Source organism: Loxodonta africana, chromosome 24 (genome assembly GCF_030014295.1).
Source record: "Loxodonta africana isolate mLoxAfr1 chromosome 24, mLoxAfr1.hap2, whole genome shotgun sequence".
NCBI lineage: Eukaryota > Metazoa > Chordata > Mammalia > Proboscidea > Elephantidae > Loxodonta > Loxodonta africana.
In genome coordinates, this window is record NC_087365.1 from 34,504,319 (window position 1) to 34,575,157 (window position 70,839).

Consider the following 70,839-nt stretch of genomic DNA (forward strand, 5'->3'; position numbering starts at 1 on the left):
ATACTGTGTGCCTTTAAAAAAATCACCTGGAACAGAAGCCATTCCTGCGGACCACCTTTCAGCCAAACCATAGACAGGCCCATAAAATAAACAGTAGGACCCGAGAGCAATGTGTTCCTTAGAACAATCAATTATACAAGATCAAAAGGGTAGAAAATCAGGACAAAAGGAAACAGGGAACCCAGCGCAGAAATGGGGAGAGTGCTGACACATTGTGGGGAATGAACCCAATGTCATGAACACTTTATATACAAATTATCAAATGGGAAACTAATTTGCTCTATAAACTTTCACCTACTGCACGACAAAAAAAAAAAAAAAAAAATTGTTTTTTAAATCACCTGTATGAGACCAAATAGTCAACAATTACTTTAAAACAAAGATGAGAATGTAAAGGGGCAGGGAAACTAAATTAATGGAAATGGAACAACCAGAATGGAAATAATGAGAATGTTCATGCTTTGTGAAGAATATAACCAATGTCATTGAACAACCTGTGCAGAAATTGTTGAATTGGAGCTTAAACTGCTATGCAAGACTTTGCTGAAAACACAATAAAATATTACTTAAAAGTAAGTAAATAAATCTACACAAGGCTCAGTTATATCTGAAGCAAATATGGCAAAAGTTAGGATTTCACAAAACCGTTGGTAATTATTCAGTTTTTTATTTTTTTATGCTTTTCTGAGTGCTTGAAATTAATAAGAAGAATACTTAAAAGCAAACAAACCAAAAAATTGGTCTTGATAATCCCACCCTTACCTTGCTTTAGGATAAAGGCCCAACTACTATAAGAAGCCAAGGTGGCACAATGGTTAAGCACTCAGCTGTTAACCGAAAGGTTGGCAGTTCAAACCTACCTAGAAGCTCTGTGGGAAAATGATCTGGAGATCTGCTCCCATAAAGATTACAGCTTAGAAAACTCTATGGGGTAGTTCTACTCTGTCACATGGGGTGACAATGAGTTGAAATCAACTCAAAGGCACCCAACAGCAGTGACTATAAGGGGCCCTGGTGGAATAACCACTCAGCTGCTAACCAAAAGGTTGGTGGTTTGAACCTACCCAGGAGCTTCACAGGAGAAAGACCTGACAATCTGTTCCCATAAAGATTACAGCCTAGAAAACCCTATGAGGTAGTTCTACTCCGTCACGTGGGGTCGTTATGAGTCAAAATCAACTCATCGGCTCATAACAACAATAACTATTACTATACACTATCACTTCTTCCTTTTAATTTTTATTTCGGAAAATTTTCAAACACAGATGAAAGTAGAAAGAATAATATTATGAACCAAAAGGTTAGCTCCACATTCAAACCACTTAAGCTAACTTAATAGAACTTAATATAATTATTTAGAAGTTATCTAGTCCAGCTATCTCTCAAGGTTGAGAAACTGGGGCCTGCCTACTGGTCTTTGTCTTGTCTACTCTCTTTTCTTAATCCACCAATAAGTCAAGCTCTGGGGGCAGAGAAGCTGTGGTAGATTTGCAAGAGGGCATTGGAAGGGTAAGGGCAAATGAGGCTCCTCCTTCAGAGAGAGTGAATGAGAGCATGGCCACACTTCTGGCCTTGGGCGGAGGCCTTCCCAAAACTGGAAAACTTGGACATCCCAGTGCTGACCCAAAACCCCAAATGTGCCACCTCCCCAGGCATGGTGATTGTCTAGCTTGTGGTAGCCTCCTGGGAGCAGGCCAAGGACATTGTATAGAATGCCAGGGAATTCCTGCTAGTGCACTTACCACCCACTCAAGAGCTGATGGCAGCCAAGAGGCAATGCCGCACCATTAAGGTGTTTGTCAAGAAGCTAAGCTGGGCATTGTGGGCAATTCTGAGGGCCTTTTTTTAGATTGGCTGTAAGTGAAGGAAAGAAAAAAGACACAGCATTTGGAGGCAAACCAGAGCTAGTGTGGAGGCTGAGCATGGCAGAAAGAACCTTCACTGGGAGGCAGGGACTCTACCTTCCATTTTCTGGCTCTTCTACAACTTGCTGTCTGATTTTGGATAAGTCATTTCTCCTGCCTGAGTTTTATTTTTCTCTTTTGTAAAACAAGTGTGTTAAATTAGATGATCTCTGAGTATTGTTGACCAGTGCATTTTCTAGATACCTGAATGGTTAATACCTTTAGTCTGAAATTTTTAAAAATTAGTCGTAACTCAGGTGGTCTCAGCAGCAAGGCTGGAGCCTCCGCTGTATGGGTAGAACAGAAAGCATTGTTTTGGTAGGACAGGGGCTGGAGGCAACTGGCACAGTGATAGGACTTATCCCCGAGGAGTCACCAAAGACACGATGATTTGGTCTGGCAGCAATGACCAAAGTTGGTCAGACTACTGCTGGGGAGTGTGGGAGCAGGAATACAGATAATAACATTGTGAACACACTTACTATGTGCCAGAATCTGCTAAATGCCTTACATGCCTGTATTAGTTTTCGATTGCTGCTGTAACAAATTACGACAGATTTAGTGGGTTAAACAACCCAGATGTATTATCTTCCAGTTCTGGAGGTCAGAACTCTAAAAATGGGTCTTATGTAGCTAAAATCAAAGAGTCAGCAGGACTGCATTTCTTCTGGAGGCTCTAGGGGAGACTCTGTTCCTTGCCTTTTCTAGCTTCTAGAGGCGATCTACACAGTTCTTAGTTTGTGGCCTCCTAGCAATAGCATCACTCTGACCATTGCTTCTGTTGTCACATCTTCTCTGCCTCTGGCCCGCCTGCCTACCTTTTATCAGGACCCTTGTGATTATATTGGCCCCACCTGGATAACCTAGGCTACTCCTCCCATCTCAAGATCCTTAATTTAATCACACTTGTAAAGTCTCTTTTGCCAGTAAAGTAACATATTCACAGGTTTCGGGGATTAGGATGTGGACATCTTTGAAGGGCCATTATTTTACCTACCACAGTGGAATTCCACCCTTATGTTACTGAAAGTGTTTCACTGAGTCTTCCTAACAACCCTCCTTTTTAAAAAAAAAAAAAGTTATTTATTGTGCTCTAGGAACCTCTGGTGGCATAGCGGCTAAGTGCTATGGCTGCTAACCAGAGGGTCGGCAGTTTGAATCCGCCAGATGCTCTTTGGAAACTCTATGTGGCAGTTCTACTCTGTCCTGTAGGGTCGCTATGAGTCGGAATCAACTCGACGGCAAGAGGTTAGAGGTATTGTGCTTTAAGTGAAAGCTTACAATTCAAGTCAGCTTCTCATACAAAAATTTTTATACACATTGTTATATGACCCTAGTTGCTCTCCCTATAATGTGACAGCACACTGCTCCTTTCCACCCTGGATTTCCCGTGTCCATTCAACCAGCTCCTGTCCCTGTCTACATTTTCATCTCGCCTCCAGAGAGGAGCTGCCTATTTAGTCTCCTTTATCTACTTGAACTAAGAAGCACACTCTTCACCAGTATCATTTTATGTCTTATAGTCCAGTCTAATCTTTGTCTGAAGAGTTGGCTTCGGGAATGGTTTTAGTTTTGTGCTAACAGAGAGTCCAGGGGCCATGTCTTCTGGGGTCCTTCCAACCTTTCAGACCATTAAGTCTGGTCTTTTTACTAGAATTTGAGTTCTCCACCCCACTTTTCTCCAGCCGTCAGGGGCTCTCTGTCATGTTCCCTGTCAGGGCAGTCATTGGTGGTAGCCAGGCACCGTCTAGTTCTCCTGGTCTCAGGCTGATGGAATCTCTGGTTTATGTAGCCCTTTTGTCTCTTGGGTTCATATTTTCTTTGTGTCTTTGGTGTTCTTCATTCTCCTTTGCTCCAGGTGGGTTGGGACCAATTGATGCATCTTAGATGGCCACTTGCTAGCTTTTAAGACCCCAGATGCCACTCACCAAAGTGAATCGCAGAACATTTTCTTAAAAAACTTTGTTATGCCATTTGACCTAGATGTCCCCTGAAGCCATGGTCCCCAGACCTCCACCCCTGCTACTCTGTCCCTCAAAGTGTTTGGTTGTATTCAGGAAACTTCTTAGCTTTTGAACAATCCTCCTTTTATCTTCCATTTAACAGAAGAGGAAAACAACGTTTAGAGAGATTAGGTCATTTGCCCAAGGGCGCACAGCTGGAGAGAACACTTAGGCAATATTTGGCATGGGGTAGCATGTTGGCCCCAAGTGGCCAGCCTTTTCAGATAGGACCCCATTCAGATCCCAGATCTATAGGGAATAGGATCTACATAACCCTATGGAGGAGGCTGTCTAGAATGGCAGTGAATCTGGGACCCTTAGAATCAGATTAGGGTCATATCAATCTCCACTTAAGACCTGAGTGCCAGATAAGGAAACTGAGGCAAAAGCCCAGTTGTAAGATAATATAACAGTGGATGGGGAAGACTAACTTTAGGCCACCCCTGATGCCAGTGCACAGCGACACAATAGAATCCCAGCGTTGGGGCTGAAACCACTGATGGACTGCTTGCTAAAGTCAGGATTGGGCAAGAAGATGGTTGTGAAGGATCCAGGGATGACAGCTGAGCTGAGGCACAGAGGGCAGGGGCTGCTATTGAGCCAATTTTAAAAGACAAGGCTTTTCTAAATGGGTAACATACTTGCTGCCTTTGTAAACAATAGACGATACTGAACATAACATATCCTTTCCATCATGCAAGTCATCACTCTGACTGGTCCTTCCTGTAGTGGCTCTCATACTTTAAAGGGCAGTGGAATCACCTTAGGTGCTCATTTTTTTAAATGCATATTCCCAGTTTCCAACCTCAGAGAATATGATTTGGTAGGTCTAGGTTCAGGTCTGGGAACATGCACTTTTAACAAGCTCCCCAGATGCTGCTGATGCTGCTAATCCATGAGCCACAAGGACTACACGCTGAGAAACGCAACCTTCAAGTTGGGAACTACAGAACAGTAATACTTCAGGACCCAGTGAGGTATCTAGGGTTATTTGTCTCCTATCAGGAGAATAGCAGCAATCATTATTGCTATCTTTTATTGACTGATTACTACCACACATTGTTATTTAATCTTCACAACCACTCCATGAAGCACATGTTAATTACATGATGCAAATGAAGAAAATCAGAATAGAAAGGTTGAATACTTTGCCTAAGATCATATAGCAAGTAAATGAAGGAGTCAGAATTCAAACCCAGCAGGTTGTCTCCACAGCATACACTTTTAACCATAACTCTAAACTTCCCCTCAAGCTGCTTCACTCCTCACCCCCTCACCACACCCCACACCAAGCTCACTCGCCTCCACCTGTAGACTGCAGCCTGCTCAGATGAGGAAACCAGTTCTCACCCAAGCCTCATCCTGGGAGGCTGTTGACTAAATACCTAGTGCTCAACATAAAACAAAGATTTTAAGGTTGAAAGGACCCTTAAAAAACCAATTGCTGTCGAGTGGATTCCAACTCATAGTGACCCTATAGGACAGAGTAGAACTGCCCTATAGGGTTTCCAAGAAGCGGCTGGTGGATTCGAACTGCCAACCCTTTAGTTAGCAGCCAGTCTCTTAATCACTGCACCACCAGGACCCTTAGAGGATATTTAGGGCAGCACTATACGGGAATCGGAAACCCTGGTGGTGTAGTGCTAAGTGCTACGGCTGCTAACCAAAGGGTCAGCAGTTTGAATCTGCCAGGCACTCCTTGGAAACTCTATGGGGCAGTTCTACTGTGTCCTATAGGGTCACTATGAGTCAGAATCGACTTGACGGCACTGGGTTTGGTTTGGTTTATATGCGAATCTCTTCATAACAGTTGTTCTCATCTGGGGGTGATTTTGCCCACTCCCAGGGAACATTTGGCTATGCCTGGAGACATTTTTGATTGTCATATCTGGGGGAGGGAGGTGCAGCAATTGGCATATAGTGGATAGAGACCTGGGTTGCTGCAAAATAACCTACAATGCACTGGACAACCCCACACTCAAAGAATTATTTGGCCCAAAATATCAACAGTGCCCCAGTTGAGAAACCTCATTTTACAGCAAATTCTAACCAATGATCATGTGCCCTCTCCCTGAATGCTTCAACTCATTTTTATTCAATAAATATGTAACAAGCATATCCTCTATGTCAGGCTCTGTGCTAGGTTTGGGGATGCAATAGTGTAGAAGACAGACTATGGTCCCTGCCTTCATGCATTTTATAGTCAAGAGGAGGAGACAGATAATTCAACATGTGATTATAATACAGAATTGTGTTAAGGAGGACAGGCTGTTGACAAAGAATGTAGGAGGAACTACAATGTGGATTTAGGGGACCAAGGAAAGCTTCACCAGAGAAAGGGAGATGGGAGAGTGATCTAGATAGAAGGAACAATATACGTAGGGCCTGTAGGAACTACAGTATACTTGAACACAGCCAAGGTGGGGAATGGCAAAAAAGGCTGCTGAGGTAGTCAGGCCAAATCATGAAGGCTCTTGGCTAAAGTGGTAGAAAGCCCTGGAATCCACCTCAGGATATTTGCATTTACTGTTCTATCTTCCTGAAACATTCTTCCTAGTATCCACATGGCCCACTCCCTCACCTCCTTTAGATCTCTTGCTCAAATGTCATCTCCTCAGAGACCTTCCCTTTTCACCTTAACAGCTGGCCCAAAATAACTTCCCCATCACTCTTTATCTCCTTATCCTGCTTTATTCTTCATAGCACTTATCACATGGTCCCTCCACTAGACTGTAATTATAAAGTAACTAGAATATTTTTGTTTGCTGTGATATCCCAGAGCTTAGCACACAGTGCCTGGTACATAGTAGGTCCTCAACAAATATTTGTTGAATGAATGAATGAAAAAAACAGATTTGATGTTGAGGAGGTAGAACCAATAGTTCTTTGGTAACATACTGAATGTGGACAGTGAAGATAAGAGGGGTGTTATGGGTCACATAAAAAAGGCTTCTCTTTTGGATAACTGGGTGAGTGATCGTGCCATACCCTAACGTAGGAATCACAGCAGAAAAGTATCAAGCTCGTTATGACCTTGAGATAAGACACTGGACTTTAGGACTGTGAGGTGCAGGAAGTCCTGGGACCCCAAAGGGCTGTCAGTCCAGTAGTCTGACACTATGGAATGCCTAGTTCATTTTAGATATATCTATGTTTGAATCCTGCCACTTATTAAAAAAAAAAAAAAAATTTTTTTTTTTTTTTAGCTTTGTGTAATACCCTCTTCTGACCTCAGTTTCCTCTTCTGCAAATTGGCGGTCATAATTCCTACCTCCTGGGGTTGTGACATTAGATGATGCATTCTAGGGTGCCTAGCACAATGCCAGGGATATAGTGGGCATTCTAATAATATGATCTATGACCATTGTTTTTATAATTAGAACATCTCTGACTGTTAGAACTTGTTTTTTATAATGAGTCAAGATATGGGTTCTGTAATTTCTCACATTGGTCTTACTTTAGCCCTCTGAGCCAGCCAGAATAAATCTCCTTCATCCGTAGCCACTTAGCTTTTTGAATATGGTCGTGTTCCACTGCAGTCCTCATTCTCTGGCGTAAACATCCCTCATGTCTCCTCACAAGACGTGGTTCTTGTTCCCTCCCTCTCCTGGCCTCTCTCCTTTAGTCATGCTCCAGTTTGTCACCATCCCACTACATGTATAACTTCTAGAACTGGACTTGAAACTCCCATGCATATTGAAGCCAATGCCTTATTCCTGTTATCCCATCATTGCCCTGGATTAAGACCTCAGCTGCCCAAACCCTTTGACCAGGGTTTTTCATTCTTTCCATGTTTCCAAACTTGACACCTTACTGTCTTGTTCTTCTTTGTAGACTTTACCTCTGGCCTTTCTGATAACACTTTCTGGTCTATTTCATTTCTGATTCTGAGCCTCCTTCTCCCCACTCCTTCTCCAGGCCTGTCCTGTCAGATTTGGGCTCACTCCCTGGTGTGATGCTCCCAGGTGCCCCCCACCTGCCCCACTCCCCCAGTGACCACACTGCTCTAACTGATCTGTCTTTCCTCTCCTCCCCCATGGCCATCTCTGTTTTCCAAGAGCACTCGTCAGCATCATAAGTGGATCTACTTCTTGACGCCTCCATTGCCACTTCTCACCACCGCCTCTGCTGTCTGCCGCTCTGTCCACATATTTTTCTTCTTGTTATTATTCTCTGCTCTCTCCTTTTCCTGCCACTACTCCTGAATGTCTCAGCTTTGGCTTCTGGGCAAACAAAATCCCGCCTTCTGGCCAGCAGACCAATCACAGTGTCCTGTCTATGATCCTTGCATCTGTGGTTCAGGCCAGCTATTTTGGTCCCTGCTTGCACTCTGAGAATTTTCTCACTTTTCTCTGGGTTTACACCTCTGTCAGCATTTAAAGGGTGACAGACATCTCAGAGTTGGCTAACTGAGCTGTAAAGGTTAGAACTTCTGACGTGGCTGGTGATTGATTAATGGATCCAGGTGTGAAAAGATGAAAGGTAGGCCATTTTGTTTAAAACTGAATGGATTTTTTCCTTTAGCGGATTTTACCTCTTTTCATACGGGACAATGGAGCAAGCCAGGAAGTCAAACCTCAATAGACTGAATTTCAGCCAACATTTTTTTCACCCTCTAAGAAATACCAGAAGCTGTGCCTGGTGCTTTCATGCATATTACTCCTTAAGCCTTCCCAAGAAGAAATTTCTTCCTTGGTACCCAGATATTGCCTCCTAGACCTACTATTCACTCATTCATTCATGAACACATGAATTCTGTGGTTATTTATTGTGCCAGACCCTGGGCTAAGTACTGTGGCAGATTTGAATAGAAATATGACACAGTCTCTGTTCCCCAGGGACTCAATCTTATTGGGAAAACAGACATATCAGCTAATGAGTATGATACACTCTGGTAGTTGCCGTTAGACTGATGTGTACAAAGTATTGTGGGAATGAGGAGGGGGTAGCCACTAACTCCCAGGGGGAGTTAAGGAAGGTTTCACAAATTTTTTTTTTTTCACAAAGGAGGGACATTTGAGTTAGGCCTTGAAGGATGAGTAGGAGTTTGCTCACCTGCATAAAGAGAATTGGCTTCCTGTCAGCAGGAATATCCTGGAAGTGTGAAAGGACAGACTATGTTTTGGCATTGGTGTGACTGGAGTAAAGATTTGCTCCAACCTCTGGAACTTAGCCCAAAGAAGCTAGAGGATTGCCCAGGTCACAGAGCAACTGAGTGGCAGAGGCAGTGTTAAGCAGCCAAAGCTGAGTTCATCAGGCCTCTGATCCACATTCACATCTCCTACCCATATATGAAATGCCAGGTCCAAACTCAATGCCCTGTTTCTGTGACCTAGATGCTAACTGACATTTGACAAGCCCTTCCCCTTCCTATTTCCCCTCTTGGGGGTCTGCCTTGGAGTTTTGAGGATTGTCCCTAGCGACAGAGAAGGCACTGATACTCTCCCCTCCCCCACCGTGTGTCCAGTCCATTCCAGTGTTTGATCCTGACCCAGACATTTGCCTAGCACCTGAGTCCTTAGAGCTTAACTTCTGCTGCTGCTGAGACAAGCCCTGTGACCTTCATAATGGATCCTGATCAGCTCTGAGATTCTCCTGCTGAGTATACCAGAAAAAGAGCTGGATAAACTAGGTTGCCAGCCCTTTACTGAGGAGGAGCTACTTTTAATCCCCCAAAGTCTTACAAGGCTGGAAGCGTTTATACCAAAGGTTCCCTGTTTTCTATCTCCTACCATAAGCAGTAATGAGGGAAGAAGGGGAGAGGATTCTTAAATTCCTTGCTAGTTTAGAGGTGGGTACTCAAAAAATACTCAGTGGGCTGATTGATTTGTCAATGGTATCCACCCAAAGATCTCCAGCTGTTCCCCAAATGCTGTAATTCATCTTAGTTGGATTTTTAGAGAACTAATAGAGCTCACTGACAGATAGGGAGGAACTAGATTTATTTTAGATTTGTACCACACCTCTTTTTGGAATGGTTTGTGGCAGATTACAGATTAAAACATAGTATTTTAAAGTAAGACTTCAAGGATGAAACATAAATTGGCAATCAGAATGATGAAAAAGTAACAGTTACCTCCAAACATCACCATGCTCAACACTTATGCTATAAATTTGGCTGAGAGATTCCTGGCAAAAAGACCAAAAGGGAAAACCACTAGGTTACCCAGTGTACATTTTCTGATACCAGAGAGCATATGGAATCTCCTATAGGGAAAACATTTCTCTTCAAGCTAAAGCCAAATCAAAAGTGATTGTGTTGGTCCTTGTCTGAGGGAATCGTAGTTCAGTTCAGTTGTAGGTGCTCACCATCCACTACGTACTAGACCCCACGCGATGCTCCCAGTCTTGTGTGAGAGATAGTCTTGTCCCTAAGTCATCCTAAAAGAAAGTAGACTTGACAGTAAACCATGGTACCATCTATAGGATCCACAAGGACTGCCCCTTGGTTCATGGGAGAATGTGGGAGGGTGGGGAGCCTTAAAGGATGACTAGATTTCAAAAGGCAGAATAGAAGCAAAAGACCAGGCTTTCCACCTTGATTTTACAAAAGATAACAGAAACACCATCCAAAGGGATAGCACAAACTTTTTGAGTGATTACTGTATGTGTCAGGCCCATTTAACAACAACCCTATGGAGAAGGAATTATTATTCCTGAATAAAACTGGAGCTGAATTTGCCCAAGGTCACACAGTAGTCATATGTCAGGATTCGATATCAGGACCATGTGTCTTTCTCATTATACCACCTCGTTTATTCAACCAGGCGGTTCTTTTTAAAAAAAAAAAAAAAATTCATTGTGTTTTTGGTGAAGGTTTACACAGCAGCTTAGGTTCCCATTCAACAATTTCTACACAAGTTGTTCAGCGACACTGGTTCCATTCTTCACAATGTGTGAAGATTCTTATTATTTCCATTTCAGTAGTTCCATTTCCATTAATCTAGTTTCCCTGCCCCCTTACCTTCTCGTCTTTGTTTTAATGGAATTGTTGAGCATTTGGTCTCATATAGGTGATTTTTTAAAGGAGCACAGTATTTGCAGGTGATATATATATATTTTTAACCAATTTAGCTACAAGGTGACCTCAGGGGTTAGTTTCAGTTCAAGATTTGAAGAGTATCTCAGGGCAGTAGTCTCAAGGAGTCCTCCAGTCTCAACCAGTCCAGTAGGTCTCAGCCAGACAGTTCTTAGTTGCAGTTTCCATAAAGCAAGAGAACATAAAGTGACATTCTGGGTGTGAGGAGCTGAAAGAATGTGGTCCATTGATGCTTTGATGGCATAACTTACCCCAGGAATAGAAGATGAATAGAAGGACATTGCTATCACTCACTCAATCATTTACATTTACTCTCTCATTCTCCACTTCCAGATATTTTACTTGAGCTTTTTGGCTGATCTTAGGCCACCGTCAAGTCACAAGTATTTTCTGTAGTTTGTTCATTTTGTACATCTCATTTCTCTCCACTCCCAACTCTTTTTATCACCTCCTCCTCCAATGTTCTAGCCATTTTGAAATAATGCTCAGAAAGTGCCGTGCCTGGTGTACCAGGCATACTGTATCCTTTAAGACTTGGCTCAAATCACATCTCGACCTGGAAGCCTTCCCTGAGTTCCCCCTTCTTTTTGGCCCTCCATGTGGATAAGATAGCCCTCTATTCCTTTCCCACAGAATCTTGTAAACACCTCCCTTTAGCACTATATTTTCATTGTGGATTTACTTATTGGTTTGTAAGTTCCTTATTCATCTTTGTGTCCCCAGAGCCTTGCGCGTTGCCTAGTATATAGTAAATGCTCAATAAATGTTTGTTTAAAGGACAACTACTGTATGTTGTGTACTGTTCTGGGTACTAGGGATCACTAAGACATGGATCCTTCCCTTGAGGAGCTGAGTCTGAAGGAGGAGGCCAATATGTAATGATTAGAGCCCAGTATTTTAAGATCTAAGGGGGCTTGGTGGCACAGTAGTTAAAGCACTTGGCTGTTAACCAAAAGGTCTGTGGTTCGAACCCACCAGCTGCTGCCTGGGAGAAAGATGTGGCAGTCTGCTTCCATAAAGATTTACAGCCTTGGAAGCCCTATGGGGCAGTTCTACTCTGTCCTATAGGGTCACTATGAGTTGGAATCGACTCGATGGCAGTGGGTGGTGGGTCATCATAAGATCTATAATAGGGGGTTTGGACAGCACAGAGGAAGGGGAAAATAACTTAGCCTGGAGAGTCCTTGAAGTCTTCCAGAGGTAGTAATTATGGGCTGAGCAGTGAACTATGAAATATTTTTCCCGAACTAAGAAGTACACCAGGCAGAAGGAAAATCATGTACAAGGACAGGAAAGAGAACCAATGGGGAACTGCAAGAAGTACTGATATTCTGTACCATAATTTGGAATGAAAGTCATGTTTTAGAAACCAAATGTGAGCGAGATAAGGTTGTCATGCTGTTGTGGAGTTTTTAAGACTTTATTATTCTGACAATATTGTTTTTAATCAGTCAGATTAATTTTATCACAAGGCAGTAAAGATGTTATAGTCACCTTTGGTGAAATAAATAGTAACTTACTTATAGTTTCTGGTCTGCCTCCTGTCAAAAATTGTTTGAGTTGATATAATAAAAGATACATCCACGATAAGACTATTAATTTAGAAATAGGAAATAAAAACTGTAGATGAGAGGGAATAATACAATTTCCCAAGGCTCTTTTTCCTTTATTAGCTCACTTGGTCTTTGGCTAGTCCTCTGGGGGTGGACAGCAGGGTTCTATGTAGCTTAGAGCTGGCATGTCAAAGTGCTCCTGTAAATGCTTTTGGGTTCAATACAAACATGAATGTTTCCCACATTTTCCATTGATGCCACAGATATTCGTGGTGCTCTGATTTTTCTCAGAGTTTCTTCTCAGCTTTTTGGTGGAAATAATCATCTTTATTTTGCTATTCTTCAGATTCTTTGCTTGTCTGAGCTTATTTGTCCAAGTTTCTTTAAGATTCTCTTGCCCATTTAAAGTTTTTCCCACATTTTAAAATAAGTCTATGCATAAAATTTGGAAAAATACAAAAGTACACACAGACAAAAAAAGTCTCCCAAGATACTATAACTAAAGGATATTCATGGTTAATTTTCTTTTTATTCTAAAAATTTTGACATCATTTCAGACTTTCAGAAAGTTTTCCAGAATAGAACAAAGAATTCCTGAATACCCTTTGCCAGCTTCCCCAACTGCCCAACTGTTAACATTTTACTATTTTGCTTTCTCTCTCAACCTCTCTCCCTCCCCCTTTTCCTCTCCCCCTCTATCTATCCATTTTTTTCCTGACCCCATTTAAGAATGAGTTGCAGACATCGTGTACCTTTATGTAACTGCAAATGCTTCAGTGTGTATTTCCTAAAATTAAGGACTTATCTTGCATCATCACACTATTAATTTTTTATGTATGTCCTTCTAGATTTTTTCTTTGCACACATTACTTATTTATATTTAAATTAAATAATACATTATTTTGTTTTTATGTATTCATATTTATTTATAGAAAGGAGCCCTGGTTGCACAGTGGTTAGGTGTTGGCTGCTAATTGAAAGGTCAGCAGTTCGAACCCACCACCTGCTCCATGGGAGAAAGATGAAGCAGTCTGCTTCCATAAAGATTATAGCCTTGGAAACCCTACGGGACAGTTCTACACTGTCCTATAAGGTCACTGTGAGTCAGAATTGACTCGCTGGCAACAGGTTTTGTTTTTGGTTTTATATTTATTTATAATGACTTGCTTTTTTTCTTACCAATAAAGAAAGTAGATAATGTCATGACTTTCCATCAGTCCCTGATCTTAGACACAGTGGGTTTCTAGGTGGCACAACATTTTCAACAGACCACTCTACTTCAGAAAATTAATTGTTCTTATGCTCTTCTTGCATGTCTGTCTATTCAGATGTCAGTAGAAACTGCCAAGTAAATGGGCAAGGAGGCAGGTAGGGAAAAGCCTTGAATGCAAATTTAATCTTTATTCGGTAGCCAGCAGAGACTCAGTGAAAGGTTTATAGCAAGGGAGTAAGCTGACAAGAGCTGTGATTTCTGGAGGTTCATTTGACAGTGTGTGCCGAATGAAGTGAAGAAATCAGAGCATGAGGCCATGAGTCACTTGGGTAAAATGGTCCCTAGTACCAAGGGCAAATCTCTGCCCAGGTAGAGCAGAGCTTTCTTCAGCATAATGCATCCTTTTCTCTCACATGTCTTTCAGAGCTGGTTAAAGTCATATGGCTATCTACTTCCCTATGATTCACGGGCATCTGCGTTGCACTCAGGCAAGGCCTTACAGTCAGCAGTCTCCACTATGCAGCAGTTTTACGGCATCCCAGTCACCGGTGTGTTGGATCAGACAACAATCGAGTAAGATTTGCGTAGGACATTGTCTTTTAATTTTCTGGAGTTACATTTGGATTCACATTTTTCATGGCCTTGTGTACACACCATGTTCAACCTACTCTCCTATTTTTACTCCTGCAGTGTTATCCTGGGAGGGAATACCCAAGGTACCTTTTTATGGGAGCTGGAGATATGTTGAGGCGGAAGTCCCAGCTCTGCCATAAACTTGCTGTGTGACCTTGGACAAACCTCTTAACCCTCTGGGTCTCCATTTCCTTATCGTTAAAATGAAGAATTGGACTATAGATGGCCTCTTAAGTTTCCTCTGGCTCTAACAACTTATGGTTCTATGGGTCACCATGTTGGAGTTCCCTGAGATGTACATGTCTCATCTGATACAAAGAACTCTTGAATGAGTTGGCAACTCTTGTTCCACTTTTTCCATTTATCAAACATTTACTGAGTGCCTGCGTGTACCAGGTACTGCGCTTGGTCCTATGATCCCTGCCCTCCAGAGGCTCATTGTTTAATGAACAAGTCATCTGGCTGCACAATCCTGGAACTTGAATGGAAATGCTGAGTTTCGAGGATATATTTGGGGGTTAATGACAAGGAAGTGAAACCACTAGAATGACTGAGATCACTCAGGAAGAGTGCTTGGGAAAGAACCCCATAAAGAAAGCTGAGAAGGAGCAGCCAGAGAGGTAGAAGAAGCCTGGGACTGATGTCATGGCAGTGAAGGGGAAATGGTCAACAGGGTGAGCTGATGCAGAGTGGCCAAGAAGGTCATAAAAGGTGTTTGCTGAGTTTAGTGATGAGGAGGTTGTTGTTAACCTCAGTGGAATGGTGGAGACAAAGTCAGACTGGGGTGGGAAGAAGGGGTGGTAAGAAGTAGAGATGGCAAGTGTCGAGAAATCTTTCAAGAAGCTTGACAGTGAAGGGAAGAAAAAAAAGATGATAGCTGGCGGGGGGGGATTTTTTCTTTAAAATGGGAGAATATTAAACATATTTAAATTTATTTATGAAATAGCCATTAAAAAAGAAAGAAAAAAAGAACAGCATGGAAAATAGCTGGAATGAGTTCCCTAAGGTGGTGATAATGGGGATGGGTAAGGATTCAGGGAATCTTATAGGTGGAGGAACAAGAAATGAGATTGTGGCATTCCATCTGATCGTGGATCAAGGAGCTATCTACCCCTTGGGTAAGTCACTCCTTGAGAAAGTCATCTCTCTGGGCCCTGATTTATCTGTATAAAGGAGTGGTGGGTTATAGCTCTTAAATTCTACGATTCCATTATTCTAAGCTCCTAGGATTTAAAAATTTGGTGAGTCAGGGGTTTCAGGATCTGAAAATTCTGTCCAAACATTTTAATTCCTAAGATTCCCTAATTTTGAGATTGCAAAGTTCTGAGATAATGTATCTGACTGATCGTATGATATGGGTACAGTGGATACCTCGGTCCTGTGGACTCACAAATGAGCTGGTTAAAGACAGCCCAGCCACTTTTCAAAGTGGACGTTATTTTGAGGGCTTTGTGTAGACTACAGGGCAGTGCATCCTGGGGCAGGGGCCCTGGTGTCTCTGCTGAGGCACCAGCTGGCCTTGGGTTTTACTCCATTCCAGAAAGCCCCAGGCCTGTTGGACAGGGTTCAGAAAGTGGCAGGTGGATGGTGACAGGAGGAGGGACAGGGAACAATCCGAGGGAAGAGGACGGCACTTCCCTCTTGCAGTTCTACCCCTACCTCTTCATAGGAAGGCGGGAGAGCAATATTCTGGAGGCATGGATAGGAAGAAGGTGCTCATACTTAATCCACAACCTGAGTGGGTGGTGTGTTTGGTGTGGAATTTAGAGACCTTAGTTTTGGCTCAAGCTCTATTTCTTCTTCTAGGGGCCCTTCCAGTCGTGGTGTAGCTGAGATGGCTCTTGGTTCTCTTCCCAGAGACTGTTAGTAAAAGGAAGCCGTAGTAGCAATTTAAAGTACTATTTTAAGTCTGTTTGACTCTAGTGATTCACTCATTCATTCTTGACTAGCCTTGTGCTAAGCAGTGAAAGAAAAAGCAAAGTGCAGCCTTTGTTTGTTACATTGCATGAACTAATAGTTCATTTATTCATTCAACTAAGTTCTAGTCCTGCCTTCCTATTTTCTGTATTTTGCAAGTTACTTGCTTCATCTGTATATCTTTTCTCTCTTCTGTAAAATGAGGATAATAATTTTGGTTACCTCACAAGGTTGTTTCCAGAATGAAAAATTTTTTAAAAGAGCAAACAATTTGAAAATTCTAAGTGTTCATATAAATGCATGGTGTTGTTCTTATTATGTCTTTAATATTGCTTACTGGATATAGGTTACTATATTAGTAATTAATTATTGATTACTAGTTATAGGACACCAGTCTGGGTAATGTGGAACATACTAAGACGAGTAAGAGCTGGTCAGTTCCCTCAAAGGGTTTTTGATATTGGTTAAAACTGTCTTTTCTCTATATTGCCAATGGCAAATGCTTTTAACAAAACTGCAAATGGGGTCAGATTGTTTTCCCTTCCAGCAATCCCAAAATATAGTCCCATGAGTTAGTCATTAAGCCATCACAGAGAAAATGCAGGGATGGCTTGGGCCCCAATCAGCCATGATTTTTCAAACCTATCCTGGCTCCTTTTTTTTTATCCCCCATCATGTCCCAGACCTATTGTTCCCTAATGTAACTTTACCTGACAACAAATAGTTATCAGGATTTACTTCACTGTAGGCACTGGACTGGCTTCTGGGGCATAAAGATGAATATGACATAGTCCCTGTCCTCAAAGAACTTACCATTTATTAGGGACAACAGACTAATAGATTTAAAATCACAATACAATGTAATAAGTGCCGTGGAGAATTACATTCCAAGTACTATAGTTGTTTACAGTATACCAATGGTACACTTCTTGAACACCTATAGTGAAAGAAAATTTGCTGTCTCCTAAGTGATCCCATTTTACTGTTGCATAGTTTTGATTCATTCATTCAACAAATAATTATTGAGCATCTTCTGTATCAGACACTGTGCTGGCACTGCGGATACAGCAAGGGTCATATCCTCATGGATCTTATGATCTAATAGAAAGGACAAAGACTGAGACTCTGACAGAGACTGGAGGAACCTCTGAGACTGTGGCCCTAAGACACCCTTCTGACCTGGAACTGAAGCCATTCCCGGAGACCACCTTTCAGCCAAACCATAGACAGGCCCACAAAGTACACAATAATACCCAGGAAGAATGTGCTCCTTAGAACAATTATACAAGATCAAAAGGGCAACATTTGCCCAAAAGCAAAGATGAGAAGGCAGAAAGGGGTAGAAAATCAGGACAAAAGGAAACAGGGAAGCTAGGGTGGAAACAAGGAGAGTGCTAACACATTGTGGGGAATATCGTGGAACACTTTATAGAACCTATCAAATGGGAAACGAATTTGCTCTGTAAACTTTCACTTAATGCACAAAAAAAAAGTTTTAAAAATAAGACAAGATGAAGAATAAACAAGGAGGGAAATATATAATTTCAGGTAGTGATAAATGCTATGAAGAAAAATAAGGGGAGTAAGAAGATCGTAGTAGGATGGGGCGGCTATTTTAGATAGAGTGGACAGGGAAGTCCTCTCTGAAGGGATGACATCTGAGCAGAGACTTTAAGGAAGTAAGGGAACACACCATGTGAAGAGGAAGAGGGTTGCAAGCAGTGGGCACAGCAAATTCAAAGCCCCTGAAGTGGGAGTAAATTTAGCATGTTCAGGGGACAGCGAGAAGGTCACTGCGGCTGGAGCACAGTATATGAAGAAAAGAAGGGTGAAGATGTTGTTAGATAGGTGGACAGGGGCTCGATGATGTGAGGCTTATGGTCTAGGGTAAGGAGTTTGGATTTTATTCTAGGTGTTTTGAGAAGCCACTGGAGGGTTTTACCAGGGAGTGATGTGACCTAATTATATTTACAGAACGTGTTCATATATATTCTCTCATTTGCAACTCACTATAACCTTAGAAGGTAAGCACGGCAAGAACTATAATTCCCATGTTGCAATGAGGAAACTGAGGTTAATGTTGGTTCAGTCACTTGCCAGGGGTCCCATGATTAGTGGTGGATCTGGAACTATTGAGCTGAGGCCTTCTGATTCCCAGTCTCTTATACAGCAATGTTTCTTCATATTTGGTTGTGAGTGAATGAATGAATGAGTCAATCAATCATGTTCCTCTCAGGGAGCCACCCAAGGTCTAGGGTGAGGATGCATGCTGCCATTCAGCCTGGGACTGGGGACTATGCAATGCCTTGCTATAATGGCCAGTGACACAATACAAATGTGTGTTTGTGTCTTCTCTCTGCCCAGGTGGATGAAGAAACCTCGATGTGGTGTCCCTGATCACCCCCACTTGAGCCGCAGGCGAAGAAACAAGCGCTACGCCCTGACTGGACAGAAGTGGAGGCAAAAGCACATCACCTACAGGTGCTTTGACTCGTCTCTTTCTCCCTGGCTTTGGCTCCACCCCTCACTCTCTTTTCCTGGCCTGTGTCTCAGAGGCTCACACTATAGGTAGGTCTAGGGATCAGGACCAGGTACTGACAGCCTGAGATTTTGTCCTCCTTGTGGCTTCCAGAGCATGCTGTGACTCCAACTCCAGTTTGGTCCCATGGGGGCTTATTAGCTGTGTTCTGTTTAGAGGCCTATCGTTTTTACTTACAGAAAGTGGGGTATGGATTGCTTAGTAACTTTCAGCTGAGATAAAGAACTGTGGTCATGCTCATCCTTTCCCTGTCACTGCTTGCCAAACCACACTTCATCTGGACTGGATCCCCTACTCCCCAGCTAAAATCAGCCTGATGGACTTCACCTGAGATTCTCAATGCAGTCTTGTTTCTCAAGGAGTATAGAGAACAGGAACTGGATCACAACAATGGCACTACCTGACTGACAGAGCAAGATCAGTCTCCAAGAAAGACCGGAGAACAAGAGCAGAGCCAATGAAGCCCGTCACAGCAGACTCAGACATCAGAATTTGGGGTGGGTTGGGGCAAGGGCCAGGAATAGGGCAGGCTCAGGTGGGCTATGGCTGGCAACTCTCAAGGCTCTGATTCCATCTCAGATGGAACCCTTGGGTTCAGAGGCAGGATCTAAGACTAGGGGGTCAAACCAGAATGAACCAGTTTGAAGCCCTGTCTAAGACAGAGATCTTGGAGTTTCTGCTGACAAGCTGCAGAAACCAGAACAGGGCTTTTGAAGAAATCTGACGAGAAGGAAACTTAAGAAGAAATCTGGGTAGGAAGCGGACTCTTAAGGTCTCCTGAAGAGGTAGAGTGAATCAAGAGAAAAAAGAACTGGTTTCTAACCCAACTCTGACTTGAACTTCTATCACCCAGTCTCCCTGGGCCTCAGTTTCCTTACCTATTGAACAGGTCATGAGGCAGAGCACCCAGCAGTAGTGGTGCTCCTTTGTGCAGAGCCATGAAATATGGATAGATAACCCCCCAAAAATCAAACCTGTTGCCATCGAGTTGATTCCGACTCAGAGAGAGCCTATAGGATAGAGTAGAACTGCCCCATAGAGCTTCCAAGGAGTGCCTGGTGGATTTGAACTGCCAGCCCTTTGGTGAGCAGCCGTAACACTTAACCACTACACCACCAGGGTTTCCAATGGATATATTGTAGCATTAAATAACTAAATCTATGACCAATTGAATCAGATACCACCCTATACCACCTCCTAGATTGTTGTTGTTAGGTGCCGTCAAGTCGGTTCCGACTCATAGCGACCCTGTGCACAACAGAACGAAACACCGCCCGGTCCTGAGCCATCCTCACAATCGTTGTTATGCTTGAGCTCATTGTTGCAGCCACTGTGTCAATGCACCTCGTTGAGGGTCTTCCTCTTTTCCGCTGACCCTGTACTCTGCCAAGCATGATGTCCTTCCCCAGGGACTGATCCCTCCTCCTGAGCAAATAATAACTTGTAGATTAAAAAAAAAAAAAAAAAAGGGCAATAATAGGTGCCAAAGAGACTTTTAAAGGGACTTTTCACTTAAGCTCTTCTTCCTGTTGGATATTTTTGTAACTTTTATAATGTATGTATTTTATATGTATTAGGGAAAAAAGTTAAAATTTAGAAAATGCTATCCACCAACTTACTTTTTTCTGTGAATGGAGTAGAACCTGTTATTCAACACAAACTTTGTCAGAGATCAAATATAAAACACTGATTAAAGCAAAGTTACTCTGTTGAGGCAGGGATCTACTCAGCCTCTTCTTCAACCCCTGGGGTACCTCAGCAGAATTCTAGACTTCAAAATTTGAAGATCACTGGGCCTTATGTTCTCTGATGTCCCTTTTAGCTCTACTAATCTATGATTCTCTGCTCCTCTCTAATGACCCTCCCTTCTCTCGCCAGCATTCACAACTACACCCCAAAAGTGGGTGAGCTGGACACACGGAAAGCTATTCGCCAGGCTTTTGATGTGTGGCAGAAGGTCACCCCGCTGACCTTTGAAGAGGTGCCGTACCATGAGATCAAAAGTGATCGGAAGGAGGCAGACATCATGATCTTTTTTGCTTCTGGTTTCCATGGCGACAGCTCCCCATTTGATGGGGAAGGGGGATTCCTGGCCCATGCCTACTTCCCTGGGCCAGGGATTGGAGGAGACACTCACTTTGACTCAGACGAGCCATGGACACTAGGAAATGCCAACCATGATGGTAAGGCCATGAGAGGACATGGGGTCGTCCTGGGTTGCTCTGAGAAAGCCCTTGGAGGATACCATAGATGAGGTTCCTGCTTCCCAGAGCTTCTGGTCCAAGGACTAAAACCTAAGGGTGGGAACTGTGATCATTAGTGATACTCAACACTGGGCCCACCAGGGCCAGAGCCACAGAGATGGGTTAGATCACTTAGTTGATGATCCAGTTAGCCTGAGTCAGGAGGGAGTGGCTAGGCCATGATTAAGAGGATAAATTAATGGATCGGAGGTTGGAGAAAAAGGTAAAAAGGCATTAAGCTTAGGGTCTGAAAGTGGTAGGCTCCAGCCTGACTGATGAGCGCTACAAAGTCCATCTTATGGAAGGACATGATGGATTCTCCCTCAAGTCAACCTCACAGGTGAACAACCTGCCCTGCACCACTATGATTCAATTAATATCTATGAAGCAAGAGTTGATAAGGTGCAGTAATAATAATAATACCCTTCAGGTTGCAAAAGAGTTTCCTCATCAATATTTACTCACAGACACTTGCCTAGTAAGTAAGTAGGCAAATACACATTATTATGTCCATTTTTAAGATGTGGAGTTTGGGGTTCCAAGTGGTGACAGGACTTATCTCAAATGGCACAACTAAGTGATAGCAGAGCTGGGGTCTGGTCCAGCTGGAACCTGGTCCAGCTACCTAGCTATGTGACTAAACAGCAACAAAAAAAAAAACCCAAACCCGTTGCCATCAAGTCAATTCTGACTCATAGTGACCCTACAGAACAGAGCAGAACTGCCTCATGGGGTTTCCAAGGAGCAGCTGGTGGATTCAAACTGCCAACCTTTGGTTAGCAGGCTGTGTGACTAAAAAAGGGTCAATAATTCACCCTCTGTCTCATCTGTAAAATGAGGGACTGGATTAGATGATATCCAAGGTCCCTTCCAACTCTAATGAAACATGCTGCAAAGCCCAGGAGGATCTGAACAACAACAAAAGACATCCTGTCTGCTCTCTGGAAGTCCAGAGTCAAGTTGGGGAGAAAGACGTGTACATAGGTAACCCTGTCACAAAGCAGAACGTACTGAAGGCTGTAGCAATGTTACCAAGAAAATGCAGTTGGAGTCTGGAGGAGAAAGGGCAGAGAATTCTGGCTTTTAGATTATAACAGATAGTGAGTAGTGCTTTAATATTCTAAGACCTATGCCAAGTGCTTTCTACATATTATGTTGTAGATAAATATAATTATTATCCCCCATTTTACAGATGGATAAACTGACGCATAGAGAAACATTAGGCAAGGCTATTTTAAGGTCCCATAGTTGGTAAATGGTGAGGTACGGTTTTGAACCTAGGAATTATGACCCCAGAGCCCATACTTTTAGCCACTTCAGTGATTCTCAAACCGCAGAGAACATGAGAACCACCTGGAAAATTTTTTAAGACTGCAGATTCCAGGCTCCAGGCCCTTACCTTCTTACTATTCTGAGAGAGCCAGGGAATCTGCATTTCATCTAATAAACTCCCCAGTACTTCTGAGGCAGGTATTCTACTCCATCACCTTGCAAAACTGTTTTACGCTCCAGTTTCCTAACTTGCCTGATCATAAGAAGCAGCTGGGTTCTTCTTATAAATATGGATTCTGAGGTCCTTCCCCTGGATATTTTGATTGTTATATTTAGGCACGTTTGGGAAACACTGGGTATTCTTTTTCCCTAATCTTGGCATTGCTTCAGGCTCAGAGCAGACTCTTGAAGGCCCATTTCCTCACAGAGGCCCTGTTTGGTGTCTAGAGACAGGGACTACCTCCTTGAGAACGCTTCATATCATTGTTCAGATGATGGTTTGGCAAAGTTATGCCAAAGTTAGCCTAGACAAAATTACAAAACTGTTAAATTTCTCTTTTTCTTTTTGTTCCCTTTCCTATCACCCCCCATTTTTTCTGTACTGGTATCTCTCCCCCTATGTCCTAGATGTGTTTCCTGGCTTTCTGAGTACCTAATTTTTTTTTTTTAATCTTTATCTAGGTCTTATTCTTGGATCACTGTCAGGCATGGCTGTCTGTGCTAACTGATAAGGTGTGAAGGGAAGAGAACTAACATTTTTGAGCCCCTATTATGCGCCAGGCACTGTTAGCTGATAAGATTTTAGTTATACCCCTGATAGACATAAGTGAATTTTAAAATGGTTGTTGTCCAGAGGAGGCACTGGGAAGACACTCCTACTCCCCTGCCCTCCCCTTCTTCCCTACTCTGGGAGTTTGCACCTCCCACAACCACTCCTGGCCTTTGGGGAACTTGTTGGGCCCAGCCTCACCCTCCCACGAACTGCTGGAGGTGTGTGGGGGAAGGAGCCGGGACCTGTGGATGGGCACCATCCCAACACTCCTCCCATCTGTCCCACCCCATCTTTGATGAAAGACTGCCAGCTCTGATAGGAATTCCAAGGTGTGTAATGTCTTCATTGGACAAGAGTCAGGACTTTTCTCTGCTTTGGAAAACCTGAGCATGGACTGTCCAGATGTAACTCATGACCACAGCAATAGGTCAACTATAGAGAATGGAAACTCAGTAGATTACCCCCAGGACAGGCTCTGGAATGGGAGGGAAAAAAAAACAAGATTTATTGAGCACCTGTACATTATCTCATTTGATTTCCACATAAATTCTACAAGGGAGTGAGCAGAGTCTCCTGGGAAATTTTGTTTATTGGCTTTCTTTTTAGTTTCATTAGGGAAAATGTCAAACTCACAGAAGTAGGGGGAATAATAATATGAACCCCTGGGTACCTGTCACCCTGCTTCAGCAATTATCAACACTATGTCATTCCTATTTCATCTACCTCCCCCACTTTTATATTTTGGCTGATATATTTTAAAGAAAATCCTAGGTACATTATCATTTCACCTGTAAATACTTTGCCTCTAATAGATAGTTTTAATATAACCAAAAAATCATTATCAACCCAACAAAATGAATCATTTCTTAACAAATTCTAATATACAGTTTGTGTTCATTTTCCTAAATTCTCTCAAAAATGTCATTTACAGTTGTTTGCTTGAGTCAGGAACCAGACCAGATCCACACATTGCATGTAGTTGGTATGTCTCTTAAAAAAAAAAAAAATGTCTCTTAAAGCCCTCTTAATTGAAAGCAACTCCCTCCCCATTTTCTCTTTTCCCCCATGACATTTATTTGTTGAAGAAACTGGGTCATTTGTCCTGAATATACTCATTTGGCTTGACTAGACTCAGGTTCACTTTTATCAGGTCTCTCTTCCCTATATTTCCTGAATCTTAGTAATTAGATCTAGGCTTGACCAGAATCAGGTTCACTTTTTTTGAGAAGAATACTCCCTAGGTGGTACCAGTGCTTCTATTGCATCACTTCAGGAGGCACATTTAACTCACGTCGTCCCACTGTCTTAGTTATCTAGTGCTGCTATAACAGAAATACCACAGGTGGATGGCTTTAACAAAGAGAAATTTATTCTCTCACAGTCTAGTAGGTTACAAGTATAAATTTAGGGTGTCAGCTCCAGGGGATGGCTTTCTCTGTCGGCTCCAAAGGAAGATTCCTTGTCATCAATCTTCCCCTGGTCAAGGAGCTTCTCAGGTGCAGGGACCCCAGGTCCAAAGCACACACTCTGCTCCCAGTGCTGTATTCTTGGTGGTATGAGATCCCCAACTCTCTGCTTGCTTCCCTTTCCTTTTATGTCTGGAGAGATAAAAGGTGGTGCAGGCCACACCAGGGAAACTCCCTTTACCTTGGATCAGGGAAGTGATCTGAGTAAGGGTGGTGTTACAATCCCACCCTAATCCTCTCCACATAAAATTACAATCACAAGATGGAGGACAGCCACAGAATACTGGGAATCATGGCCTAACCAAGTTAATATACACATTCTGAGGGGCACGTAATTTAATCCATGACGCCCACTTGTAGTGATGTTAAGGTTGATCGCTTGGTCCAGGTTGGGTCACCCTGACCCAACCATTTTAAAATTCACCTGGAGAACTTAAAAAACAAAACTAAAAAGATTGCCTAAGCCCTAGGCAAGCCTCCTGAATCATAAAAATCTCCTCCATCTGTGTAGTTAAGAAGCTCCCCTGGAGATGCACCGGATTATAAAAGGTGATTCCGACCCCTTACCTAGTTGGAATCCGTGTGAGAGGCAGTCTAGCCCCCCACACCTTGAAGTTGGTTTCAGGGCCACTTCTGGGCACCACAACCCAATCATTCACCGTCCTGGTCCCTTTCAAATGAGTCAACCAGTAAAGTCAACAGATATTTACTGAGCTCTGATGGGGAGGGAGCTGAGCCCTGGGATGCTCCTGTGTAGGGAAAGGTAAAAATACAGGAAAAGTCATCATGACCAGCATTCACAGTGTCAAGATCCCTTCCACACACACTCCTTCAGTGTCTCTTCCTTCATCCTGGGAGATGGAGCAGGCAAGGGTAATAGTCTCCATTTAACAGATGAGGAAAGTAAAATTCCAAACAGTTAAGAAAGTCACACAGTTGGTAAGTGGCAGAGCCAAATTTGAACCCAGGACTCTGCATTTTTAACAATCACCTCAGGCAGTTCAGCTGCAGGTGGTCCAAGGACCACATCTGGGAAAATACTGAATTCTGGGCACGGTTCTATCTTGAGTGCTATCACCTAGTGGTTCTATCTTGAGTGCTGTCACCTAGTCGTGTTAAGCACAAAGCTTGCTCTCAAGGAGCTCACAGTTCTGGGGCAGATGAGAGTGTGCATTAGTGCAGGGTAGAAAGTGGTCAGTGCCACAAAGATTGTTCAGGTGAACTGCTGGGAGAGTGCAGAGGAGGAAGCACTCTCTGACAGCTGTGGAAATCAAGGAAGTCTTCCTGGAAGATGTGGCATTAAGCTGAACTTTGAAGGAGGAGGATATGCCAGGTAGAGGGAGCAGCATTAGAAAAAAAAATAGAGGCAAAGGAAAATGCTGTAACCTTTTTGGGGGGTTGGGGGAATCAATGAGATGGGAATCACCAAATCTGGAGGCCTTAAGAGAAGGAAATGAAGCAGAGACACGGGCACTTGAGTAGCCAGCCAAGTAGACTGTCAAGATACTTGCTAGGAGTCCCAAGGACTTGAGCTCCCAGGCCCACAGGTATACTTCTACTGGGGATGCTGGTCCTCCACACAGCTCAGTGTGACCCTGCTAATTGATAATAGTTCTGTGCCAGGCATCAGTATGAGCGCTTTACCGCCTTGCCTCATTAATCTTCACCTGCATGCTTATGATGAAGGTACCTTATTACCTTCATTTTACAGAGGAAAGATTTAAAATGTCACACCACTAGGACATGGCAGAGCTATGGATTCAAAACCAGGCGGTCTGGCTCCAAAAGACTGTACTTCTGACCACTCTGCTTCCCTGCCTCACCGTCTTGGGGAGGGAAGACCTTAACAGCCTCCTGTCAGTAAAGCACGGATCATCTCTATACCAGGCCTCTCCTCCTCGTGCCTCTGTTTTTCCCCTCTCCAACTCCAGGAAGTCCTTCTGCCCCTTGGCCTTCTCCTTCCAAGTCCTCCCCTTAGCACTGCCCCCACCCGCACTGCCACCCAGTAACTGGTCTTTTGGGTTTCTGTGCAGTAGAGCGCCAGGTCCCTGTCTCTTCCTTTTTGTCCTTGGAACAAACCTGCAGGCCCATTTCCTCCAAAGGCTTACTCTTGGCCTCTGCAGAGACCCAGGCGCAAAGGTCAACAGAGAACAGACACAGGCCAAGGACAAAGGTTCAGAATCTCTCCAGGGGCTCAGAACCCAGCTGAGATCCCTGTGGATGCCCCTGAGGAAGGACCTGGTCAGGAGACAGAGGCCCAGAACAGGTTGTCCCAGGCTAAAGAACAGACCAGGAGCCAAGCCAGGACTGGACCCCAGGAAACAGAGCTGCCTTCTGCTGGCTCCATCAGCCACCTTTGTTTGGATGGAGCTCAGAGATGAGCTCACCCTTCCCCACTGCCAGAGGGACCTGGGCCCAAGGAAGGACCTGGGGGCAGCCTGCATTACCATGCCAGCTTGCCCTTCCCCGGCAGAAGGCCAGCCCCAGGCTTTTGGCCAACTTTGCACTGATTTTACCCATCCCCCTGCCTTTCCATTGCTCAAAGGCAGCTTTGCTGAAGACACTGGTGGTGTCAGTAGAGTGGCAGGCACACACTTCCCATCGGTTCTGGGTCTGCCACATGGGGTTCTCCTTCTTCCCAAGACCTTAGCCAGGAAGGCCAGAGACAATCCCCACGCACATCTGACCCTCACGGCTAGGCTGGGGTGGGGCAACTTTACTAGTGATCCTGGGGCCCGGGGAACAGAAGGATTTCTGATCACCTCAAAGGCTCCTGGCGGCCTTTCCTGGACTTAGAGGTGGCAGGATTAGGGGTGAAACATGCCTTAGGGCTGGGAGATAAGAGGCAGGGGTCTGTAACTGGACAGACAGGAGTCAGGACTGTTGATACAATGGCCTGCCCAACTCCCTGCCCCTTATATTTCTTTCCCAAAGCCGGGGTTACTTGATACTCTAAATGCAAGGCTTGCCCCATCCCAGGATGAGAAGCTTATTCTGTAATCTCAGGACATTCGGCTCTTGGAACTCCACTGGCCCTGGGCTTCCTTTCTAGTAAATGGGCTTGTTCCAATAACCAAGTTTCTTTCTTACGTATCATAACAACAATGGCTACTATTCAGTGCCATGCACTTTACATATGTTACCTTATTCAACCCTGTGAGGTGGGAAATGAGGAAATTGAGGTTCGGAGCGTAGATCTACTGGCCAAGTTCAAGGTAGGGGGCAGAGATGGAAATGAACGAGATCAGTCCCACATAGGGGCCCTTGTTTGTAACCACCATGCCATGCTGCTGCCTCAGTTTCATATGGAGATCCTGCATCCCACTGTCAGCACCAGGATCTTGTTTTTCCCACATGTGAATCCTTGCTTTGATCTTGGCCAATAGTTCAGTTCCTCCAGGACTGAGGTCTCCCCAGATTGAAAGCTGTCCCCAACGCCTGGGGCCCTGCTTGCCCCTGTGCATCCTGAAGACCAGCCTGCCCCCCTCAGGGCTACCCCTACTTATACTTCCACCTTGACTCAGACCCTTTTCATCTCTCACCTGGACCTTTGTACCAGCTTCCAAACTGATCCCCCTACCTCTGGTCTCATTCCCCTCTAATCCTTCCTCCAACAGCAGCCAGAGTGACTTCATCTGCCACCACCCCCACTCAACTTAAACCCCCCACTGGCCAAGAAGCAAATCCAAATTCTTGCGTATGGCATTACAGAGCCCTGCTTGCCAGCCTGAGTGACCTCATCGCTCTCTGGCCCTCCCCACATGCTTTGTTCCAGAGCCAAGTGAAATAAAACCACTTGTCCCTGGACTTCGTTTATAGCATTCCCTCTGCCAGGAATGCTACCCCCACTCCTCTTCCTCTCGTACCCTCTGAACCCATTCTTCTGTTTATCTTTCAAGACTTAACCTTCATGTTTAATGAAGCTTTCCCTGAACACCTTCCTCCAAATTTAAATGACTCCTCCCTCCTCGAGTCCCCACTGCGCCCTTACAGTCATCCATTAAAGCATCTGGGACACTGTTGCACATATTTTGTCTCTCTGTTCATACTGTCCACTATATTTGAGAGTTCTGGAAGGCAGGGGTTATGTTTGATTTCTCTTTATGTCCCCAGTGTCCAGCACAGGCCTTGACACCAAGCATATGCTCAGCATTTACTGAATTAATGGATTGACTGGGTGCCCTGTGCACCTCCACATCCCTCTCTTCACAGGCAATGACCTCTTCCTGGTGGCTGTGCATGAGTTGGGCCACGCACTGGGCCTGGAGCACTCCAATGATCCCAGCGCTATCATGGCACCCTTCTACCAGTACATGGAGACACACAACTTCAAGCTGCCCCAGGATGATCTCCAGGGCATCCAGAAGATCTATGGTGCGTGGCAAGGGACAGCAGGCTGTCACTCCTTCTCTGCGGCTGGGCTGTGACTGCCTGCATGTCAGGGGCAGGGGTAGGATGGGGAGCTTTGCTATCCATGGGCACAGTTGGTGTGTTTCTTATTTTCACATTGCTTTCTTAGTTCTCTGAACTTGGGCTTTGCTTTCTGTGTGTACTTTGATTTCATATTCTTGGGCCAGGAGTCAGGAGGCCTGGATTCAGGTCTCAGACCCATCTCTGACTGGTCTCAGATCTTTAGAGACTTCTAATGTCTTTTCTTGGCCAGAAAGGACAAAGTTTTCCCTGGCACATTTGGGAAACCTAGGGGAGGGTCTAATCTGTGACTGGGAAGAACAAAGTGAAAGAAACCCACCCACTGCCTCTTCTCTACCCACTTGCCCTTCCACACACTTGCCTCTTACCTCTTATGGTTCATTCACTGGATGGTGACTGAGTACCCTCAAGGAGTCCCGCCTCTAGCTGAGAGATCCACACATCTGCCCAAGTAATGATGATACCATGTGAGGATTATAACCCAAGCTTTTTTCTTGAAAAAGAAAAAAATGAGAAACAAGGCTGATATTCTGATATTTCTGAAAGGCCTCATATGCCATGTCTCTTTCCTTGTTCTCTGTTCACACAGGTATGTGAAGTTCTTGTCAAATGAATCCGTTGCAATGGGAAGACCAGTTTACTTGAGCAAATAAATGTCCATCAACATTGCACAGGAAAAGAAACATGCCCTTTTAAGGCGCCTGCTCCCATAGCCCACAGGCTATGGGGCACAGGAGGAGGGCTCCCTCTGGAAGCCCTGAGGGCTTCTTGAGGGAGGTGGCCCCAGCCAAGGCCCTGGAAGATGGGCAGGATCTCCATAGGTGAAGCAGCAGAGGACCAGGTGGGGCCGTGGGGGCTGGAAGGTATTTCAAAGGTAGAATGGACAGGATTTGCCGATACACATGGAGGTGAGGAGGTGTGGAAGAGGGTCAAGGATGACTTCTGGCTTTTGTAATTGTGGGGTAATAGGATTTACCAGTTTGCAGCTCAGAGATACGGACTGGGATATTGAGTTGGGATAGTTAGTGTTCAACACAGGAGGCTTTAGCCACGTAAGGCTATTGACATTTAAATGTATATTAAATAAAATTAAATTCTCAGTTCCTTGGTCACACTAAGAACTGGTCACATATTCCAAGTGCTCAACAGCCACCTGTGGTTAGAGCTTCTCCAACGGACAGCACAGATACAGAACATTTCCATCATCGGTTCTCCTGAAGAATTCTGATACAGGTCCATAAAGCTGTGAACCTGGATGAGATCACCTAGGGGAGTAATTTCCATTGGATCTTGCCTTGAGATTCCAACAAAAAATATTGATGCTCAGACCTCACCCCAGGGACTTGGTTTTAACTGGTCTGGGGTGCCTCCTGATCATCAGAGGTTTTAACGGCTCCCCTGATGACCCTAAGCCAGGGGCGTTCGGACCTTTAGAGTTGGGCAGATGAGGAAAGGAAGCTGAGAAGGAACAAACTGTGGAGTAGGAGGAAAACCAGGAGAGTCCAGATTCTGGAAACTGAGAGTCTTTAAAGGAGAGAGTTTCTATGACTGCTACTCAAAACGTGGGCCTCCGACCAACGTCGGCATCACCTGAGAGCTTGAAGGATCACAGAATCGCAGGCCCCACCTCAGGCCCTATCTGTGAGTCATAATCTCCAGCTTCAACAAGATCCTCAGATGATTCATGTGCACGTCAAAGTCTGAGAAGCACTGTCCTACAATACTGAGTCAAGTACCCCTGAATTTTGCAACACGGAGGTCACTGGTGATCTTGACAAGAGCAATTTCAGGGGGTGATGGGGCAGAAGCTGCAGTGGAGTGAGATAAAAAATGAAAGGGAGGGGGCAAGAAAGTGGGGCCAGCTATGTGAAGGGGGGCAGAGAAATAAAAGATAAATGGTATTATCTGGAGGAGGATGCAGGGTTGAGAAGTTTCTTTTTGTCCTAGATGGGAGCAACTTTGTATGCTAATAGGGATGATCTAGGGGAAAAGGAGAGGGTGATTATGCCAAGAGAGGGGAAGAACTGAGAAGCGGGAGAAGGGGTGAGGGTGTGGAACATTGAGGCTAGGGAGGGACATGTTCTGTCTTGTAACAGAAGAGAAAAAAGAGAAGATACCAGATTTGGGGAGGAAAGATGAGAGTTCCCATCTAATGACTTCTATCTTCTCAAAGATGGGGGAACAGGTGGAGTGTGACAGACTTCTCTTGGAGCTGCCTAGTCAGGATGAGGATAAGGCATGGCGGTGGGAGGCAGGAAATGGCTGCCCCTTCTCTAAGATGCATACCCTTTCTCCAGGACCCCCAGCTGAGCCTCTGGAGCCCACCAGGCCCCTCCCCACGCTCCCTGTCCGCAGGATCCACTCACCGTCTGAGAGGAAGCATGAACGCCAGCCCAGGCCCCCTCGGCCACCCCTCGGGGACCGGCCATCCACACCGGGAGCCAAACCCAACATCTGTGATGGCAACTTCAATACAGTGGCCCTCTTTCGGGGCGAGATGTTTGTGTTTAAGGTAGGGCCAGTCAACTGGCGCCACACAAGTGGTCCCTCTCACTTCTTTCCCCATCGCCTGAGACTGAGAACACTGCTGCTCTGGAATTAGGCCTGCTCTGGGGCCTGGAGGGGAGCTTGCCTGGTGGCCAGGACATGGGATCTTTTCCTGAGTGAATCAACTGTCCATTTCTGAGGGGGAGAGAGGAAGATTGGTGATTCTGGACCTTCCCAAGGGTTAACACTGAGGAAAAGGGCTGGAGGCCAGCTTCTGGCCTGTGAACTGGAGCAAGCCACCTCCCTTCTCTGGACTTCAGCTTTTCTACCTAAAAGCTGGGGGGAGTCATTCCTCTATTTACAAAGGGCTATGGGAACTTTTTTTTTTTTTTTTAGAACATTAAGTGAGCTGTAAAGATGCTTTTTTAAAGATGCTAGGCTTGGGGTAGGGACTTGATCAGTGGTGGCTGATCTAGTCCAGATCCTGCCAGGGCCTGAGAGGCTGGTACTGAGGTGTGCCTGGAAGAAAGCTGGCCAGACTATGTCTTATCACCTGTCCTGTTTCTGTCACCTTAGCATGGGCTGACTGGGTGGCAGCCTGCTTGGTGTGTTGCAGGTTGGGTTCTCTGGGAAGCAGACTTGGAGACGGTGTTTGGAATGCAGGATTCTTATTAAGGAGTACCTTTGGCATCAACAGCTGTGTAAGGGGTGAGGAGGAAGCAGGACTGGGTAGAGGGGGCAGTCAAGCAGCAACAAAGGCCCATTGCAGACTTGGTCACCCCTACAGGGAGCTCTGTAGCTAGAATGGCCCAAGATGGATGGAACTCTATACCCCTGCCTCATTCAGTCACTGGTTGAGGAAGGGCACCACCTTAAGGGAGGCTGTCTGAAGCTGAGGCCATCCCTGAAGGGGCTGACAGTTGAAAAAGCATCCTTTGACCACACACCCAGCCACTGAAGGGGGGTCTTGGCAGCACACCTCGTCTCCTTCACACTGGGTGGTGTGAGGAAGGCAGGCCCACTCCGTCCATGAGTTTTCTCCAGCAAGCCTTGAGTGCTAAGCAAGAACTAGAGGACGCGGAACAGCCCCAGTCCTGCTCTCACTAAATGGCTCTAGGCAAGTCACTTGGCCTTTCTTAAGACTCTACTTAACAGAGGTGTGAAGGTCAAAACAAGGATAAAAAACCAAATATGAAAGTGCTTTGTAAAACACCCTTAAAAAATCTTTTCTAGCTTTTGTACCATCTTTTACAGATCACATTCATTCTTCTGCACCTATTTCTCTTTGATCCTCCCAACTGACCTGTTTATAGGCAAGTCTGGGTTTTATCATCTCTGTTTACACATAAGAAAACAAAGAGGCTGGGAGGTTCTGGGACTTGCCCAGACAGCTTACCAGGAAAGGGCAGCAGTGGGCACAGCCATCAGGTTTGAAGAGAAGGGGTTATCAGACTCTTTGCCTATCTAACTCATTGCCAACAAGTGGGTTCCAACTCATTGCAACCTTATAGGACAGAGTAGAACTGCCCTATTCAGTTTCCAAGGAGCGGCTGGTGGATGAGAACTGCTGACCTTTGGTTAGCAGCCAAGATCTTAACCTATCTAGGTGCCATTTATTCAGCACTGACTACATGCCCAGTACTGTTCTAGGCACTTTGCCTACATTCTTATTTGATCCTGTTATTACTCCCATTTGCAGATTAGAGTCAGGAGGTTAAGTACTTTCCCCCAGGCCATGCAGCTGTAGGTGGAGGAACCTGAAGTCACACTGGGTCTTGGGAGAATTCCCATAGCTTGCTTCCTGCCATCCTTGCCTTACTGGATGGAGTCAGCCCCTTGGAGGGCGCTCTGCCCAGGTTCAGTGACACCCAGTGCTTCCCACCAGCCCAAGAATTGGTCTGGCTGATGTCAGTGACTCTCTGCTGCCCCCATGCGGCCACTCTAGGCCCTGACATAATCCTTCCAGCTGCTCCACGCCTCCCCACCCTTGCTGGGTCTGTCTGCAATCCGTCTCATTGTCCCTGGATTTCTGCTGTTGTGGGTTTCTGTTGCTGCTCTATGACAATCCTTAATGCCCTGCCCCAGGGAAGGGGAAGGGAGGGACAGTCCTACCTAGCGGGAAAGTTCTGCCTCTGCTCCTGACTTACCACCCAACCTTGGGGGAGTCATTTATCCTCTCTGGGCCTCAGGTTATTCACCCATTCAGTGGAAATTACAATCTCCTGCCCATTCATTCCTTCATTTCACAAAAATTTCTCGATAACTGACCCGGGCTAGGTCCTGGAGGTTCAAAAACGACCTAAACTCCAATCTCCCCCTGAGCAACTCCAAGCCCAGTGTGTTTTAGTTTATATGGACAATAGGATTCATCCATTCACTCCAGGGGACACATCATTGCAAGAAGTGTGATGTACTGAGGCCCTCAGGTGAAGACTGACTCCCTGCAGGCTCAGGAAGGGCTTCCTCAAGGCGATGCTGTATCAGCTGGGGCTTAAGCAGTTCAAGGCAGCTCCCCAAAAAGAACTTGAGGAGGAAATTCTAGGTACCAGGAACTACCTGTACAAAGGCAGGGAGGCAGAAAATGGCCTGGTTTGGGGGAACGTAAGGAATCCCAGTGAGGCCAGAGCATCAGACAAGGGGAGGCGATGAGAACAAGAAGTGCGGCTGGGGCTAGATTGTTATTGCAAAGGGCCTCACATGCCTGGCCAGGGCATTAGGGATGGCCCTGCAGGTAGCAAGATCCACCGGGAGGTTTAAATGAGAGTCACGTGAACACTTCTCTTTCTTATAGGGCTTTGAAAGGAAGGAGCAGTGGATGGACAGACTCCATGGAGGGTTGCAAGGCTGGGCCCAGGGGAAGGTGTGGGGTTGTGGGGCTGGAGTCACTGGGTTCAGAGGCAGACACTGCCATGTCTTTCTCCCCCCAGGATCGCTGGTTCTGGCGCCTGCGCAACAACCGGGTGCAGGAAGGCTACCCCATGCAGATCGAGCAGTTTTGGAAGGGCCTGCCTGCCCGCATAGATGCAGCCTACGAAAGGGCTGATGGCAGATTTGTCTTCTTCAAAGGTAATGCAGCCTGTGCTGTGGGAACGGGGACAGGTCCCTGCCCCTCTCGGGACCTCTTTTTTCCTATCTATAAACTGAAAGAGGTGGAAGGGAGGTCAGATGCACTGCCAGGGCCCTTCTAGCCCTACAGAGACACTGACATCTGGCAGGACAGATCCCTCAGGCAGGCAATCCACAATCGGGGGAAATCAAGTCAGGAAGGACTTGTTGAGTAGGGTCTGTAAGTGCCAAGGTTGGTGGATAACAGGTCTTCCCACATGACTTAGAAGGTGGTACAGGCATCAGAGACCATCCAGTGCTCCATGGAAGACTATCCCTGTCAGCTCTGTAGGAGCTCAGGGAGGAGGCCACACATAGGCTGGAGAAGCCAGAGGAGTGGGAACTAGGGAGCTGACATGATAGCACACCCATGCTGTATGTAGCAGTGTTCTAGGTTGTCTCACATCGATTATCTTGACTTGACAATGGGTAAGATACAGACGGTGAGAAGCTAGGGGGAAAAAAGCATTCCAGGGGAAGGAACACTGTGGGCACAGGAGTGGTGATGGGAACATACATTCAAAGGGCTTAGAAGACCCCCTGACAGCCACGGAGGCCCCAAATTGGAAAACTGTGCCAAGTGGCCTGGAAAGTAGTTTATGGGCGAATCTTTAAGAATGTGGTCTTGATCCATTGGGCCAACCTTGGAGGTTCAGTGTGTTCAGAGAAAGCTGAAGGGCAGGTAGCAGTGCAGCAGGGCAGAGGCAGGGAGGCCATTTCTAAGATGGCTGCTGGCACTGAGGGAAATGGTGCCTATAAGGCCCAACCCAGGGCAGGAGCAGTGGGGGTAGAGAGGAGGGGACAGTGCAAGGAGATTAAAAAGGACTTCTACGAGGCAGACTGCTGAGAGGAGAAAGAAAGAGAGGGTCAGAGATGATGGCAGGATTTCCTGTTGGGGACACTGGGAGGCAGAGAGGTGATGAAGGAAAAATGCCCTCTGTGGTGAACATGACTTGGAGATATCCACAAGCCAATGGGAAGTCGCGGCATCTGGTCTAGTGGGAGAGTGACTTTGGCTGTCATTGGTGGCAATGGGGAGAGTAGTAGTGTGTGTAGAGCCACAGGCGTGGTGGAGATCACTCGGAAAAGAAAGAAGTCACATGAGAAGAAAAGAGGGTGGAGCACAGAGCCTGGGCAGCATGCAGCATGTGGCCCAGCATCCATGACTGGCTTCTGACTTCCTGCCCCCTAAGCTCTGCCTAGAAGCCCTGATGGTGTAGTGGTTAAGAGTTTGACTGCTAACCAAAAATGTGGGCAGTTCAAATTCACCAGGTGCTCCTTTGAAATCCTATGGGGCGGTTCTACTTTGTCCTATAAGGTTGCTGTGAGGTGGAATCAACTTGACGGTAATGGTTTACAGGTTTTAAGCTCTGCCTGGGCCCGGGGCCTCAGTCTGCTACCAAGGAGATCAAACAGGCCTAGGGCTCCAGACACTGTGCATCTATCAATGCCAGTCCCAGTAGAAGATGGGCAAGTGGCACTAGCCTCAACCTCTGGCATTGAGAGACTGGGAAAGGCTGATTCTGGGTTCCTCTTGACCACAGGTGACAAGTACTGGGTGTTTAAGGAAGTGACGGTGGAACCTGGGTATCCTCACAGCCTAGGGGAGCTGGGCAGCTGTCTGCCCCGGGAAGGCATTGACACAGCTTTGCGCTGGGAACCCGTGGGCAAGACGTACTTCTTCAAAGGCGAGCGGTACTGGCGCTACAGCGAGGAGCGGCGGGCCACAGACCCTGGCTACCCCAAGCCCATCACCGTGTGGAAGGGCATCCCACAGGCGCCCCAAGGGGCTTTCATCAGCAAAGAAGGATGTACGTGAGGGCCCAGCTGGATGGCGGTAGGGGTGGCCCGGGGACTCTCTTGGCATACTCTGATTGCTCGGTAAAGATCAGCACAAACCTAATCCTCTCAAATGTGGAGACTGATCCAGTCCTCACAGCCCGCTTCTCCGTATTTGTCACCCTCATGGCACTCTCTCTCTGACTCCAGTCACCCAGAGCTAGGTCAGATCTCACAAGGTAAAAGGGCACTGTCCTTCAGACCGTCAAATAGGTAGATGCCAGCTGCAAGTTTAGGGAGTCCACAAGACACCCCAACCTTCTGCAGTGCTAGCCACAAATTTGGGGATGGTTTCCCACTAACCCTTCAGGATGCCAGCCACAAGCTCGGGAGTCCACACAACACTCTTAATTTCTGACCTGAGGGCTCCTACTGCCCGTTTGGGTTCACTAATTTACTGGAATGACTCACAGAATTCCTGGAGAGTAAAAGGGCCCTGGGTGGCACAAACAGTTTATACTTGACTACTAGCCTAAATATTAGTGGTTCAAACCTTCCCAGTGGTGCCATGGAAGAAAGGCCTAGAGATCTGCATCTATAGAGATTTCAGCCAAGAAAATCCTATGGAGCAGGTTCTACTCTGTAACACACGAGGTTGCCATGAGTTGGAACCCTCTTGATGGCAACAAGTTTATACCATATTTACGGTCACAGATTAATTATTAGAGCCAAAAAGGATAAAAATAAAGATGTACAGGGCGAGGTCTGCGAGGGGTTCTCAATGCAGATCTTCCGCATCCCAAGGGATGCACTACCCTCCTGAGGCAGATGTTCTTGCCAACCAGGACGTTCTATGAGCCTCTGTGCTCAGGGCTTTTATCAGCCAGTCCTGCAAAATAGGCTAAATCATCCCTCCTGGGGCTAGGTGAGGAGCCCTGCTGGTACAGTGGTTAAGACCTCAGCTGCTAACCAAACAGTTGGCAGTTCGAATCCACCAGATGCTTCTCGGAAACCCTATGGGGCAGTTCTGCTCTGTCCTCTAGGGTTGCTATGAATCAGAATCGACTGGATGGCAAGGGGTTTTTTGGGAGGCTACTTGATATCAGCTTCCCAAGGTGAGTCTTTTCTGGTCTGGCCAACCTCTGCATGTCAGTACAAATTCTCAGGTGTGACCTGGAAGTCCCAGACCAAAACACCCCAGTTACACCAAGGGTCATCTCTCCAGAGACAAGGACAAAAGCCACCTTACTTGGTATAAAACCAGGTCCTTTACCCCACACTGATTTTATGTGGCTCTCATAAGGATGCCTCAAACTAGGGCCTACAGATGTACTCTCAAGAGTATATACATTTGTGAAACACCTCCCTGGTGGCAAAGACAACTGCCTTGTATCTACCCGTTTTCACATGGTGAACTAATTCGTACCAGCTACAAAGTCACAATTTCCTATTTGCAGGGATAGTTCACAATTGAGAGATGTTTTTCATAGATGACTTCATTCCTTCAGGTGATGTTTCTCAAATCATGGTCCTCAGATCTACTCTTGGGGTTCAAGTTATCAAGTCTGAAAAGCAATGATGGATATGGGTGGCTCATGGATGCTTTTTCACAGAGTTTGAGGGCAAGAAAGTGGAGAGAGAAGCATTTTTTATTTATGAGACTTTTGCTAAGCTCCTCTGGCAGGCTGTCAAATGCCCAGATGCCATCAAGCTGCTTACAACCTATTCTCCTACCAAACTAGGAGTTTCTCAAGAGGAGGGACTGGGTCTCGCCACGGTCAGAGTGGGTTTCCATCAGAAGCACAGACTCTCTCTGGGTTCACATCCCACCTCCACCATGTACTATGGCTTTAAGCAAATTACTTATGTTTTCTTGGTTTCCTCATCTACAAAACAGGGATGATAATGGTATCTACCTCACAGAGCTTTTGTGAAGATTAAATAAGGCAAATTATGTAGAGCACGTAGAACAATGCCTAGCACACAGTCCATGCATGTAAGTTTAGTTGCTATCATCATCATCCCCATTGGTGTGTTTTAGTTTATGTGAATAGGATTCATTCATTCATTCCACAAATAATTATTGAGAGCCATGTTGTGTGGTCAGGGCTGGGGATGTAGCAGTGAACAAGATTTGCATTGCAGTCCCTAGCTCCCAGTCTAGTGGCAGAAAACAAGTTAGGTGGCAACAAATGCTGTAAGACAAACAAATACCATCCGAGAGAGAATTCAGCGTAGAGAGCCTCCTTAGAGAGGGTAGTCAGGAAGGGCTTTCAGAGTAGAAAAGCCAATGGCTCTCCTGTGTACCTGAAGCTTTCTTAGCATATGTGGCCTCGTTTGTGGGGGAGCCTCAGAGACAGGTGACATCAAGGACCTTGACCAATGAACGTCTCACCCAGGGTGGAGAGCTGGCCAATGAGGAGAGTCTGGGTGAGCTGCTAAGACTGTTGCTGGGAGCCTTGGTGTTGTTGCCCAGGGAATGATAGGCACAGCTGCCCAGCCCCACCCCCAGCAGGGTCCCAAAGACCCTGCAACTGTGCTGTGATGCATGCAAAGGCAAAAAATCCATGATAATTTGTGTCTGCTGTCAACAAAAGGATAAATTTTGCTCCCTGACTCCCTTGGCTCAGACTGGATAGCTGGCCTGAGGCCCCAGAGCTATGGAGGTAGTGCTATCCAAGTCACAAACTGCGGGGTTTGATCTGACACAGGGGGGAGGCCTGTCCTTGGTGAAGGTCTTTTTCTGGTACAAGTTGAACTACATCCCAATTCTACTCAAGGGCCCTGTGGCTTCCCAGAACTGTTGAGATGACAGGGTGAATACCCAGGTCCTGCAGCTTCATTATTTTGCTGCCTGTGCAGGTCATGGAAACCCTGGTGGCATACTGGTTAAGTGCTACGGCTGCTGACCAAAAGGTTGGCAGTTCAAATCCACCAGGCACTCCTTGGAAACTCTATGGGGCAGTTCTCTGTCCTGTAGGATCGCTATGAGTTGGAATCGGCTCGATGGCAACAGGTTTGGTTGTTTTTTTTTTTTTTTGGTGCAGGTCATACTCCGTGCTCCGGCCACACTATTTGCAGGGCCTGCCAAGTGCCACTCCCCTTCCACTTCCAAGTGCTCCACCTCACCATTCCTTCCACCTAGGATGGCCACCTCTCCTTCAGAGCTCCTCTTGGCTCCTCTAGGGTGGGAGGGGGACCCTCCTCCACGCTGCCACAGCACCCTATGCCCTCTCTCACCAGCCATGTCATGGGGACTCTGGGCCTGGCCCAGAGCAGGTGCAGGAAGTGTTTGGGAGTAGTGACACTGGGCCATGTCTCTGCAGATTACACCTACTTCTACAAGGGCCGGGACTACTGGAAGTTTGACAACCAAAAACTGAGCGTGGAGCCAGGTTACCCACGCAACATCCTGCGTGACTGGATGGGCTGCAACCAGAAGGAGGTAGAGCGGCGCAAGGAGCGGCGGCTGCCCCAGGATGATGCGGACATCATGGTGACGATCAATGATGTGCCAGGCTCTGTGAATGCCGTGGCCGTGGTCATCCCCTGCATCCTGTCCCTCTGCATCCTGGTGCTGATCTACACCATCTTCCAGTTCAAGAACAAGGCAGGCCCTCAGCCTGTCACCTACTATAAGCGACCAGTCCAGGAGTGGGTGTGAGCAGCCCAGAGCCCTCTCTGTTCACTCGGTCTGGCCAGCCAGGCCCCTCTTCACCAGGGCCTGGGGCAGCTCCAGCCACTGCCCACCGGGGCCAGCAGGGCCCTAGGCCAGGGTCGTGCAGCTGAAGTGGTGGGTGCGTTGGCCTAGGCTGAGTGTCAGGCAGGCAGTGATGGGGGCTGTGCCCGGGGTGGGTGTCTGGCACCCAGCTGCCAGCCTTCTATCCTGGGTAAACTACTCCCTACTCAAAGGAATAGCCCAGGCCCCATCAGAAGGCAGAGACCCTCTCAGGGGGAGCCCCCGTGGTCACCGCATCCTTGGGCCTGCCCATGAGGCCCCACGGCTCCATTCCTGGCTTGGCCTCAGCACCTTCTGTGGGATGCCAGCACTAGCTCTCTCACCCCCATCTGGGAGATACCACCAGTACTGGCCCCCTGTTGCCAACACCTGCTGGTCAGATGTCCCCCACACATTCCTGTCCTCCAAGGTTACAGGACACCAGCTGCTGACACAGTCAGCAGCAAGCCTAGGTTTCCCCTGCTGGAATAGAGCAGATCCCTCAGGAAACCTGTTCCATATGTCAGGGTCTCCTCAGAGACCCAGGATTTAGGGTCACATGCTGCAGGCAGGGCTGTGGCCCAGCTGGGTCTGACAAGGACCCAGCTGTCACATCGTGAATATTTATATGTCCTGTCACTACTGTTTAAGTCCCATTCTGCAAAGGCTGCTTGAGGATTTAAGTGAATGAGAGGTGACTGTCTTGGTGATGAGACCAGTGTGGCCAGCCCTCCCCCAGGTGGTAAGGACCAAGGTGCTGCCAAGGCCACTCTGGAGACCAGACACCCCAGGAGCTGGGCCCTGCTCTGAGGCTAAAGAACTGGGGCAGTAGCTGGCCCCATTTCTGGAGGCCAATCTAAGCTTGTAACGCCCTCCACTCCCTACCAAGATCCCCCTCCTTCTCCTCACTTCCCCCACCCCATCCCCAGTCTTGCTCCAGCCTGTCACTTTGGCCTGGGGGCTCAGCCGGACCAGGATGGCTGCAGGAACACCATTCTTATGGTCTTGGAGTAAGGGGCCCAAAGTGGCCTTCTGAAGTGCTCAGAGCCCACTTCCCCAGCTACCCCAAGGACACCTCAATCTCAGCCTGGAAGCAGTGTTTATACCACGAGCTTGGCCCTTCCTGACCCAGCTCACTGCAACCGTCCTCCTGCATTGCTCTTAGGTAAAGGGCACGCCCAACTGGTAGTGGCCCCAAGCCTATGGACCTCCTTTTTTGACCCTTTTTGGGCCTAAACTTCACTGTCTGGCAGAAATTCCCAGGACTCAGCTTGCCTCACTCTAACCCAGCAGAAGCAGCCCTGCCTGTCATGGAGGCGCCCTGGGCAAGACCAATGGCCTCAGTGATGCCTGCTGGCTCTCCGCCAAAGTCAAAAAGTGTGTCAGGCAGCCCTCAGGTGCTGGCAGGGCCTCAGATGCTGCCTTTGCCCTCTGAGCTTGCATGGGCCTTGCCCCCAACCTGTGGCCTCTAGGCTTTCGGATGGCTTAGCCTAGAGCACAGGCAGGGACCTCTGCTGCCCTGGGAGTTTTCTCAAGCAAAATCTATCTTGTTCCAGAGGAGCCATATGGGTCCACTGCATCCCCTGTCATCATCCTTCTGTTTGTTCTCATTTTGGCCAAGGGCAGGCTCCCTAGGGCAGGGGGAACGACTGCGGAGATATTAGTGATTCATAGGTTTGTACAGTGTTTTATACTTTGCAAAGCACTTTATTAGCTCACATCTGTTCATTCACATGAAACTCGTGTAGGTCCTAGGAGGCTAAGGGTGACCCTCACCACGCCCTTCCCTTAGATGAAGCACAGAGAGATTCTGTTCCTTGCCCGGGCCATCCAGTGGGCTGCCTGGGCCTGTGACCCCACCTGTGGACCCCTCTAGGGTCCAAGATGAGATCGGAAGTGTCTTCTCTATCCACCTCCTCCTGGTCTCCCTTCTCTCTCCACTGGTCTCTCTTCACCCCTCAGGTTGGTGCTCTCACTTCTTGAAAGCTCTAGGCCCCTAAGACTCCTGGTTGGCTCCTGGAACTACCTAGGCAAGCTGAGAAAGAGCAAGAGATGGAGGCAGGCAGCCCAGGCTACAGATGTGAGGGATGTGGGGCCAAGCCCAGAGAGGGCTGGCTTCCAATCTCGAGCTCTCCTGCTTTGTGACCATCTGTTTGTCCATCACCCCAGCAAAGGGCAGACAAAGAAGTACTGGGGGCCCAGGGCCCAGCTTCCCTTCAGCCTGGGAGACATCACAGCATTTCAGTGTCGGTCACATTTTAAACTGATCAGCCTTTGTATAATGTTTTTTAAATCATTTCTAAATAAAACAAAAATACAGAATGTGTCATTTCTCTGGGGTGTGGGGACAAGGATCCAGCTCTGAGGGTGGTGGCTGTGAGAGCCTTCTGGGAGCACTGTGGAACAGGGTGCTTCAGGCATCTGGGAGCTGCCCCGCACATCTCATCTACTAGACTAGCAATCAGAGACGTCTTCTCTAGAGGTGCAATGTTACAGAGGTCCCAGGAATATAGCTTCATGGAGGTCCAGGATGGGAAGCATCAACACCTCCTTAGGAGGAGTTTCAGAAGGGTCATTGTGGCAAGGTCTTCCCTGAGGTCAAAGCACACGGTGCCATGACCTGAGACAGACAAAAGCCCAGTTCTCACCAATAAGATGGACGAGGTTAGCAGGTCTGCAGCCTTGGGATCTTACCAAGAGCCCTGGTGGTTCTGGAAGCCAGCAGCAGGTAGTAGGGGAGTCGGTCCTCAGTCATGGCGATCAGGGACTGTGACCTGAAAACTAGCCAGCCCCAGGACCCAGAATGTGGAGGTGGCCATAGGCGAAACAGTGTCCCAGGGGAGATGGGGAGGCGGCCCTGCCAGGACTTCCTTCCAGTCCCCGCGGCCTCTACGAATTCTCGGCCCATCTCTCAAAGGCGCCAGGGAGAGAGGTGGTTGGGATGAGAGGCACCAAGGACGTGAGGAGACAAGGGCTGGGCCAGGCCGAGGCGGACAAGAATGACTGGCGGCGGCGGCGACCCAGCGGCCGGTTATGCCGGCGGGCGATCACGTCAGTACCAGGGGGTGCAGGCGATGAGGAAGCGCACGTCGTCCAGCGGCCCCCACGGGTTCTCCAGCGGCCCCCACGGCCTGGGCTCGGGCCGGGGCCGCTCAGGGTTCTCCGGCGCCGCTGCCTGAGGCTGCGCCGGCTCCGGGGTGCTCTGGCCGCCGCTCAGCTGGGCGCCCATGGTCTGCAGGAGAAGGCGCCCTGCAGGGTCTCAGGTCGGCAGCACCCTCGCCCCAGCCCCGCCCCGCCCCTCACCTCACGCGGCCGGAGCTGTTGCTCTCAAAGACCCGACCAGATGATGTACGAACCCACCGGCCGTGCAGCGACACCGGGGAAGGTCGGCGTCACGGCGTCCTCTTGCCCCGCCCCTCCGAGCGGAAACGGGGACCTCGCACTCGGGGGCGGGGCTCCACGGATCGCGCCCCACCCCTGGATCCGCGCGTCACGGCCCCACCCGCCAACAACCTGCCAATCCCGCTCCGACTTCCCGAGGGCCCGCCCCCAGGCGACCCAAGGACGGTGGAACCGCCTCCGTCCACTAAGCCCCCTCCCCACCCCCCCGCCGCCGGGCTTAAAGGGCGCTGGGAACCCATGGAAGCCCCGGTGGCTGCTAACCAAAAGGTCAGCGGTTTATGTCTACCAGCCACTCCTTGGAAACCCTATGGGGCTGTTCCACTCTGTCCTACAGGGTCACTGTGAGTCTGAACGACTCCACGGTATCAGTTTTTTTTGGGGGGGGGCGGGGAATCCACTGCCAGGCTCTGTGCCCACCCAAGTTCCGAGGGAAAGGGGCCTGTCGAGGTTGGTCTGCGGTGTCCAGGGCACCTCCATCCACCTTAGGTCAAAGAGAAGACTGCCCTGTAGCCAGGTGCCCCCCGGTACTTTAAGGGTCCCACCCAGGGGAGATTTGGGGCAGATTCTCATCCTATGACGCACAGAAAAGGCTGAGGCTCGGTGGAAAATGTCCCTGGAAAAGGACATCACGTTTGGTAGAGGGTCAGCAAAAGAGGAAAATCATCAACGAGATGGATTGATACAGTGGCTGCAACAACGGGCTCAAGCGTAACAAGGACTGTGAGGATGGAGGATGGCGCAGGACCATGCAGCGTTTCATTCTGTTGTATAGGATTCCTAACCGACTCCACACAACAGTGAAGAGGGCTTCTTCCTCTTGTCCTGGGGGGATGTTTCCCATCCAATGATGAGCTGGGTAGCAGGGGAGGGAGTAGTGGAACTGGTGTGCACGTATATAGAATCCTACCCCACCTTCCCAAGACCCTGAAACAATGAGATGTAGGGGTATTCCTAGGTGCTCAGGCTGAGATCAGCAAACAACACATTCAGAATGGGCAGAGGCAAGCTACCCTTTAATAGGGTGACACAGACAGCAGAACCCTCAGTCAGGAGCCACAAGGCCTGACAGCCAGCCAGGTTTTTATAGTAACTGTATGTTCAGGAAATGGGCAGAGGTGAAGAAGGCCTCGACATGCAGCCACTGAGTTCCAGTGACCTCTCGTGACACCTCCCACCTCCCAGGCAGCATCCGTACAGACTGGGTGGGGCATGGAGAGGGAGTCAAAGTCCAGAGCCAGGAGTCAACAGAACAGCGCAGGTGACTTAGGTAAGGCTGAAAAGAGGAAGGAGCATTGTCAGTGGCGGCTTCCCAGAGCACACCCCACCCTCAGTTGTCAAGGTGCTTGCCTCCACCCTCACCCCTGGATCTTTGTTCCAGCTCAGCCCTTAAAAGCCACTCAGAGCCCCATTCGGCCCCACCCAAGCTCCAGGTTTGAATGGATCCCATGAGTCACTCTTCTAGTCTATTAACTCTCAGTGCTTAAAGACTCAAACTCTTCACTCAAGTAGGTCAGCTTACTCCTCAATTTATGCACACAGTTATTGGTCATAAGCCAGAGGCTCAGAGGCTAAGTCCAGCAGACATCAGAGAAGGAAACAGGGGGCTCAGAGACAGGGAGGCATGTGCCTGGACCACAAGCCCTCCAGTGGCAAGTGAGGCCATAACTTTTCCAAGACAAGGACTCTCCCTTATTAGTGCCAACTAACCAGAAAAAGCCCCAAGTACCAGGCTGGAAAAGACCAGCTCAGTAAGGATTAGTAGATGCATTCTTACTTGAGGTGATAAACATGTGTATAATTATAATATTGAGGTACATATTTTTAATCACCTACCTGACATCTCTATTTTAAGGTCTCATTAACACCTCAAACTCAACATGTCCAAGACCAAAGAAGTTTAATGAATTTCGTCTCTTCCTTTCCAATACCCATTTCTTTGTCTTGTTTAACTGCACAGGCTAGGACCACCAGAACACTGCAGGTCACTGACAGTGATGGTAGGCAATTCTGCCCCATCTCAATGGTGCTGTTGCTTATGTTTCACCACTAAATGTAACACTGGTTGTAGTTTTCTAGTAGGTACTCATTAATCAGGTTCCAGAAATTTCTTTCTCAGGTTGCCAAGAGATTTTTTGTTTTGTTTTTTAATTAAATGACTATTAGTGTAAGTACTGTCTTCCCTACCAGAGTCAACATTTCAAAAGGGCATGGAGAGTATCTTATTCTACTTATCACCATACCACTGCTGTCTGGCACATAGTAGGTGCTCAGTATAGTGCTGAACAAATGACAAAACTACTTGTACCACCTTTCTGTTCCGAACTTTTCAATGGCTCTCCTGTGCTCACAGCAGAGTTTGTTAGTGTGGTACCCAAACTGCTCCCCTTCATCAGAATCACTCAGGAAAGCATATTAAAAAAAGCCACACATGGCTGGGCCCCACCTCAGACCTCAGAAATCAGAATCTCAGGGGTGATGTCAGGAATCTATTTTAGCAAGCATCCCAAGCGATTCTAACATACGCTGAAGCTCAAAACCACAGGCCAATGATCAAGCTTCTTGAAAAAGGTGACGTCCTCAACACTCTGGGAATACCACCTTTCTCCTTCATATACTCCACACTTTCCCATCTTTGTGTCTATTTGAGGTGCTTCCCCCTCCACCTCTGCATACTCAAACACCTACTCATTCTTTAAAGCCCAGGTAAAATGATCTGTCCTGCACAAAACCTTCCTGGATCCCAGCAAGTCTCTCACCAGAGCTTCTGATGCCATCTGAGGACACTTAAGACACTTTTTATTCCCCCTTAAAGGTAGCTAAGAGTTATGTGTGGCCACTGTCTTTCACCCCTGCTATGCTCTGAGCCCCTCAGAGGCAGGATTAGGACTAAGTTGCCTGGGTAGTGCTCCCATGGGGCCATGTTCATAAGGCTCAGTAACATCAGGCAAATGAATAAATGAAGGAAAAAGAATAAAAGGAAATGTTGCTCATGGTGAGTGGGGGTCTGTTACTTGGCACTTGCTCTACTTTGGGGTTTCTATCCTTATAAAAGACTCTGGTGCCTAGTTGAGTGTGGCTTGCCTTGAGACAGGATCTTCAATGAGGGATGAAAGAAGGGGCAGCTGAACTATCCGGCACCTGCTGCTCTTCCAAAGAAGAGGCTCTAGAACCTCACACCCCACACCCCAGAGTCTCCAGGGTTGGGACCCAGAATGTTCCATTTTTTTATATCCACAAAAACCCAGATGATTGTGATAATGATGCAATACCCACCTCCCAACCAGCCTAAGAGCTCTCTTAGGCATCTGGCGTCTCCTCAGCGCCTAAGAGTAGCCTCCCCACCTTCCCTCAACAAACAGCTCTTTTCTGTCTCAGGTCCTGGGGTGCTTGCTAGGGACACCAACACACGGGCAAATACAAACTACAAAACAATGTGGTCCATGATAAAATAAGATGGATCACAGGGTAGGGGGCGCTCAGGTTTGCTTAGAGAAAGGACACTGGGCTGATACTTCGAGGATGAGCACTCCAGATGCTCTGCAGCACCTGCTGCCTGTATCCTGTTACCGCACAGCAGTGTGGGATAAAATACTCACACTCAAGGAGAACCTACCAGTACGAATAGAGAGTGGCTCCCATTCTAGGTTCCACCCTCTTCCCCTACCCTCAAGAGGCAATGTGAGACCCCTCACCCTGGACAGAAAAGAGGAGAGGCCCCAGGTACCTGTCAACGAGGGAATCCCGCATGCTGGTGGCAATGGCGCTAGGCTGAGCTTCATTCAGCTTGAAGACACTCTCCACCACTGATAGTTCCGTGCTGGTTGTATCCAGGCCGCAGAAGGCACACCAGTCATTTACCACCATCCCAGCAGCAATCACCTCGCTGCCTCGATTCACAGTGCCCGCCTGCCAAGGGATGGGTTCAGCGTGGGTCATGGCCACATGACTAAAGTCTCTCCCCTCCCTGATAAGGGCTCCCCAAACCCTGCTCCCTAACATGCAGCCCCAACCCTAAACTGTGGCAGGTAATAGCCAGATACCCAAACAGTGGACAAACAGGTCTGCCTCAGCAGAAGACAGGGGTTACAGCTGGAATGCTTACCACAAGGGGCACCTGAAGGAGAGAGGACAGCTCGTCCTGGTCTTCAATTGAAGTCTTGGGATGCACTAGCCCTCCCTGATTGCTGAAGATAGAGTAGCTTCCTACTAGCACCTGGTCAGCCACTGTCTGTCTGAAGACTTCCACCTTGAGCACATCAGCAAGGATTTCTTCTGTGTCCTGTCAGAAAACAGGAGGTACTATGCACTTACAGGCCAAAAAAACAGGGAGTTTCCATGTCCAGAGCCACCCAGGGCTTGGCTCCCTGATCCTGTCATTCCTCTGCTACATAGCCGCATATGGAAGCCTCACCCAGTGAAAGGAGAGGATACATCTTGAAGCAGAGTCTAGGTCAGCTCTGAAGCCCCTAATAGCTATGTGTTCCCTGAACAGGCACGCATGCCCTGAATAGCCAGGGGGGCTGGTCTCCAGTCACTCTCTTCCCTGTACCGCACACCCAAGAGTTCAACAGTCAATCATCTATCCTGGCCTCCTGGAGTCAATCCTTTAGGTCCCCCATTCTGAAGGATCAATCCCCTCACAGCTTCTTTCTGACACTGACCACACCAGGGAAGGTTATCTGTACTGTTCTCACTGTTATACAATGAGTGCCTGAAATGCGAGACCCCAGGTATAAGGAGAAACCACAACAGACGCCCGTAACACCTGCCTGATAGGCAAGAACAGTGGCTGACTACTGACTAGGATGGTCCTCTGATTCATGGGCAAGGTTAAGAATGCCTCACCCTGTCCAGGTCTGGGTGGACCAAGGCCACATAGTCATTGCAGGTGGTGACATTGCCTAGGGCCGAGAACCGTTCCTCTACCCGACGGATCTGCACCGAGTCTGGGAGGGAGTTGCGAATGTGTTGTAGCTCCTGGTCGGTGGTGTTGTTGGGCACCAAGAGACCATGCCTGTTCCCTGGAGGGCAAGGAGACACCATGAATACACAAGATACCTCGTGAGCCCAATCAGCTTCTCTAGGAAAACTTTAGGCCCAGACTCCAGCCCTCCAACCCACTGATCCATACAACACCCAGGGGGACCAGGAGTCTTACCAGCCAGGCCAGTAATGGCCTATGAGCCTGTCCCAACCCACCTTGCCCACTTCACCATCATTACTCAGAGGACAGCAGAACTAGCAAGAAAGGTTCTTGGCATTAATCGCTCATTCTGCTACTTAAAAGTTGACCCTAACACTACACACACCTATCAGAATGGCTAAAATTAAATTCTCATTTTAATACTGAGTATTGACAACTGAAACTCTCACACACTCTGATGGAAGTATTAACTGGTTGAACACTTCAGATAATTATCTGGCATCATCTATTATGGCTGAATATTTACATACCCTGTGACCTACCCTTTCTACTCCTAGGTATATTTCAAACAGAAACGCATACATACGTTTACTAAAAAACACGGCAGCACATTCCCACCCCCCACCCCACAAGTCTCCACAAAGAAAATCTTGCAAAAACCTCCAAACCAACAGCTGGTGGCAGCAGATCACGAAAGGTCAAGGTTGCGCAACAGAACCAACCATACTCAGGTGCTGCTACTGGAGAACCCAGCACAAGATATGTTTTCATCAGTAACCTTCCTGAGAGATGTTCAGCTGACAGCCCCAGAGAGGGCCTGAGGGTCAAGCAAGGCCAACGTGCCCCCAGCCCACAAGCTGGACCTGACCTTAAGAGCAGAAAGAACTGTAGTAGGGTCCAGTAGAAAAGACCGCTACCTGTGGTGTGTGTCAGGACCCATGAGAAAGGGCAGTTGTTGAATAGAGAACAGTGTCCCTGCTGGAACTTTAGTCAGGAAGCACTTCATCAATGGAAAGAAATAGATCCTTATAAATTTAGATATAGTGTACTCTGTAGATCTCTCTTGCATAAGTACTGGAAAGGTTTGGAAGGACTCAACACCTATTCATCACTAATATTCCTCTCAGGAAGTTCTGTATAAAACCTTTTGGGAAAATGTTACCACTAAATGGCAACTACCATATAACAACTTGTTTGTATGTGGATTTTACACTAAAAATGCAAAACACATTTTATACTTTCAGTTAACAATTTCCAGGAAAATGTAAACTTTTGCTTTATATTTCCCATGTATAGCATTAGGCACAAAACAGTTTTAGATCAAGATTATCTTTCAGCTCAGTAAAATGAAGGAAACACACACAGCAGCACTATTTATAATAGCCCAAACTGAAAATTATTCAAATGCCCATAGTCAACAAACTGGGTAAATACATTGTAGTATATTTACACAAAATGTACTATATGACAACAAGGATGAGCAAAATGCAATTACACTGTGACAACAAAGATGGGCTCTCTGCCCATCCCTAGAAGGCCACAACTCTGAACTTCTGAACCCTGACCTACTCCCATCATAAAAAACACTAACAGCCTGGCTAAATTCTCCCTAGTACTGAGGCACACTGCATCAGAACTTAAGTCCTAAGGGTATGATTAAGGATCAGAGTTCAGAGTTTTTCACCTGAATAAGCAAAAAAAAAAAGGACCAGACTTCTATGTGACCCTAGTGGGCAGAATTAGGAACAAGAGGTAACAGTAAAGGGAGACAGATTCAGCCCAAAGAACGAACCAATGGCCAGAGTCAATAGTGCTGAGGGGTAGGAGGGTAGGGTTGAAGGCTACTAAGAGATGTCGTAAGGAGAATTTAAGATCTATATATGAATAACCGGGCAGGATGACCCAAAATCTTAGCCTGTCTTTTTACAATGGCAGAAGTGGACACTCAGAAAGAACAAGCAATTTGCCTAGAGTCAGTGGCAGAGGTGAGAAATTCAAATCCTTTTCCACAGTAGAGGAGTCTCAGCTTCCTCATCAGTCATATTTAAAAAAAAAAAAAGTCATATTAGGCCAATAATTTTTCCTACCTCCCAGGGTCTTTGTGAAGAAAGACGACGATTGAGAGTGTAAGCACTTAATATTATTTGTTATTATTGTTATCCAGAAGCCTTTGCCAAAGATTGTCCCTGGATTCTGCTGATACCCAGCCTGGGTCCTTCCCAACTCTGAAAATCTAGAGATTCTATCGTTCCTGGAGATAATGGAAGCCTGGAAATCCCCAGGTCACTCCCCGTCCCCTAACCAAACCAAACCTACTACCGTGGAGTCAATTCCAACTCATAGCGACCCCACAGGCTTTCCAAGGCTGTAAATCTCTACGGAAGCTGAATGCCACATCTTTCACCCGTGGAGCCGCTGTTGGTGTCAAACCGCCGGCCTTTTTCCGGATCCCCTACAGAGGTATAGTTAAAGGTACCGGGAGGCTCACTCCTTCCTTCGGCGTCCTCCACCTGCCTTACCCACACACATGCGCCCGATGATCCGGCAGCCGGCGATGGACGCGTGTATCACGGGAATGGTATCAGCGAGCTCACCCTCGAACACACTGTGGGGACATGGACTCGGCGGTCACGGAGCTGTGGGAACCGTACCCACCCCCCGCTGGAGGCCCCGACTCCCAGCGCGCTCCTCGCTACCCACCCACACACAGCCCGCGGACGCTGGGGCTCCCGCCGCACCTGTAGAAGTTCTCTGATCCCCCGATGGCCACCAGGCAGTAGGTGTTGGTGAGCTTAGCAAAGCAGCCGATCTCACAGTTGTTCTCGAAAGACGCTCGGACCGCCATGATACCTGGGGGCTGAGGGGGCGGAAGTTCATGGACAGCCGATGCTCTCCCGACCCCGAGTCCCCGGCCTTGGCCCCTCAGGCCTTGGCGCGACTCCTCCCCTCTCGGCCCCAGGTCTCCCAACATCGGCCCCTCAGACTTGGGTACCACCCACTGGGACCCTCCACACTATCCGGCCCTGAATCCTCCGGCCCCCACCCCTTAAGACCCTGGCGTCCGGAGATGCCTCTTCTGGCCTCCCTTCACGTTAGCTCACCAAGTCACCGCAACTCCCACACGCGGTAGCGAAGCCTTCCTCTCCCTAAGTAAACTCCCGTTTCCGCCCTCGCGCTGGAAAACTTCCGGAAGAACGCAGGGCACCCCGCCACGCATGCAGCCACTCTAGCTCCAGCCTCCGCGAGGACTCTATGGTTAGAAGTAGTTTGGTCCGGACTCCGCCTGGACCTGTACCTAACCAAAAAAACCAAAACCAAACCCAGGGCTATCGAGTCTATTCCGACTCATAGCGACCCTAGCATGCTTGAATTCATGCGTTCATTCATCCAGAAACTATTTTAGGAGGTACAGTTGACCCATTGCGTTTGGTCGAATGTGAGACGTGAGGGAGAGGACTCGGAGATGCTTTGCAGAAGATGGGTTGATGGTGGAGTTTTATAGAGATAAGACCGTAGGAGGAAGAGCAGGTTTGGGTAAAGGGGATAAATCCAGCTCTGCCATGCCGGGTGTGAAGCGTGGGTAAAGACAGATTACCAATAAACGAGGTAAGCATGGTGCTTAGGGCATCAACAAAACAGGAGCACCAGTTGTCCAAAGCAAAGATTCATAGATGCCGGGCAGACAGGACACAAGGAAAAGCGAGCAGTGGAAGGGAATTGGCAGGTCACTAAATGAAACCGATACCAGTTTCACTGCGTGAGACTGTGCCGGCTGGAAATAAAGTTCACACAGGGTCACAAGGACACCCATGCGCAAGGTTGTTTAAGCTATGAGGACCCTACCACTTCAAAGCCATCGTTAACATCTGTCGCCTATGGTCCTCTACCATGTAATTGAAACTCCTTATCTTGGTGGGTCTCTTGGGAGTATACTCTTTCTTTCTAACAAACAGGGGGCTGTCCAGTCTAACTCTTGCTACATTCACCCAATATGCAACTGGATCCAACGTGAGCCGTTACTGGGCAAAGATGGATTATATTAATAGATAACAGGTCTCTGATCCATTTGGAGAGAACCGTCTTGAACATCCACGTTTGCTAATCCAGCCGTGATACAAACACAAAGGTATGCTCTTGCACATGACCTGGTAAACAACCAAAGGGAACCAGATGACATCCAGAAGTGAGGGATCCCAAATAACTGGACTGTTGCAATGAACTCTATCAAGTGACTTTTTAACTGTGTAATATTTACATACAGAGTTATGTTCTAAGTTTTGTAAACAATAATATTTATAACTTCAATGTTAAAATATGTTTGGCATATATGTGGACACAATCTAGCATACATTTAATATAATACTAACATGGGTAATAGCTTAATACTAACAGCAAATATTCAAAAATACTGGAAATATTAATATTTATCTAACACAAAATGTTTTAATTTATGTATCAGGTGAGTTTCATTTTTTATTGTCTTTTGTGTGGGACAGTGCTTGATATTACTCTGTATATGCTAATAAATGAGGTATTAGCCATGAGTGTGTTTCTAAATTCTTCTTCCAAAAAAGCAAAAAAAAAGGCCTTTATCAGAATATTACATTTATATATTATCAGAATATTTACAAATCTCCATGTAAGGAAACAAGTTAAACGAATATGTAGATAATAAAAATTATATAAATATATTTGTTTTCCATTTTCCTTCAGACTGACTTTAAGAAATTGATTTTGTTATGACTCACAAAACACACTTGCTTGTTGAGAAGAGGTGGTATTTTTAGATAAATTATGTGCATATCTCTGAATACGGGAGTTGAGCAATTCCAAAAAGAAATAAAATGTACGTTTTATAAATTTTGGACTGATGGGGTATAACCTCAGTTCTCTCTCCTCCACCACATAAGAATGCACCAGCAGCACTATAATCACGTAACTTCTGACATATCTGGTCCTGTCCTGCAGCAAAGCGAACCAAAACGGGTCTTCAGATTGAGCACCCTTGTCTTCGATTGCACTTGCCCCCATCAGTTATCAGCAGTAGTCCAATGAACTGTGAAGACACAGCATCCAAGGATGGAAAGTGAGTGCACAAGTTTTTAAGTATTATTTCAAGATGAAAAACACTCATGGAGATCTGTAAAGAGCCTGCCAACAAACATCGTACGGTGAAGAACAAAATAATTTCTAACTGCCAGGTAAGTACTATTTCAGACTAGAAGAACAAAATTACATGTTCCAAATCTATTTTTTTTTACTTACTAATTTTCAAATATACATTTTTGTGTTAATGTCCAAATTCTCATGTAAATTTTATTTTATAAATTTTATTTATTTTCAGTTATTCAAATGTATTTGCTAGGTAGAACCAAACTTAAAAAAAGGCAATTTTATATACAGGTAAAAAGAAATGGCAACAACAAATGGCAATGAAGTGGAGCACAAGAACGGGAGCTTGAAGAAGATAAAAAGAAAAGGATTCGTGAATCCCTAAAAATTCCAGAATTAACTTCCTTTTTAAAATGTAATGAATCAGAAGAGACTTCTTCTGTTGAACACTCAAGCTTAATGGGTGCAAATCATTGTACTAGTACCACAAGTGCTGAAATTACTAATAACAATATGAATATGATAGAATCGTTCCACATTCTGAATATATCCTTGCGGTAGTAAAAAAATTAATAATGATGTAGAAAGTGAAACTATTTTAGAATCTGAAGTTGTCACATCTGTAGTTGAGAGTAACAGAAATACAGTTCCTGCTTTGTGGAATAATTTTTCTTCTAATGATATAAATTATTGGATCAAAAGAGGGCCAAGTGATTGTTAACATCACAGAGGACCATTTGAAAATTTGTGTCAAAAATTTCTGGATAGTAAGTAAAGTTCTGTAGCCAGGATATATTTCTTGGGTGCAAAGCTAATGGTGAAAATTATAAGAGGGAGTGGCTACTGTATTCTCCATCAGTTGCCTCTGTATATTTGTTTACAAACTATCTAGTCCTAAATCATTTAATCCTCAATTTGCTACAGATGAATTTAGTGATTAGTGCAACTCAAATATGATTGATAAATATGAAAACAGTTCAACCCACAGAGATTGTACGTTGTCACATTTAAACCGAAGACACGATTTTGGCTTAACTCATGAACTGGAAACACAAATTAATGAATGTTAGTTTTGGAAAGCCGTTTTGCAATGTGTTGCTGCTGTCATTATAACAGTTGCTGAATATGGACTATCTTTTCAAGGAAGAAATGAAGTATTTGGGTCCCCTCAAAATGGAAATTTTGGGGGTTTATTGAACTTGTTGCTCAGTTTGATCCATTTTTAGCAGATCCAGAACCAATTCAAACCCACTGCTGTCAAGTCAATTCCAACTCATAGCAACCCTATAGGACAGAGTAGAACTGCCACATAGGGTTTCCAAGGCTGTACTTGGCCAATACCAATTTCTGAGAACTTATTTTATGCCACCACACGTCTGCTAGTTTGTTGTACTGCAGTGGCTTGTGTGTTACTGTGATGCTGGAAGCTATGCCACCAGTGTTTCAAACAGCAGCAGGGTTGCCTATGGTGGGCAGGTTTCAGCAGAGCTTCCAGACTAAGGTAGACTAGGAAGAAGGACCTGCTTGTCTACTTCTGAAAAAACTGGCCAGTGAAAACCTTACGAATAGCAGCGGAACATTGTCTGATACGGTGAGGTAAGATGAGCCCCTCAGGTTGGAAGGCACTCCGAATTCTACTGGGGAAGAGCTGTCTCCTCAAAGTGGAGTCGACCATAATGACATAGATGGAGTCGAGCTTTCAGGACCTTCATTTGCTGATGCAGCACAACTGAAAATGAGAAGAAACAGCTGCAAACATCCATTAATTATCAGAACACAGGAATGTACCAACTATGAATCTAGGAAAATTGGAAGTTGTCAAAAATGAAACAGAACGCATAAAGATAGATATCATAGGCATTAGTGAGCTGAAATGGACTGGTATTAGCTATTTTGAATCAGACAATCATATGGTCTACTATACCGGGAACCAAAAAAAAACAAACCCAACCCAGTGCTGTCGACGGGAAAGACAAGTTGAAAAGGAATGATGCCACATTCATCGTCAAAAACAACATTCCAAGATGTATGTTGAAGTACAATGCTGTCAGTGATAGGATAATATCCATAAGCCCACTAACCCAGTGCCATCGAGTCGATTCCAACTCATAGCGACCCTATAAGCCTACTAGGAAAACCAGTTGATATGACCATTACTTAAATTTATGCACCAACCACTAATGCCAAAGATGAGGAAATTGAAGATTTTTTATCAACTTCTGCAGTCTGAAATTGATCAAACATACAATCAAGATGCACTGATAATTACTGGTGATTGGAATGGGAAAGCTGGAAACAAAGAAGAAGGATTGGTAATTGGAAAATATGGCCTTGGTGATAGAAATGATGCCGGAGATCACATGATAGAATTTTGGAAGAACAACAGCTTATTCATTGCAAATACATTTTTTCAACAACGTAAACAGCAATACACATGAGGACCTCACTGGATGGAAAACATAGGGATCAAATCGACTACATCTGTGGAAACAGATGATGGAAAAGCTCAAAATCATCAGTCAGAACAAGACCAGGGGCTGATTGCAGAGCAGACCTCAGTTGCTCATATGCAAGTTCAAGTTGAAGCTCAAGAAAATTAAAACAACTCCACGAGAGCCAAAGCACAACCTTGAGTGCATCTCACCTGAACTTGAGAGACCATCTCAAGAATAGGCTTGACACATTAAACACTAATGACTAAAGATCAGACAAGTTGTGAGGTGACATCAAGGACATCATATATGAAGAAAACAAAAGGTCATTAAAAAGACAGGAAAGAAAGACCAAAATGGATGTCAGAAGAGACGGAAACTTGCTCTTGAATGTAGAATGGCTAAAGCAATGGAAGAAATGATGAAGTAAAAGAACTAAACAGAATATTTCAAAGGGCAGCTTGAGAAGATAAAGTATTAAAATGAAATATGCAAAGACTTGGAGTTAGAAAACCAAAAGGGAAGAACACGGTTACATTTCTCAAGCTGAAAGAACTGAAGAAAAAATTCAAACTCGAGTTGCAGTTTTGAAGGATTCTACCAGCAAGATATCGAACAAAGCAGTAAGCATCAAGGAATCACTGTACAAAAAAAAAAAAAAAAAAAAAAATTAGTCAAAGTTCAACCATTTTAGGAGGTAGCATATAATTAAGAACCGATAGTATTGAAGGAAGATGTCCAAGCTGTACTGAGGACATTGGCAAAAAACAAGGCTCCAGGAATTGACTGAATAGCAATTGAGATGTTTCAACAGACTGATGCAGTACTGGAGGTACTCACTTGTTGATGCCAAGAAATTTGGAAGACAGCTACCGACTGGAAGAGATCCATAGTTATGTCTATTCCAAAGAAAGGTGATCCAACAGGATGCGGAAATTATTGAACAATATCACCGATATCACCAAAAAAAACAAACCCACTGCTGTCGAATCGATTCCGACTCATAGAGACCCTATAGGACAGAGTAGAACTCCTCCACAGAGTTTCCAAGGAGCGCCTGGTGGATTTGAACTGCCAACCTCTTGGTTGGCAGCCATAACACTTAACCACTACGCCACCAGGGTTTCCATTAATATCACATGCAAGGAAAATTTTGTTGAGGATACTTCAAAAACGGTTATCCATCACAACAAATTATGGATAACATTGAGAAGAATGGGAATTCCAGAGCACTTAATTGTGCTCTTTCAGAACCTGTTCATAAACCAGGAGGCAGTTGTTCAGACAGAACAAGGTGATACTGCATGTTTTAAAGTCAGGAAAGGTGTGTATCAGGGTTGTATCCTTTCACCATACTTATTCAATCTGTATGCTGAGCAAATAATCCAAGAAACTGGACTATAGGAAGAAGAAGGTGGCATCAGTATTGCAGATGACACAACCTTACTTGCTGAAAGTGAAGAGGACTTGAAGCACTTAGAAGATCAAAGGCCACAGCCTTCAGTATGGATTACACCTCGAACTAAAGAAAACAAAAATGCTCACAACTGGACCAGTAAGCAACATCATGGTAAATGGAGAAAAGATTGAAGTTGTCAAGGATTTCATTTTACTTGATCCACAATCAACACCCATGGAAGAAATCAAACGATGTATTGTATTGGGCAAATCTGCTGCAAGAGAGCTCTTTAAAGTGTTGAAAAGCAAAGACGTCACTTTGGGACTAAGAGGGGCCTGACCCAAGGCATGATATTTTCAGTTGCCTCATATGCATGCGAAAGCTGGACAATGGTTAAGGGAGACCAAAGAAGACTTGATGCCTTTGAATTATGGTGTTGGCGAAGAATACTGAATGTACCATAGACTGCTAGAAGAACGAACAAGTCTGTCTTGAAAGAAGTACAGCCAAAGTGCTCCTTAGAAGCCAGGATGGCAAGACTTCTTCTCCTGTACTTTGGACATGTTATCAGGAGGAACCAGTCCCTGAAGAAGGACATCATGCTTGATAAAGTAGAGAGAGGGTCAGCGAAAAATAAGACCCTTGATGAGATAGATTTTGACATAGTGCCTGCAACAATGGGCTCAAACCTAGCAATGATTATGCAGATGGTGCAGGACTGGGCAGTGTTTCATTCTGTCATACATAGGATCTCTGTGAGTCAGAACTGACTTGATAGCACCCAACAACAGCAACAACCGTCTTTATAGAAATAGACTGCCACATCTTCCTCGCATGAAGCAGCTGGTGGGTTCGAACCTCCCACCTTTTGCTTAGTAGCCAAGTGCTTTAACCACTGCACCACCAGGGCTCCTTTTAGCAGGTCTCATCTCACAATATGGTAACACAGGAGAGGGCAGCCCATGAAATATGTCTAAAAGAACATGTGAAGTATTAATAAACTTAATAAGTGAAATGGTGGAACATCGACCAATTCTTTTTGGTATAGTGACTGTATATTCCTTCCATTTTCTTTTGATGCTTCCTGCGTCATTTAGTATTTTCCTGTAGAATCCTTCAGTAGTGCAACACGAGGCTTGAGTTTTTTCTTCAGTTCTTTAAGCTTGAGAAATGCTGAGCGTTTTCTTTCCTTTTGGTTTTCTACCTCCATATCTTTGCGCATGTCATCATAATACTTCATCTTCTCAAGCTGTCCTTTGAAATCTGTTCAGCTCTTTTACTTCATCATTTTTTCCTTTTGCTTTAGCTACTCAACATTCAAGAGCAAGTTTTAGAGTCTCTTCTGACATCCAGTTAGGTCTTTTCTTTCTCTCCTGTCTTTTTTATGACTTGTTGCTTTCTCCATGTATGATGTCCTTGATGTCATTCCACAACTCATCTGGTCTTCTGTCATTAGTATTCAACACGTCAAACCTGTTCTTGAGATGATCTCTAAATTCTGGTGGGATATATACTCAAGGTCATACTTTGGCTCTTGTTGACTTGTTCTAATTTTTTTCAGTTTCAACTTGAACTTGCACTATATGCATTATGATATGCCAGTTGACCTAGATGTCCCCCAAGACTATGGTCCCTAGGTCTCAAGCCCAGTATCTCAGCCCCAGGAGGTATACGGTTATGGATAAATTTTCATGACTGTCCCCTGTGTGCACTATTGCTTACATGTGTATATTTGCAGCATGTACACACACACACACACACACACGTTATCTACCTATGTCTCCACTCCAACATTATTGTTTGTTATTACTGTTGTTGCAGGATTGTATATGTTTTAGTATTTACCATTGTTGTCTTTTACTCTTGCATACCTTTCTTTGTCTTCTTTACCTTGATTATGTTGTGCTGACGTCCCTCACGTTGTGTTAATATGGGCTACTATCTAATTGGTGGTAACCATCAAGGAATGTTTCTGTCTGTGTGAAAACCTTTTCTTGATTTTTTATAATACTGACCTCATACAATATTTGCCCTTTGTGATTGACTTATTTCACTCAGCATAATGTCCTCCAGATTCATCTATGCTGTGAGATGTTGGCGGATTCATCGTTGCATAGTGTTCCATTGTATGTGTGTATCAGAATTTGTTTATCCATTCATCCTTTGATGGGCCCTTAGGGTGTTTCCATCTTTTTGCTATTGTAAATAATGCTGCAATGAACATGGGTATGCATATATCTATTCATGTCGTGGCTCTTATTTCTCTAGGATATATATACCTAGGAGTGGGATTGCTGGATCATATGGTATTTCTATTTCTAGTTTTTTGAGGAAGTGCCATATAGCTTTCCATAGTGGTTGTACCATTTTATATTCCCACCATCTGCATATGAGAATTTCAGTCTCCCCATAGCCTCTCCCACATTTGTTGTTTTCTGTTTTTTGATCGGTTCCATCATTACCTCTGTGAGATGGTATCTCATTGTAGTTTTGATTTGCATCTCTCTAAGGGGTAATGATCACGAGCATCTCTTCGTGTATTTGCTGGCTGCCTGAATGTCTTCTTTGATGAAGTGTCTGGTCATGTCCCTTGCCCATTTTTTAATTGGGTCGTCTTTTTGGTGTTGAGTTGTTGGAGTTTCCTATAAATTTTAGAGATTAGACCCTTATCAGATATATCACAGCCAGAATTTTTTCCTGGTCTGTGGATTTTCTTTTTACTTTGTTGGAAGATTCTTTTGATGAGCTTAAGTATTTGATTTTCAGGAGGTCCCAATCATCTAGCTTATCTTCTGCTGTTTTTGCTTTTTTAGTTATGTTTGATAATCTATTTATGCCATAAATTAGGGATCCTAGGTTTGCCCCTATTTTTTCGTCTATGATCTTTATGGTTTTAGGTTTTACATTTAGGTCTCTGATCTGTCTTCAGTTAGTTTTTGTATATGGTATGAGGTAGGTATCCTGCTTCATTTTTCTGCAAATGGATATCCAGTTTTCCCAGTGCCATTTGTTAAAGAGACTATCTCTTCCCCATTTAATGATTTTGATCCTTTGTCAAAGATTAACTGTCCATAGGTGGATGGTTTTATTTCTGAGTTCTCAGTTCTGTTCTATTGGTCTATGTGTCTATTGTTGTACCAGTATTAGGCTGTTTTGATTACCATGGCTGTATAGTAGGTTCTGAGATCAGGAGTATGAGGCTTCCTTCTTTGTTCTTCTTTAGTGATGCTTCACTTATCTGGGGCCTTTTTCCTGTCCATATAAAGTTGGTGATTAGTTTTTTCATCTTGTTAAAGAATGTTGTTGGAATTTGCATTGGGATTGCATTATATCTGTAGATCACTTTGGGTAGTATTGTTATTTTCATAATGTTAAGTCTTCCTATTCAGGAGCATGGTATGTTTTTCCATTTATGCAGGTCCTGGTTCTCGCAGTAGTGTTTTGTAGTTTTCTTTGTATAACTCTTTTATGTCCCCAGTTAGGTTTATTCCCAAGTATTTTATCTTGTGGGGAGGAGGGCTATTTTAAATGGTATTGTGTTCCTGATTTCCTTTTCAGAGTTCTTTTGGTTAGTATAGAGGAATCTGACTGATTTTTTGTATGTTAATTTTGTACCCTTACTCTTTGCTAGGAAACCCTAGTGGTATAGTGGTTAAGTGCTATGGCTGCTAACCAAAGGGTCAGCAGTTCGAATTTTGTCAGGCGCTCTTCAGAAACTTTATGGGGCAGTTAGTTCTACTCTGTCCTATAAGGTCACTATGAGTCGGAATCAACTCAACGGCACTGGGTTTTGTTTTTTGTTTTTTGTTTTGCTCTTTGCTAAATCCATCTATTAGTTATAGTAGCTTTCCTGTAGAGTCTCTGTGATTTTCTATGTATAAGATCATGTCAACCCGAAATAGAGATAATTTTACTTCTTCCTTACCAATTTGGATTTCTTTTATTTCCTTATCTTGCCTTATTGCTCTAGCTAGGACTTCCAGTACAATATTGAATAAAAGTGGTGATAAAGGTCATCGTTGTCTACTCCTCTTCTCAAGGGAAATGCTTTCAGTCTCTCTCCATTGAGGATAATGTTGGCTGTTGCTTTTGTATATATGCCTTAATTATGTTTAGGAATTCCCCTTCTACTCCTATTTTGATAGTTATTTTTTTAAATCAAGAATGGGTGTTGGACTTTATCAAATGCTTTTTCTACATCGATCAAGATGATCATGTGATTCTTTCCTTTGTTATATGTGGTGAATTACATTGATTGATTTTTCTAATGTTAAACCATCCTTTGGTAACTGGTGTGAATCCCACTTGGTCGTGGTGTATTATTATTTTTTTTAATTAATTTTTATTAAGCTTCAAGTGAACATTTACCATTCCAATCAGTCTGTCACATGTAGGTTTACATACATCTTACTCCCTTCTCCCACTTGCTCTCCCCCTATTGAGTCAGCCCTTTCAGTCTCTCGTTTTGTGCCAATTTTGCCATCTTCCCTCTCTCTCTATCTTCCCATCCCCCCTCCAGTCAAGAGTTGCCAACACACTCTCCAGTGTCCACCTAATTTAATTGGCTCACTCTTCATCAGCATCTCTCTCCCCCCCGCTGACCAGTCCTTTTCATGCCTGATGAGTTGTCTTCGGGGATGGTTCCTGTCCTGTGCCATCAGAAGTTCTGGGGAGCATTGTCTCTGGGATTCCTCTAGTCGCATTCATATCATTAGGTATGGTCTTTTTATGAGAATTTGGGGTCTGTATCCCATTGGCCTCCTGCTCCCTCAGGAGTTGTCTGTTGTGCTCCCTAGCAGGGCAGACATCGATTGTGGCCGGGCACCAACTAGTTCTTCTGGTCTCAGGATAATGTAGGTCTCTGATTCATGTGGCCCTTTCTGTCTCTTGGATTCTTAGTTGTCGTGTGGCCTTGGTGTTCTTCCTTCGCCTTTGCTCCAGGTGGGTTGAGACCAATTGATGTATCTTAAATGGCCGCTTGTTGGCATTTAGGACCCCAGGTGCCACAATTCAAAGTGGGATGCAGAATGTTTTCATAATAGAATTATTTTGCCCGTTGACTTAGAAGTCTCTTCAAACCATGTTCCCCAGACCCCAGCCCCTGCTCCGCTGACCTTTGAAGCTTTCATTTTATCCCGGAAACCTCTTTGCTTTTAGTCCAGTCCAGTTAGGCTGACCTTCCTTGTATTGTGTGTTGTCTTTCCCTTCACCCAAAGCAGTTCTTATCTACTGATTGATCAATAAAAAACCCTCTCCCTCGCTCCCTCCCCCCCGCCTTTGTAACCACAAAAGTATGTGTTCTTCTCCGTTTTTTCTGTTTCTCAAGATCTTATAATAGTGGTCTTATACAATATTTGTCCTTTTGCTCTGACTCATTTCGCTCAGCATAATGTCTTCCAGATTCCTCCATGTTATGAAATGTTTCAGAGATTCGCCACTGTTCTTTATCGATGCGTAGTATTCCATTGTGTGAATATACCACAATTTATTTACCCATTCATCCGTTGACGGACATCTTGGTTGCTTCCAGCTTTTTGCTATTGTAAACAGAGCTGCAATAAACATGGGTGTGCATATGTCTGTTTGTGTGAAGGCTCTTGTATCTCTAGGGTATATTCCGAGGAGTGGGATTTCTGGGTTGTATGGTAGTTCTATTTCTAGCTGTTTAAGATAACGCCAGATGGATTTCCAAAGTGGTTGTACCATTTTACAATCCCACCAGCAGTGTATGAGAGTTCCAATCTCTCCACAGCCTCTCCAACATTTATTATTTTGTGTTTTTTGGATTAATGCCAGTCTAGTTGGTGTGATTTTTACTAGTTTTTTTAGTTGGTGTGAGATGGAATCTCATCGTAGTTTTAATTTGCATTTCTCTAATGGCTAATGATCGGGAGCATTTTCTCATGTATTTGTTGGCTGCCTGAATATCTTCTTTAGTGAAATGTGTGTTCATATCCTTTGCCCACTTCTTGATTGGGTTGCTTGTCTTTTTGTGGTTGAGTTTTGACAGAATCATGTAGATTTTAGAGATCAGGCGCTGGTCTGAGATGTCATAGCTGAATATTCTTTCCCAGTCTGTAGGTGGTCTTTTTACTCTTTTGGTGAAGTCTTTAGATGAGCATAGGTGTTTGATTTTTAGGAGCTCCCAGTTATCGGGTTTCTCTTCATCATTTTTGGTAATGTTTTGTATTCTGTTTATGCCCTGTATTAGGGCTCCTAGGGTTGTCCCTATTTTTTCTTCCATGATCTTTATCATTTTAGTCTTTATGTTTAGGTCTTTGATCCACTTGGAGTTAGTTTTTGTGCATGGTGTGAGGTATGGGTCCTGTTTCATTCTTTTGCAAATGGATATCCAGTTATGCCAGCACCATTTGTTAAAAAGACTATCATTTCCCCAATTGACTGACACTGGTCCTTTGTCAAATATCAGCTGCTCATACATGGATGGATTTATATCTGTGTTCTCAATTCTGTTCCATTGGTCTATGTGCCTGTTGTTGTACCAGTACCAGGCTGTTTTGACTACTGTAGCTGTATAATAGGTTCTGAAATCAGGTAAAGTGAGGCCTCCCACTTTGTTCTTCTTTTTCAGTAATGCTTTGCTTATCCGGGGGTTCTTTCCCTTCCATATGAAATTAGTGATTTGTTTCTCTATCCCCTTAAGATATGACATTGGTATTTGGATTGGAAGTGCATTATATGTATAGATGGCTTTTGGTAGAATAGACATTTTTACTATGTTAAGTCTTCCTATCCATGAGCAGGGTATGTTCTTCCACTTAAGTATGTCCTTTTGAATTTCTTGTAGCAGAGTTTTATAGTTTTCTTTGTATAGGTCTTTTACATCCTTGGTAAGATTTATTCCTAAGTATTTTATCTTCTTGGGGGCTACTGTGAATGGTATTGATTTGGTTATTTCCTCTTCGGTGTTCTTTTTGTTGATGTAGAGGAATCCAAGTGATTTTTGTATGTTTATTTTATAACCTGAGACTCTGCCAAACTCTTCTATTAGTTTCAGTAGTTTTCTGGAGGATTCCTTAGGGTTTTCCATGTATACGATCATGTCATCTGCAAATAGTGATAGCTTTACTTCCTCCTTGCCAATCTGGATACCCTTTATTTCTTTGTCTAGCCTAATTGCCCTGGCTAGGACTTCAAGTACGATGTTGAATAAGAGCGGTGATAAAGGGCATCCTTGTCTGGTTCCCGTTCTCAGGGGAAATGCTTTCAGGTTCTCTCCATTTAGAGTGATATTGGCTGTTGGCTTTGCATAGATGCCCTTTATTATGTTGAGGAATTTTCCTTCAATTCCTATTTTGGTAAGAGTTTTTATCATAAATGGGTGTTGAACTTTGTCAAATGCCTTTTCTGCATCTATTGATAAGATCATGTGGTTTTTATCTTTTGTTTTATTTATGTGATGGATTACATTAATGGTTTTTCTGATATTAAACCAGCTTTGCATACCTGGTATAAATCCCACTTGATCAGGGTGAATTTTTTTTTGATGTGTTGTTGGATTCTATTGGCTAGAATTTTGTTGAGGATTTTTGCATCTATGTTCAGGAGGGATATAGGTCTATAATTTTCTTTTTTTGTAATGTCTTTACCTGGTTTTGGTATCAGGGAGATGGTAGCTTCATAGAATGAGTTGGGTAGTATTCCGTCTTGTTCTATGCTTTGAAATATCGTGGTGTATTATTTTTTTGATATGCTGTTGAATTCTGTTGGCTAAGGTTTTGTTGGGAATTTTTGCATCTATGTTCATGAGGGATATTGGTCTATAATTTTCTTTTTTAGTGGTGTCTTTGCTTGACTTTGGTATCAGAGTTACACTGGCTTCATAGACTAAAAAAATAGATTCAAGAATATTCTTTCCTTTTCTATGTTCTGGAATAGTTTGAGTGGAATTGGTGTCAACTCTTCTCTGAATTTTTGGTAGAATTCTCCAGTGAAGCCATCTGGGCCAGGGGTTTTTGTTGTTGTTTTGGGAAGTTTTTTTTTGTTTTTTTTTTAATGACTTCTTCAGTTTCTTCTTTTGTTATGGATCTGTTTAAATTTTGTGTTTGTGCCAGTTTAAGTAGGTAGTGTTTCTAGAAATTTGTCCATTTATCTAGGTTTTCAAGTTTGTTGGAGTACAATTTTTCATGGTATTCTGATATGATCCTTTTTTTTATCTCAATTGGTTCTGTTGTAATGTCACCCATCTCATTTGTTATTTTGGTTATTTCCATCTTCTCATTTTTTTCCTTTGTCAGTTTGACCAGTGGTTTGTCTATTTTATTAATCTTCTCAAAAAACCAACTTCTAGTCTTGTTGATTCTATTGTTTTTCTGTTTTCTATTTCATTTATTTCTGCCTTAATCTTTGTTATTTCCTTTTTCTGGTGACTGTGGGCTTCTTTTGCTGCTCTTTTTCTATTTGTTTGAGTGGTAGGGTTTAGCTATTGATTTTGGCTTTTCTTTTTTAATGTGTGTGTTTATTGCTATGACTTCTCCTCTAAGCGCTGCTTTTGCTGTGTCCCACAGGTGTTGGTGTGTCGTCTTTTCACTCTCATTTGATTCTAGGAAATTTTTTAATGTCATTTTTGATTTATTCTATTATTCATTGGTTTTTCAGTAAAGTGTTATTCGGTTTCCATGTACTTGATTTTTTCCCCTTGTTCTTCCTATTACTGATTTCTAGTTTTATAGAGTTGTGATCAGAGAAGATGCCTTGTATTATTCTGATTTTTTTAAATTTATTGAGGCTTGCTTTGTGTCTATTCTGGAAAATGATTCATGTATGTTGGAGAAGAATGTATACTGTGCTGCTATTGGGTGAAAAGATCAGTATATATCTGTGAGGTCAAGTTGGTTAATTGTGTTGTTTAGGTCTTCTGTATCTTTGTTTGGAAACTCTGGTGACATAGTGGTTAAGAGCTACAGCTGCTAACAAAAAGGTTGGCAGTTTGAATCCACCAGGCACTCCTTGGAAACTCTATGGGGCAGTTCTACTCTGTCCTATAGGGTTGCTATGAGTTGGAATCAACTTGACAGTAACGGTTTTGGTTTTGATATCTTTGTTTAGTTTCTTTCTATTTGTTCTGTCCTTCATTGAAAGTGGTGTGTTAAAGTCTCCTACTCTTATTGTGGAACCTTTACTTCCTCTTTTCAATGCTGTTAGAGCTCTGTCATTGGATGTGTAGATATTTACTATGGTTATATCTTCTTGGTGGATTGCCCTTTTAATCGTGATGCATTTCCTTGTCTCTTATGATGGATTTTGATTTAAAGTTTATTTTATCAGAGATTAATATTGACATTCCTGCTCTTTTTTGGTTACTGTTTGAATGATATATATATTTTTTTCCATCCTTGGATTTTTAACCTATTTATGTCTTTGTATCTAAGGTGTGTCTCTTATAGGCAATATATTGATGGGTCATGTTTTTTTTTATCCATTCTGCCACTCTCTGTCTCTTGACTGGTGCATTCAAACCATTTACATTCAGTGTGATTATTGATAGGTATGAATTTACTGTTGTCACTTTACTATGCTTTTTGTTAGGGTGTTGCTGTTTTTCTTTGTTCTACTTAATTTTCTCTGCTGAGTTCTTTTTGTTCATGTATTTTCTTTTCATTTCCTTCATTGTTGATTTTGTGTTTACTGAGTGTTTATGGTTTTCTTCTTCTTTATTTTGGTAAGTAGGTTTATTAACTTTTCTTTGTGGTACTCTGACATTTACCTTTATCTTCCTAAGTTTAAAACAGTCTGTTATTTATTGATATTGCCATGACTTTCTCTTCATATGGAAGTTATATGTCTACACCATTTAGTCCCCTTATTTGTTTTGAAGTTGTTGTTGCTTAAACATTGACATCTGACTCCCTGTTTTTGGTTCTGTAGCTTTATTTTACTTTTGAGATTTCTCTGTCTGGGTTAGCATCTTGGTGATGTCATTGTGTGGCTTACTCTCAGGCTATTGTCTGATGTCATTGGTTCTCTATTCGAAGGACTCCCTTTAATATTTCTTCTAAGGATGGTCTGGTCTTTACAAATTCCCTTAATTTCTGTTTATCTGAGAATGTCCTAATTTTGCCATCATATTTGAGAGACAGTTTTGCTGGGTATATGATTCTTATTTGGCAAGTCTTTTCTTTCAAGGTTTTATATATGTCATCCCATTGCCTCTTGCTTGCATGGTTTCTGCCAAGAAATCAGAGCTTAGTCTTATTGGAGTCCCTTTGTAGGTGATATATATATATTTTTTTTTCCTGAGCTGCTCTCAGAATTCTGTCTTTATCTTTGGACTTGGAAAGATTGATTATGATATATCTTGATGACTTTGGGGTCCTCCTGTACGGGGTTCATTGAGCTTTCTGGATAGAAGTCTTCCCATCTTTCATGATATTGGGGAAATTTTCTTCAGCAGATCTTCAAAAATTCTCTCTGTGCTTTTTTTATTTTTGTCTGTTCCTGTTCGGAGATTCCAATCATGCCTAAATTATTCCTCTTTGTAGTGTCCCACATAACTCAGGCTTTCTTCATTTTTTTAATTCTTTTTTCTAATTTTTCCTCAAACAAATTGGTATCAAGTGATACGTCTTCTACTTCGCTAATTCTTTCTTCCATGGTTTCAATTCTACTCCTGTGTCCTTCGATTGAGTTATCTATTTCTGATATTTTATTGTTAATTGTCTGGATTTCTAGTTGCTGTCTTTGTATTATTTCTAATTGTCTATTTAATTTGTTTTGTTCTTGTGTTTTTTTCCTGAATTTTTCTAGGGTCTTCTCTGTGTTTTGCTTGGTCTCTTTGAGGACCCTATATATAAGCCTTTTGAATTCCTTATCAGGCAATTACATTACTGTCTCTTCCTCAGGAAGGTTTTTCGCCCCTTTATTTTGGTCACTTGGTTGAGCCATCTTGTCTTTTTTTTAATATGATTGTTATTGTCTGCTGTCTCCAAGGCATTAAGGTGTTATTTATTTATTTTTTTTAGTTTTGTTTTATTTTGATATATCTGATCAGACACTCTCTTTGTTGGGGGGCTAGCTGGGCAGCTGAAGTTGTGCAGGCACTCTCTCTGGCAGGGGAGGGGTGGGGCAAACAGCTGGGTATCACACAGGTGCTCTCTCCAGTGGGGGAGGTGTGAGCAGACTGCTGGGGGTGGTACGCAGGTGCTGTCTCCAGCATGGGAAGGGTGGGGTGGGTAGGTGCTCTCTCTGGCTGGGGGGAGGTGGGCAGACTGCCAGAGGGCACGCAGGAATTCTCTTCAGTGGGAGGGGGGGCAGGTAGCTGGGGTGTGTGTGCAGGTGCTTTCTCTAGCCAGGGAGGTGGAAAAAGAAAAAAGAAAAAAGGAGGGGCTTGTCTATTGCTCTGTGTTTGCCACCCACCCTACTGGTTGGGTACCGCCACGGAGTGTCACCCTGTCTCTGGGTCCTGTCTCTGAAGCTCTCATCCTCTTTCCTTTGCTTTTCCTCCTTAGCTTCACCTCATGTCCTGCTCAACTTGCTTCACTCTAGGTTTGTTTTTGTAGTTTCTCTGTCTCCTGTTGGGAGTTCTGTGACATTGTCTTCCTATATTCCTCACCCAGAGATGCTGCTGGCCCCACTGTGCCAGACCAGCTGGAGGGTCACCTCTGCTCCATATCTTTCTCTGTTCGCTGCTGTCATTTGGTTTCTTTTTCTAGTCAGTGTTTGATCTAATTCTATGTCCTTTCATTTGATGCTTAGTGTTCCAGGATTGTCCTCTGTATCTGTTATACTGTGTTTCTCGGGTCTTTGCTGTAGAGGCACAGAGTGGTGCGTCTGACTAGGCTGCTGTCTTGAATCCTTTTCCCAAGTTCGTCACTAAGTTTGCAAAATTGATTTTTCTAAGTGCAGAGGCCACTCCTATGACAATGTTGCCAATATGTCAGGGCATTATAAAGGCATGGAACAGGAAATTTTAGAATGTAATGAATATGACATTTTCATACCATGTGCTGCATATTCACTTAATCTTGTAGGACGTAGCACAGTAGATTGTTGTCCTGAAGCAGTTGATTTTTTTTTTCTACCATTCAGTTGCTTTATACATTTTTGCTGCCTCTACCCACTGATGGGCAGCTCTTAAAACATACTTAGGCAATGATGGAGTATTAAAATGTCTTTCTAATACACGTTGGGAAGCACATATTGTACCAATGAGTACAGTCCCGGAAACGAACACTTGGACTCTAGGTGCCTTAGAAAATATTGCTGAAGAGCAGACACAAAAAGGAGATACTAAAGAGAAGCTGAAAACATCAACAAAACGCAAACACTAGAGTATGTATTTATGTTGCTTATGTGGAATAATATGTTGCCGCATTTTCATCAGACAAGTCAAGTTCTCCAAGATTCAGAAATAAATTTGAAGACATGCGTGGATTTCTACCAGTCATTAACAGGGTATTTACATAATTGAAGAGAAGATTTTGAAAATTCTGAAAACACAACAAAACAAACACTACCAAGTACTGATTATCAAGCAGTTCGTCATGGCAGAAGAATTAGAAAGAAACAAGTAAATGTTGGAAGTGCTTCAGAAGTATTGAGTACCAGAGATCAATTTGGCCTAACCACGTGCTACATTATCATTGACATACTTGAATCCTGCATGAAAAGAAGGGCAAAAGTGTATGAAGTTCTATCAAATAGATTTTCCTTCTTAAAAAATGTGGATATACCTGATAAAGAATGCATGAAGGCATCCCAGAAATTAGTGCAGGTTTATCCTGATAACTTAAATACAAACCTTTACAGAGAAGTGTGACAGTTTCATTCTTAAACGAGAACTAAATTTATATTCAGGAAAGACAATTTTTTTCTCATGTAGGCATGTGTGATTCCATAATAGAAGATAAAATACAATGCGTATTTCTCAATGTTGCCATTGCTTTACACATATTCCTAACTTTAATGATCACAAACTGCACAACAGAATGCTCATTTTCGTTCCTAACGAAACTCGGAAACCCTCAGTGTACAACGGTGAGTCAAGAAAGACTAAACTCACCGTCCTTATTCTGTATGGAAGTAGATTTTTTTAGCAGCTTAATTGTGAGAAAATCATTGAAGAATTTGTAAGAGCAAAGAATAGAAAGAAATGTTTTTAATCATAACATGTTAGAGATGAAAGATCTATCTCAAAATAAAACATATTGTTATAATATTTGTTTTCTGATTATTAAATTTCCTTTTATGACATCTTTTCATTTGTTCATTTATAATTATAGCATTTATTATGAAACAAGCATCAAAACTGATGGATGAGCCATTTAAAGCAAAATTAGTGAAAGTCAATTTTTTGTTGTGGGAGATCCACAGAATTTTACATTGATGAAACAACTAAATTCACTGACTCACTTTTCTTTGTTGTAGAATATATGGAATATTCTTTTTGTAAAAAATGTGGTATATAGTAAAAATCTTAGTATCCCACATCCACTAAAAATTTTATGATCTAGTTCATCTCATTCCGCTAAAAGGCA

General features: G+C 44.7%; 4 protein-coding genes across 5 annotated transcripts in view; 1 reads left to right on the top strand and 3 right to left on the bottom strand.

Annotated features, from left to right (window-relative positions):
- Nucleotides 1-13,955: 13,955 nt before the first annotated feature.
- MMP24 (matrix metallopeptidase 24) lies at nt 13,956-40,020 on the top strand. Its single transcript, XM_003411517.4, has 8 exons — nt 13,956-14,285; nt 18,627-18,743; nt 20,680-20,984; nt 28,767-28,928; nt 31,283-31,497; nt 34,400-34,538; nt 36,122-36,388; nt 39,683-40,020. Exons 1-8 carry the CDS (start codon nt 14,107-14,109, stop codon nt 40,018-40,020), a joined length of 1,722 nt encoding a protein of 573 aa, XP_003411565.3. The 5' UTR covers nt 13,956-14,106.
- Nucleotides 40,021-40,037: 17 nt separating this feature from the next.
- On the bottom strand, nt 40,038-44,335 carry MMP24OS (MMP24 opposite strand). Its single transcript, XM_064276015.1, has one exon. The coding sequence runs from the start codon at nt 43,301-43,303 to the stop codon at nt 43,127-43,129; it is 177 nt and encodes a 58-aa protein (XP_064132085.1). The 5' UTR covers nt 43,304-44,335; the 3' UTR covers nt 40,038-43,126.
- A 126-nt stretch (nt 44,336-44,461) lies between these two features.
- On the bottom strand, nt 44,462-51,634 carry EIF6 (eukaryotic translation initiation factor 6). Of its 2 annotated transcripts, none has more exons than XM_003411518.4 (7): nt 51,502-51,634; nt 51,139-51,257; nt 50,920-51,005; nt 48,322-48,497; nt 47,579-47,755; nt 47,201-47,382; nt 44,462-44,749 (listed from the first exon to the last, which is right to left on the bottom strand). In XM_003411518.4, the coding sequence occupies exons 2-7, from the start codon at nt 51,243-51,245 to the stop codon at nt 44,740-44,742; spliced, it is 738 nt and encodes a 245-aa protein (XP_003411566.2). In that variant the 5' UTR covers nt 51,246-51,257; nt 51,502-51,634; the 3' UTR covers nt 44,462-44,739. The 2 variants fall into 2 exon arrangements, with proteins under 2 accessions (XP_003411566.2, XP_023405941.1); XM_023550173.2 differs by having other exon boundaries at nt 51,444-51,533.
- Nucleotides 51,635-68,545: 16,911 nt separating this feature from the next.
- Nucleotides 68,546-70,839, bottom strand: part of FAM83C (family with sequence similarity 83 member C) — a 9,760-nt gene continuing 7,466 nt past the window's right edge. Inside the window, 1 exon segment of the mRNA XM_003411519.3 lies at nt 68,546-70,839. This exon segment is cut by the window's right edge and continues 2,615 nt beyond it. The gene's annotated coding sequence lies outside the window, so the exon portion shown is untranslated.

What these genes read in the sequence shown, in the direction of transcription:
- MMP24 (XM_003411517.4), top strand. Translation starts at nt 14,107, where the DNA reads ATGCATCCTTTTCTCTCACATGTCTTTCAGAGCTGGTTAAAGTCATAT. An exon ending in CAAAAGCACATCACCTACAG is followed by an intron (nt 18,744 to 20,679) that starts GTGCTTTGACTC and finishes TTCTCTCGCCAG; the next exon opens with CATTCACAACTACACCCCAA. An exon ending in TTTCATCAGCAAAGAAGGAT is followed by an intron (nt 36,389 to 39,682) that starts GTACGTGAGGGC and finishes ATGTCTCTGCAG; the next exon opens with ATTACACCTACTTCTACAAG.
- MMP24OS (XM_064276015.1), bottom strand. Translation starts at nt 43,303, where the DNA reads ATGGGCGCCCAGCTGAGCGGCGGCCAGAGCACCCCGGAGCCGGCGCAG.
- EIF6 (XM_003411518.4), bottom strand. Translation starts at nt 51,245, where the DNA reads ATGGCGGTCCGAGCGTCTTTCGAGAACAACTGTGAGATCGGCTGCTTT. An exon ending in GGATCAGAGAACTTCTACAG is followed by an intron (nt 51,006 to 51,138) that starts GTGCGGCGGGAG and finishes ATGTCCCCACAG; the next exon opens with TGTGTTCGAGGGTGAGCTCG. An exon ending in TCCTTCAGGTGCCCCTTGTG is followed by an intron (nt 47,383 to 47,578) that starts GTAAGCATTCCA and finishes ATCCCTTGGCAG; the next exon opens with GCGGGCACTGTGAATCGAGG.